General features: G+C 37.3%; 1 protein-coding gene across 1 annotated transcript; it reads left to right on the top strand.

The window, feature by feature from the left end:
* Positions 1–378: 378 nt before the first annotated feature.
* Positions 379–47,357, top strand: LOC120337615 (uncharacterized). Its single transcript, XM_039405463.2, has 13 exons — positions 379–597; positions 22,307–22,491; positions 34,726–34,829; positions 35,737–35,826; positions 36,463–36,640; positions 38,180–38,259; positions 38,569–38,771; positions 39,860–39,966; positions 40,543–40,684; positions 41,549–42,971; positions 43,503–43,653; positions 44,033–44,109; positions 44,914–47,357. The coding sequence occupies exons 1-13, from the start codon at positions 524–526 to the stop codon at positions 45,283–45,285; spliced, it is 3,186 nt and encodes a 1,061-aa protein (XP_039261397.2). The 5' UTR covers positions 379–523; the 3' UTR covers positions 45,286–47,357.
* Positions 47,358–53,378: the final 6,021 nt, after the last annotated feature.

The following is a 53,378-nucleotide window of genomic DNA, read 5'->3' as shown; positions in this document are numbered from 1 at the left end:
TCGAATACTCGAAAGGCACGGATTCGGACCGCGATCCCCCAGATGAGTAGCCTCGCTCTACCTATTAGAAAGGCAGGAATCTTTGTAGTTCGGCATTAACGTCTATTCAATTTGTGTGAGGTGATGAACCCGCAATTTTTAACATGCGATATCACAGTTGAGTCGAACGCTTTACCCATGAGCTAACAAAGCCCGTCTGAATGAATGCATATCCAAATCCGTGTTATAAGCATCTTGGTACAAGCGACTTCGCTCTAGCACGTATCTGCCACCTCGATCACTATTTTAACCTGTGTCAAGTCATAACGAAGTTCTTCTATGCTTGGCTGACTTGGGGCAGAATTTTCACCTCATATTCGTATATTTTAACACAGATCTATGCGTAGTTAATGCTGCCAACTTGAAAGTTTTTCAAAACAAATTTTCTCCGACATTACGGATTACGAAATCTAAGGATTTTATAATCAATTCTTACATCACAACGAAGAATTTTCTATCTGAAATCGCTACAGGGAAATAAAGGATGTCGTCACAAGTAGTGACGCAATCCAGTACGCAATATGCGATGAAAAAGAGGAAGAAGCCGAAACCTAGAACGTGAGTATTGCATTATTACTTCGCTACTCTAATTATTATTCATAAATTAATTATTTTTGTCGCATTGTGACGTCACTATCACTGAACTATTGTTACCTTATAAGATGGTCATTATAATTTTAGGGCTTCTTTTCAAAAATATATATTGTGATTTCACAACCATAGGTTAATTTTTTTACTTTTGCATATTGTCTGTATTACTACTTTATTATAACGCCATAAAGTGTTTTCATTGTTTTGGCGCCATAATATGCATCAGCATCGTGATTTCACAGGATGTAATCCAATTTTACTTTTACTTATTGTCTGTAAATAATCCTATATCGAGAAGCGTTGTGACGATACAATGCTAGGAAGCCAAACAAAATTCAAGTCTACGCAGTCTATATCGTTGTTTTGCAAATATAGTATGTGTATATATAAATATATATGAGTGCTTTTATTATCTTGTATGGCGGGAAGGCGAATCGATCGATCCATTATTGATGTTCCATTTAATTATGAAAGAACAATGAAAGCCGAATTTGATTTATGTCGTCATAATTTAGTTAATAAGCAGATCATGTTTCACTTCGTATGACGAGTCACATTTGTTCTGGTCGGCCGTTATATTATTGTTTATTAAGCAATTATTGATCCATAAATAATGATTGTAAGTAACAATGGTCCTTTATGTGTCATCTTGTACCTCTGTTTAGTCATAATTACACCTCAACAATATGCTTTGTGATGTTGTAATATAATATTTATAGCTTTTCGAAAATTGTAATAAACGATTGATTAAAAGGACTAAGATCTGTTTCCCAGACAAGAGGACTTGAAGTAATCAAAATCCTGAGTTACCTGTCGTCCAATAACATAATAAGGTTAAACATTTAATATTCATGCTATGTTCTGGGTTAGGATAGAAATAAACATTTAGGTTAGAGTAAGCAAATGAAGTAGGATTCATGGTATGTTCTGGGTTAGTATAGATATAAAACTTTGAGCAAATGGTTAGAGTAAGCAAATGAAGTGGGATTCATGGTATGTTCTTGGTTAGGATAGATAAAAAACTTTGGGCAAATGGTTAGAGTAAGCAAATGAAGTGGGATTCATGGTATGTTCTGGGTTAGGATAGATAAAAAACTTTGGGCAAATGGTTAGAGTAAGCAAATGAAGTGGGATTCATGGTATGTTCTTGGTTAGGATAGATAAAAAACTTTGGGCAAATGGTTAGAGTAAGCAAATGAAGTGGGATTCATGGTATGTTCTTGGTTAGGACAGATAAAAAACCTTAGGCAAATGGTTAGAGTAAGCATATGAAGTGGAATTCTTGGTATGTTCTGGGTTGGGATAGATATAAAACTTTGGGCAAATGGTTAGAGTAAGCATATGGATTGGGATTCATGGTATGTTCTGGGTTAGGATAGATAAAAAACTTTGGGCAAATGGTTAGAGTAAGCAAATGAAGTGGGATTCTTGGTATGTGCTTGGTTAGGATAGATAAAAAACTTTGGGCAAATGGTTAGAGTAAGCAAATGAAGTGGGATTCTTGGTATGTTCTGGGTTAGGATAGATAAAAAACTTTGGGCAAATGGTTAGAGTAAGCATATGAAGTGGGATTCTTGGTATGTTCTGGGTTAGGATAGATAAAAAACTTTGGGCAAATGGTTAGAGTAAGCAAATGAAGTGGGATTCTTGGTATGTTCTGGGTTAGGATAGATAAAAAACTTTGGGCAAATGGTTAGAGTAAGCAAATGAAGTGGGATTCTTGGTATGTTCTGGGTTAGGATAGATAAAAAACTTTGGGCAAATGGTTAGAGTAAGCATATGAAGTGGGATTCATGGTATGTTCTGGGTTAGGATAGATATAAAACTTTGGGCAAATGGGTATAGTAAGCATATGAAGTGGGGTTCATGGTATATTCTGGGTTAGGATGGATATAAAACTCTATAAAACAGTAAAAATGAATAAACTATGCCCAGTATGAATTTATAGACAGAATTAAATATTTTCGACTATTTTTTTTTTATGTTTTTTGATGCATAAAACGTGTATAAATGACATATAATATATAAATACCATATTTGAACGTATATAAAGTTTCCCAATGTACATTGTTTTGAAAAGGCGCGTAAAAAAGAAACGAGCATTATTACAGCATAAAGCGCTTTTATCTTCTCACGCGATATTACTTGCTGTGGTATGCGCGGGTTGTTTTTGACGCGGAGTTTTTGTTTTCACTTTTCAGAAGTCCGTTCAATTCGCATAAAACGAAATTTTTTGATATGCACATAAAAATGCATGGCCCACACTTAAAACAGATATAAAATTCATTATGATAATATAATTATGACAGCTTAAGGTAAATGTTTCCGGTCCACTGGTTTTCTGACGTCATAGAAGTTCGTACGCCAGTGCCCCCGGGCGAAAAATTTAAGCTGCCTCCGTTATTCTTAACGAAAACTGTCGACTACCTTTATGTAAACAATTTTTCTTTAATAAAATTAAGTTTTTTGTGTTTATTTTAAAAAAAATAAATGGATATACTAGTTATTAATTTTATTGTGCGTTCGGTGAGTTTCTCTCTGAGTGAGGCACTGGGAGACAAGTCAATTTGACATTTTCTGATATTTAAAAAGATTGGATTTAATATGATTTATATGCGACACTTATGTCTATTCAAACAAGGCTCAATACAAGCATAGGCCTAACCTAACAAAATGAGTTCCATCTCTTTGAATAAGCCTTTGTATAATCAAGTGGTTCCGAACTGCCCACATAGCGATTCAATATGACCCGCCGAAGTTATGTGAGATAGTTCAACACTTTATTTTTTTACCTTTTCGCGTTCTAGATATCGACAATTGTTACGTCATTATCACAGTTTAAGCACGTGTATATTCGTATTCAATTCAATTATACCGTTATCTTAGTTATACGTACCGGTATATAAGGATTACATACGGGTCGCTTCCTTGCGGGTGATTACCTCTTCCGGGCCGTGAATGTACTTCCGCTCATCCTTTTGACCCCCTGTCAATCAACTTTGTGAACTATTGGTATATTCAATTAAAATCTTCACTCTCCGGGAGAAATGTGAGTCAGGGTCATGTTCAGAGATAAGAAGTGAAAACGGCGTTTGAGTAAAAAAAACAAGGGACTCTAGTTACCCCTCTCACTGATATTACCCTGTCATGTTTTAAAATAACAAATTAGTAAGTCAGTTGGGGTTAGGGTTAGGAAACATTTAAAAATTCGAATTTCCAGCACAATCAGTATTCCTTCATAATCACAACTCTAACTGAATAATTTATATTTCCTTTTTTTTGTACAAAGTATCCAGAAATTCTTACCCCGCTGTAAAAAGGTAAAAACTGTGTATGAGTAAAAACAAACCCAAACCTTTGAAACATATTGGTTAATGCTTGTTAATGCCTCCTTTGGAGCGAACAACATCTAAATCAATTGAAATGGAACCAACTTTCCGTGTATATTAAAATATTTCGTGTCAAAAAGTACTAAAGTTCGTCTCTCGTGACAGAATGCAATACTGCTGCATCGGTATTTGAATAAATGCAACATGAAAATAGGTCTGCGATGCCAGACTTGTCTCGATTTGGTTTCTATTCTGGGAGAGATAATATTATGGCCTCGATCATGTTTGGTTATTTATATTGAACAAAGAGTAGAGTCGGAGTTGTAGCGGGAGTCAAAATTTCAAATTATTCGGAATCCGGATTCAAATTACCACTCTTTTACTGATAGCTTGATTGGTAGTACAAGTCTAGTGTAGCTCATTGAATATCATATTTGTTTATAAAGGAACAATTTTGCAGGTATTTTTTCCGCGTGTTTTTATTTTTATTTTTGACTTATTTTTAATCAACCCATCGCAAATATTCGGTACTCCCGTAGTATGTGTACCTGGTTAGGGTTAGGCCTTAATTTTATTCAGATTTTTCTTATTTTAGTTCTATTACTAGTGTCTGTGTTAGCCAAGTGAATATATCCCCTGCCCACAGGCTTCCGCCTCTTTACACAACTTGATGTAAAGTAGGCGAACAAAATTAGTTACCTCCATATTGGTACACATACTTCTGGAGCGCCAAAAATTCTTAATTCGCTTACTCGACATAAATTCCCAAAATAGAGATTGTTATTCAGAAACTCCCACTTGTCTTGTTGTCTTTTTAAAATAAACGGAGAATCAAATATCAGCGCCAACAATATTTGCTTTTGAACGTTGATCAAATATTAAATATGCTTTGTCATTGTGTAATACCAAATCATCACGTATGAATCATAATAATGTTGTTAATAATAAACGACTGAGTTCTTCTATTTATTGTCTTACGCAATGATTCTTCCCTGTTTGTCTTAATTTCACAACATTTTTGGCGCTTCAAAAGTGTGTGTACCAATGTGGAGGTAACTAATTTTGTTTGCCTTCTTTACATCAAGTTGTTTAGACTTTAGAGCGACTGAAATGTCTGAAACTTATGGGCATGGGGTATATTCATCTAGCTAACACAGACAGTGTATGAACTCCTAATAGAACTAAAATAAGGAGAATCGGTATGAAATTATGGCCTAACCATAGCCTGGTACACACACTGCGGGAGTACCACATTTTTTTATACGGAGCTATTCACGCGTTTGAAAATGAGTGTTGTCTCAAATCAGGTTTTGCCATTTTTCTGAAACCAATCTATAAATTGAATACTATTGTCTGTGTATAAATAAATAAGGAGAATCGGTATGAAATTATGGCATAACCATAGCCTGGTACACACACTGCGGAAGTACCACATTTTTTATACGGAGCTATTCACACGTTTTGCTCCAAAATATGCCCTGTACAATAACTCACGACATGTAAAAAACTGGTATTGTTAGAATTTCTTCTTCCTCCTACCCCCCAGTCGCGGTCCAGTGATTTTGAGTCATATCTCGAGAACGGTAGTAGATAGAGATGCCATATTTGGGTTATACAGGGTATTTAAAGTGAAATTCATGACAAAAAAATTTCGTCACGGTTGAGTGAGCACGGACTTTAAAAGTGATGAAAAGCGATTCTCATTGGGGGTGATCAGTTTATGATCTGGTATTTAAACTATTTAATGGACTGAAGGGGTCGGGGCACCGCGCCGGACGAATGGCGACATTCGTCCGGTGCAACGACCCGAGTTCTCCAACAAACATCTGCTTTTTACTTTACTAAACATATTTCTTTACATTTACCCTCGCGGGTAGCGTAGCGACCGTCCCCTGGATGAGGTGTTGCGCCCGGGCACTGAAACCGAGATGCGTATCCTGCAACACCCCCGCCCCGTTTAAGATAACAAATCAGTAAATATCCAGTTGGGGTTAAGATTTCCAACCTGCAATCTGCTTTCTAACCCAAATCCTAACTGAATAATTAATAATTGGGGCTCCCGAAGTATGCGAACCAAGATGGCGGACATCGGTATGTAATATGTGTACTAGGTTAGGGTTAGGCCATAATTTTAGGTATAAATACTACGGGAGGCTCTTGGCTAGTCTTCGAACTAATAATAGGACTAAAATAAGGAAAATTGGAAAAAAATTATCGCCTAACCCTAACCTGTTACCCATGTTACGTTCCGAGGTCCGCCATCTTGGTTCGCATACTTCGGGAGCACCTAATAATTTTCTTATTTCGTGCGTTTGCGGGAGTTTTTTTGAGTCTTCAGAAAGTGACCACAGATCATTGTTCGTCGATATTTTGCTTTATATTTGCTGTGGTATTACTAAGATTTAGGTATTCATTATTACTTTAATACTTATTCACGCTCATGTAAACTACTTGATTAGTATAACAACAGGAATGTGGATTGTACATTACACCAGATCAGAATCCAATGAAAATTGTATAAATAAAGTACTTTTTATACATAGTGTTAAATGTTGGGAATCACAGCATGGCGCAGTCTATCGCGTCCAATGCGTACTTGCACTCCAGGGTGTTTTCAGTGTATAAATCCCTTCTTACGAAAGAATACAGCTAGTCATTAATTAAACCTCGTCCGGTGCTTTACTTGGAAAATTATTGGTCTGTTTATAGACAAAAAAATTCATAGATTTAACTCGATTTTATAGGTAATTGTAACTTCTAGACAGATGGAATTTTATGTTTTATTTATATTATCCCAACCAACGGCCACCAAGAATCTTAAACTCATAAACGCCCTATATCGAGATTTTATTTATTTGAAATTTGGTTTAATGGAATATATTCATTATGAAATGACTGTAATATTTACGATTTTTTGATTTATTCATAACTCCCATTGTCTCTAAATGTAACGTTCGGAATATTTTAATTGTCAGTAATTGCTGCGGCGTTTCTTTTTTAAGTATTTGATAAATTTTTCCTCGGTCATGATTGGCTATTCATATTGCATAGAAAAGAAACAGGGAATATCGTAATGTCGGTGCTGTAACGGGAGTCAAAATTTATAATTATCCGGAATCCGGTTCGCGGTTGATTTGCTGTTGATAGAGTCAAAATTGGGTATTTTGAAATCATTGTGAAAATTTCGAATTTTTCGAACTAGATAGCTGTTTCCCTAACAGTGATTACTGGAATCGTCCCGAGTCTCCTTTAATCTATTTCTGTCACAATACCGAACTCATAGTATAAAATACAACTCTTAGAAAGTCAGTGGTGGCTTGCAAATTATATCAGCAGCATAGTGTTTGTAGACAAGGAATTAGTTTACCCAAATTTAAATCAAACACGTACAAATAAAACACTTAATTTACCTCAAAATGCAATTAATTTTAGAACTTTTTTATAATTTTCCAGACGAGCCGTTTTTAATTTCTCCGAATCCGGCTAATTACGAATTATTACTTCTCATAAAGCCAACCTCGAGTACATTTAAATCATCACGGTATTTTCCAATGAAATTGAGGGCAATTATGCTTTAAAAATGCATTTCTTTTAAATTTTGGGATTTCAATGAGTGGGAAATCGAAGTAAATCGTGACGTCATAATGACAAACTATGTCGTCATAATTCAAAACGTGACGCCATAAATCATAGTGCGAAGATGACGTCAACACTCCAAAAGTAAAAATCTAATTTAATAATGTGACCTCATTAGACAATGATAACGTCACAATGCTGAATAATGTGACATCACACAAGTTTCATCAACGCACAACCCGCCAAATTAATACTCCGTATACAAGAGTTGTCAGAATTTCGGTTCCGTCGAAAGTTGGCTCTTGTGAAATTTTGTTCGAAACATGCAGTCATCAGTGAAAAACGAAGAAATTAAAAACAAAGAAAAATATTTGTGGGCTTAATCGGCAATTAATTACAAGCTTTCAGAGATAATATCAAGACGAAAAACAAATGTTAAAATTTCGGAAACTTTTCATTGGAAAATATTACAAAATATAGGTGCTCTTTTGGGGTACTCACGTAGTGTGTGTACCAGGTTAGAGTTAGGTCATAGTTTTATTCCGATTTTTCTTATTTTATTTTCATTACAAGTTCGGGGACTGTTTTTGCTAGCCAAGTGAATATACCCTCTGCCCACAGGTTTTAGTCACGTTTTACAACTTTATGTAAAGTAGTCGAACAAAATTAGTTACCGCCATATTGGTACATACACCTCTGGAGCGGCCTTTTTGATCTGGTATTCGATCATAGTGTGTCACTAGTCAACAAAGTATTCCAATAAAATATAGTTTTGCTCATTTTATCAAAATAGTTTTGCAAAGATTTGCAATTTTGGTTTAAAGCCCTCGAAATGGTATAGTAATTTGGTATGTTGAAGTGTATGCTGTATGGTAGTGTAACCAATTTTGAATCAAATCGAGTTATTTCCATTAATAAAAGATATCAATATTAACTTTAGCTCAATTTGTCGTTCCGAACTAGCAAAAGGTTCTTATAAAAAGTCGACATTTTTATGTTATGTTATGTCTAATATTGCAGTTACATTAGCACAATGCTAATCAATACTTAGAAACGTGCATTTAAACTGCTTTGCATATCGTTACGACACAATTTTCCCGTTATTTTCTCAATGATCACGTGATTTTGATTAATGACAGGATAATAGGATTTGAAAATATTAATTTGTTATGTCACAATACGTTCCTTCTGGCTTTGTTTCCTGCTGAAAATAAAGTACCTAATAGTTTGAGCGCTGGACATAACTATGGGCGATGGTCATTTCTTAGTGCCTGATGATTTCAGAATAGAATCGAATATTTTTTTCGAATCGAATTGAATCGCGAACACTTGGAAGATATGTAGATGTCTGTTACTTAATTCAAAACTTTTTGTGGGCGCTATGCCTCTATGTGATTCGTTTTTCACTTCGAAATTTTGTTTGATGACCTCTTTAAAAATTAATAAAAATTATTTGTAGCGGTTCTGCGACCTCTCTCGCGTAGTAGACAAGGCAAGGTAGACTACTGCTTCGTTTCGGTTTCGTGTCCTTTTATTATAGCATCGCTCTCTTGTTCTATAAAGTTTTAATTGCTTTTGGCATTCCAGTGATCGTCTGTAACTTTTCTGAGAGATAAGCCAGGGATGGGATAAGCCAGGGATGGGCCCGCGGGCCGGATCCGACCCCCCGAAGTGTTCCATCCGGCCCACTTGTGCCTGCAGAAATTACTGCTATGGTTTTAAGGGATGTAAATTTACAATGAAAAGTACGTCATAATGACCCCTATTGTTACATTGTGCTTTTTTGAACACGTAGTGGATATAACGATCGTTTTGTTGTTATGTTGTTCTTAGTCTTGTTCTTGTTGTTCTTTGACACGTTTTGAAGAAATCGCTTTACTCTTTGATTACTGGACCAATTGCTTTGAAATTTTCAGTTAAAAATAGAATTTTTCTCCAGAAGGCTATTACTTTTTTTTCGCTATGACGTCATCAAAATTATGTGGCTCTACGTGTCCATTCATTTGAGCATAGCTCTCTTGTATTAATATTTAAACGTTAGACTAGCTGTTGCAGATGAACTGTTTTAATTCATATTGAGCTTGGATTCTCCGGCCTAGTAACCAAGTTCATCGCTACCAGACCCACCCATAAAAGCAATGAGATAAGTCTTCCTTACTTCCAAGACAGTACGATTTTGCTTTAGGCTAATTTTTTCAACACGTAATATCTTCTTGTTTAAAGCCTTGTTATGAGCAAAACTGTAACTTCACAATACGACACTAAATACTATCACGATTTTCATTTATAAACGTTTCATAAAATCATTAAATTCGGGAATTATAATAATTAAACGTAATCATGTTCGGTTTACTACAGTCTGCGCGACTGAAAAAGTAATTAAGTTTCTGTCTGTGATCGTGAGAGTAGCCCATATTCCAGCTATGAAATTCCATATTAATATACAGTGATTTTCATGTAGAATCTGTTCTCGCTGATATGTCGCACGTAGTTGCACCAGGGACGTGTTCGAGAAAGAGGGGGATACAATTTGCACCCCCCTTTTTGGAATGTTGAAAAAAAAATTCTGTATCATTTATAGCAATGATAGATAGCGCGTATTTACGAACCGCACCCCCTTCGAAATGTGAGGAAAAACTTTATTCTGTACCGCTTGAGACGCTTTTTAGACCCGCGAGGCAATTGAGACTCCACATTTTCCGGCCTACGATCAGACCTGCTAGCTGTCACGTTCTAACTTGGCAATGAACTTCTTTACTTCATTGTGAGTGCGCACAGCTCTTGACATCTTAGTCTCTTTAAACGCTGCTCAGAGATTTCAGGTTTTATTTTTTATTTTTGAGTGAGTGTACATGTCCTGACTTTGAGAAATTCTCATACAAAATCGTGTTTGCGCTTTTCATATTTTGACGGGCATTGTTCAGTCACAATTTGAAAATTAATTAGTGCTTCCGCGAAAAGTTACAGGAATTTGAATATTATATACACTGTTAAAAAGGGTTGTAAAACTAACTATCATTTTATATAAAGTCATTCCCTTGAAAACTTTGTTGTGATATATCATATATATCGCTTTGTACCTCACTCAAGGTGGCTAGTGTGGGATTCGAACCCATGATCGTGACACTCAAAGACCGGAGTGACTTATATTTCACAGAAATATAACCCAGTAGAGAAGTTCAAGTAGATGGACATAGTTTGATTGTCATTCAAAACGTTTTATGACTTCATATTTGCATTGTGACGTAGATTTTTCTAGGTATTACTTCACATTTCTTAAAAAATACTTGATTTACAACACCACCTAAATATCTCTCTACCGACACTATCGTAAACACGATTGTCATACTTCAGAAACGACTATGACGAATTTTAAATAGTGCCATAGCATGACAGAGACTGTCGTCTGCGTTACCATTGAATCATTGTTTTGAAATAACTGACAAAATTGAATTGATTATGACATAAAAATGCAAAAAAGTTTCACGGATGACATTTATTTGGGGTATTGTTCGCATTCAAAAAAATGACATTTAAAACGTTTATTGTTTACAATTAGCGCAGAAAAAAATGTTGTTAGGGGCGAACCCAACAAAATTGCAAAATACTGTACACAGCTAAATCGATATTTGAAATTTTGTGTTTTATAAGTTCGGAAAAAACAATTCCAAATTGATTTGTTGAATCTTAAAAATAACAGTAAATCAACTAATTTTTTTTTACAATATTTACATATATTAAATTATGTTTTGGCAGTCATGGCCCGAGGAAATATAATATATGCTTTTAATGTAATGAGAACGTCTGGAAAGCTTCTTTCAACAATTTGGTTATGAAATCATAATGTGTTGACAAATATGTTACTGTGACCACACAATAGATCATTGTGATGTAATATAACAAGAAATAAAGATGTTTTCTGTTGTTGTCTGCAAGGAAATCGTTAAATTCACAAATGGCGCCGATCGATTGAATAAATTCAGACATATTGAATCCGAACCTGTTCGCTCAGAATAAAGCTATAAACAGGCAGCGCGTGTAGACAATCAATTGTACAAGAAAAGTTATTTTTAACACCAGACCAGCGGTTCTCAACCCTTTTTGTACGTGGCCCACTTTCGTCGCACAAAAAATCTGTGTCCCAATAACGCTTCAACTGTTTGGCCATAAACAGTTTGGAAAATAACCTCAAAAACACGGTTAATTTACCTTTTTTTTCTAACAGTGCTTACTCACGTCACTGACGGGCAAATAAAAACGACTTTTCACGTTTTTCATCTTCAATTTTGAGTCCAAATCAATTTTTAACATAAATAATTACTCCCCAACCATCGGCCGATCAAAAAATTCCGTTTATATTATTTTTTATGCGTGCGACGGCCCGCTATCAGATGCTTGAGACTTCCAAATGCGTTTTTAATGGGTTTAAAATGAAATATGATGCAGAAAACGGATTCAAAATAACAAAATAATCAGTTTAGAACCCAAAAATTTAAAATGCAAATTTTGCGGTTCAAATTTGATCGAAAATCGTCTTTTCTTGACAAAAATAATCTTTTTTATTCGCTTTTTGTGGTATTAACCGCTTGTTATTGTACATTGGACAAAAAAAAATTTTGAACTCATTAGTCTGTTTTGAGTGACATGCACCAAATTGGGTTCTTTTTACTAGGTCAGATTCAACGCTCTATACCGGTGTTAGCCAAACTGTGGATCGCCTGAAAATCCTCTCTTGATTGTTGTTGATTTAATTTTTTAGCGAATTCTATTGTTTATTCTGTTTTAATATCGAACTGTTGCCCAATATTATTTGCTTGTTTATGTGGGAAGCATAACGACGTGAAAACTTGGCATCATCTATTTTTCATTAAGTACTACCCTTTATTTAAGTTCGTTGAGTTTTGATTTCCTCTAAACCAGTGTTTGCCAAACTGTGGGTCGCTCGTGTTATATTTTAATAGTCGACGGTAACTTTGCTCAAAGATAAGTCTTCCTTCCTTATGAGTGAGTGCGCGAAGCTATTGGCATTGTACAAAATTTGATGATTCAACTCAGTTCTGATCAAATTTGAGTCAGGCCGTTATTCCATATAGTTTCTGTTGCTTTTTGCATTCCTGCGTATGTCGAAATTTTGACTCAGAGATGAGTCTTCTTCACTTCTTGTGTGAGAGCGTTATTTTTTGCAGAGATAAATCTTCTTTACTTTTTGCGTGAGTGCGCGTAATTTTTGCATAGATGAATCTCCTTTACTTATGAGTAAGTACGCCTAACTTTGCGCTGAGATATGAGTCTCCTCCACATCTGAGTTAGTGCACGTAACTTTGTTCAGAGATGAGGCTCATTTGCTCATTTGAGATGAGTGTTCGTTACTTTCGATGAGTGCAATGGCCTTTTTTTAGCGTGGAGTTGCTCCAAGGAAATTCTCTCAATAACAAAAAATATTAGCAATGGGGCAATAACAGCCTCCCTAACTGACGCCCCGGTTTCCCCATCTGCGATCTGTTTACCGGATTCCATCACGACTTATTACGTCAATAACAACACGTACTACATATTGTTGGTTTTATGAGCTTTCGATGGGTAAAGGAGGTGTGTCGGGGGTTTGTGCCAAGGCGAGGGCAATAATTTTATTGTCAATATCGAGGCCCAACGGAAGAAACTAGTTTTGAGAAATGAGAAAACATGTCCATGAAGTTCTATGAGTAACTGATGTTTGCGCTTCATTTTTTTTTATGACGAAAAGCAGGGAATATTCTATTTATTTCACCGAATTACGTTTTTTTGGTATTCCTGTAGTGTGTGTACCAGGTTAGGGTTAGGGCATAATTTAACTTTGATTTTTCTTATTTTAGTTATATTACGAGTTCGGGGACTGTCTGTGTTAGCCTAGTGAACATACCCCCTGCCCATAGGCTTCCGTCCCTTCACACAACTTGATGTAAAGTAGGCGAACAAAATTAGTCACTTCCATATTGGTACACGCACTTCTGGAACGCCGTTTTTTTATTGTTTTGTCTAGCATTTTGCTCCTATTATTGGTAACTGCTTATCACATTAGATAAACGCTGTGAAAATTAAATTTATTTATTTTCATTTCAATTACTGCGTAACGGTTTAATATTCCCGCCGAACTTTTTAACACTCAATGTTTTTTTTTGCGTTTCAGATACGCCGATTGCTACATCATTATCATAGTTTAAGCATATGTAGTATATTCGTATCAATTCAATTGTACCGGTATTTTAATTATACGTTTCAGTATAGGCTCCTTGCGTTCACTCCCAGTTCTCGGCCCGCAAATATCGTTACGCTTCTAATTTTGGCCGCAGTCAATTTAATTTTGGGAACCACTGTGTTGAACTATCTCTATTGGTCTTATATTTCCATTCCCCCACGCCACTGAACGCACAATGCAAATAAAACAAAAATTTGAAAGTAGGAAATGTTCTTGGCGCCTCGAATTCGAGTCACGATATTTGTTTATCCTTTATAATCCCGACTTTACGGGCGCACTTTTGACCCCCACCGTCTTTTCAACCCCACTTTTTGGCGACGTAGTGAGTATTTCATAAGTTTAGACAGAAAATACTTAAAAATATTCATCTTTGAGCTTCATAAGAAGTCAGGCTTTCTTTGGTCAGATGAAACGTTACAGAAATATATTTGTGCCAGAATATATTCAGAAAAGTTTGAAAGTCTCGCATTTTTTGTCATCCCTTTCGCCAATCCAAAGCAAGGCCACGGATATCTAATAATATTTAAGGAGTGATTCAAGAGCCTTGCTGTTAACTAACACAAATATATTTCTATAACGTTTACTCTTACCAAGTTCAGACCTTCCAGACATGCATGTAATGACGCTTATATCAAACAAAACAAAAAACGCAGAAGAACGGCATTTAAACCACTTTTACTTTAGATAATGACAAAATTATTCTAAAAGCCAGGTGTGGAGTAAACAACTATGACGTCATAGTGTATGAGTCATCTTTAGCCTTTAAGACGAAAGTAATAGGTTCAAATTTTTAGGTTTTGATGTGAAATTTTGGACTTTAGAATCGGATAGATCCCATTTTTTTCAAACTAAAATAGTCAATACCTAGTATGAGACGTTTGTGTGGAGACATGTTCTGAGCGATATACGTGAACATTGATATGAAAAATATAACTATAAAACCATACAAATTTCAATATTACACCCTCTGTTCAAGCAGCCAGAAGTTATTATTATGAAAGATCAGGAATCGGTATTACCCTCTAATTAAAACGGAGCCGCAACATTCTTTTGTAATATCGTAAAAGTAAATTAAAAATAAAAGAAATAGCCCTCTGGCGAAAAATATAAATGTAAAATCATACAATTACATTACAAGCACGCGCACCCTTGTCGAAATAAGGTTTAAGAATGACGCAGGCGTTCAAGCTTGACGGAATAATTCCCGTGTTCCCCTTAAATTAAAATGAAACTGCAACATTATTTCTGAAATATCGGGCCCCACTGGGCTCAAGGAGTAAATTGAAAATAAATAAATAAAAGAAATAGCCCTCTGGCAATCTCTACCATCGTCGAGTAATGAAAATTTGAAATTATTCTGTCTATTATTAGCGGAAAAAAACAATTTTTACAATAACAACAACAAAACGACAGAGGCGGGCAATGTTTTTGAACCAGGGGCCAAAATTTTGCCCATCTAGACTGGCCGGCCATGTAAGTGTGACAAAAAAAATTACACAAGCGCAGGAAGACCAAATAAAAATGTTGCCACGTAGACTGATGGGCCATGTAAGTGTGACGTAAAATTTTGTTAACATCCCCATATCATGAAAGTCTGTGGCAACCTGAAATACAACTCACACAGACTACGATCATAATCTAACTATTCTATTGTAGGGCAAGATTGAATCCATCCAGCCGAATTTGGCCCACGTGTCGTAGTTGGTTCCATTATATTTGAACCCACGACAATTGCACCTGCATTCAATTGTTTTACGGATTTTTGTTTCACGGATATTTGAACCCATACTAACCCTAACCCTTGGGTTTTAGCACCCGCATATAGATTGAACCCGCGGATATACACATGGGTTCAAATGTACGTGGGTGCAAATGCACGATCACCGTCGTAGTTTACTTTGCCAGATCGATATGTACACTTAGCGTCAAAGAATGAATGACTAAAAATGCACCAGACCTCGGCTTCGCTGTAAACACGCACAAAGGAACTTTGGAATGCTGATTGTGTACGTTAGTAACGTTATATCCCAGTTTATCCCTCTCACAAAAGCTAGATAACCTGAATGAATGAATGGATTTTCTGAAATGGGGTTCTTTAATGGAATCTCGTTATATATACGGACTTATTTATATATTTTCACATTTTCATTCGGAACAAGCAATAATTTGCCACTAATATAAAAAGCTATATTACCCGACTATGTTTTACCGCGCAATTTTGCGGAATAAGGTTTCCTTAGTAGCACATTACCCAATTTTCCTCTGAACAAGGCTTCAGCCTATACCAGGGTGGTTCAAAGTTGTCAGCTACGCGGGCCACAATTATTTTTGCATTGTTCGCGGGCCACAATAGGGTGAACAGTGCAATACAAAACAAACACTTTTATTGTGCAAACACATAGTTATCAGACAGACATAGCCATTCTAGGCTAATAGAATCCGCATTCGATTTTTAGTTTTCTATGATGCCTATATTGTTAGCATATATTCCCGACCAAAAAGTTAGAAAGCCAGATAACAATTTAGACTGCCAAGCACATTATCCTACTTCGCAAGTTGCTTCAGCTAGTCATACCACTATTTAATTCAGTGACATTAGTGATGACAATATGTCGAAAGATTTTTCTGATTAATTTTTATGACGAAACAACACGAAATGCGATTTTTTGATTACTCTCTGAATGTGACGCGGGCCACAGATAATGAAGCGGCGGGCCACATGTGGCCCGCGGGCCTGAATTTGGACCAACCTGGCCTATACCACCGGAGTTGGTTTTTTGTTGGTCGACCATATAACCAACTTTGGACATCTAGCTGGTCAACACCAAAGGAATAATTTTTTTCCATGTACACAACGAATAAAGAAGGTTTAACAATGCAAAATTTTATTTCCAAACATTTTAGTGCGACAATTCAAATTTCCAGTTTTTGCATAGTTTGTCAACATCAGCCTGACAGAAGCTAGGATTTAATGCTTGATGTGGAAAAATCTGAGTGTTGCCAAGGGCTACACTAATTCTGTTGCACACCCCTGGTCACCCTCTCACAAAAGCAGGATTATCCGATCCTAATTAACGACGAAATTTCATGAAATATTTTTTTAATGTCTATTATAAAATATATATTTTAGGCGTCGTTTTCCATATTTCCGCCTTCATCCTCCTAGATTATTTTCCATTATTTAGTCACGGAGTTGACGCCCCAAATCAACTTTTCTCTCACCAAAATCCTTTTAACCCTAAAATTCATAGGGAACACTAAACAAGGTGGTCATTTGTTTTCGCCGTATTTTTTCCGCTTGGATGAAACTAGGTCACACTGTTAAATAAAATTATTGAAATATAACCTTATATTAAAGTAATTTCTAACCATGACTAATGTACTGTATGTTACGTGGGGCGATTTTCGGGTAATATTATATTACTTTGTTAGGATTACGTAGGGGAAGCTGGGTAGATGTCGCACCCCCTACCGGTATATTTATATATATAAAATGAAATAAAACGTCCCCCAAAGTATAATACACTTGGTAGGCAATGCTGAACTTTGAAGAGAGAAACCATAGTGGCAGCCGCCCTTATTATCCTCAAATTATTTTTGATGTTAGGTATAAAGGGCATCATTATCAGGAACTCTCGCTGCAGTAAAGTTTTGCACGCCCCTTCCCTCTTTCTGCCCCTGGCCCCAGGATCTAGTTGTTCCTTACATATCAGTATCTGTATATTTTACATGCTTTGAATTGTGAGGATACTAAATAATGAAATTCTTATTCAAACAATAATATAAAGCTAAAAATGCTCATAGATAACATAACATTGCTTTACTACAGGTACGTTTCCGAAAGGTAACGGCAGGTACGTATCCATTGGGGGTAGGACCACCATTTTAAAAAGTTTTCTGTATCAAACATAGCAATTTTTCGTAACTTCAAACGCTTTTAAGACATCAAGACTACTGAGAACTCACGCCCACCGCAAATTTAAAATTCCCTGGTTACGACAACGGGTGGCGCCGGTGTAAAATGAAGTCTATAAAAAATATCTTAACGCTCAAAAAATACTTGCAAAGACATTCGCGGTTAAATATTTTGTTTCTATTAAATACCGACAGAAAACGGTAAGATCCTTTTATACACAAATAAATCCAACTGTTCGAAAACCACAGAACATTTCCGATAACCGTTTTTAACTGCTGATACAGGAAGTATTTTAATGTGCGGTTTCGGTTTGACAAAGAGGCGGACTCCGTCGAACAACATTCCTTATTAATGAGTACATTGTAAAAAAATGCCAATTGAAAAGATTTCGGAGTGTTTTTATGGGTAAAGGTGTGTCATAGCGATAGTAAGGCGGACTCCATCGAACAACACAAAATATTGATGTCGTTTAATTGGAATTGTCTATGGCGGAAATAATAGTAAAGCGGATGGCTTAAAAGCATATTCTTGAATAATAGTTGAAAATTTTGTTCATTAATTAGAAATGTGAAATGTGAGGTTTTGGTTTGACAAAGAGGCGGACTCCCTCGAACAATATTTCTGAAGGGTGATAACATTGTGAAAAAATGCCTATTGAAAAGATTTTTGGAAGGTTACTATGTGTCATAGATATAATAAGGCGGACTCCCTCGAAAAAACGTTCTTACATAATGTATTTTTACGCTGTTAAAAATATTGTTTACCACAAATTTTTGAAGTGTCGATATAGGTTAATTTGAATCTTCGTAATATTAACTTTTAAACACAGAAAGAGCGGTAAAATATTATAAATTTATGATTCTGTGATTTGTTGTCTTAGAAGTGCTAAAAAGAAAAGAAACGATAAATCGGTATTTTTGCCATTCATTTGGATGCAGATTACACTGGAAATTCAAATTTTCAAATGAATCCCAACCCTAACTGGATAATTATTAATTTGTTATTTAAAAACGTGGCGGCGGTGTTTTTATCAAATCTTATATAATTATATTAGTGGCGGGGACTTTCGACGAACGATATCACCACTTAAGTGGCGACCCATGGTCTAGGAACTTATATACTCAACACTGTTATGAACTTGGCAATGTAACATTTCCCCGTATTCAAAATATTTTCTCGGAACGGCTTTATGTTGCAACAATCGTTAGTTGACGTCATAAACAAACATTGCTGAGCACACAATACGATAGAGTGTCTTCCTTTTCTCTGTGGAAGACGGAAGCACCTCGCGCACACTGTTAAAAATTTGGGTAAAATGACCTGTATTTTACCATCAAGTAATACATAACTTCGCTTAGAGATGAGTCTCTTTTTGTTCTGAGTGAGTGCCCGTAACTTTGCTCAGAGATGAGTCTTCACTTCTGAGTGAGTTCGCGTGAACTAGCTTTGAGAAACCATTTTGCGTGATCATTTCTGAAACAAATGAAAGGATCAATATGACTTGATTACAATCGCCTATGAACTCAATGCCAGGTCTTTTATATTCTAAAAACACCATATGGTCGAGTTTTCTTTAAAATTTATCATAATGTATTACATCATTTACTATTTACCAGGCTAAATATCGTTCATTTACTATTTGCCTGAGAACAAATGCCAACAAAATCATATACTATTTACCTGGTAAATTCCACAATGTCATTTACTATTTACCATGTTAAATATACCCAAAAAAATCATTTACCATTCGCACGCTCGGACATCGCTTGCAAGATCATTTACCAACTTAAATTTCATTTAGTTGTTATAAGCTAATATCATTTACTATTTTGCAAGTTATTTATCATCATTTACTAATTCAGATACTCAAATTTGTTTCCTATTTAGCAGGTCTATATCGTCCATAAACAATTTTACTTTTTACCAAGAAAAATAAGGTTCACAAAATAATTTACTATTAACCAGTTCAAGTATCAAATAAGTTTAAATATTCATGAATCGTTTACTATTTGCAAGATCCGAAATCGCCAGGAAAATTATCGTTTAATGTTCACAAGTGTCCCTTTCATCGATTTTGAGTCATGAATTAAATCGAGCACGGCTAATCCGCAAGCACGTCCATGGGACATATTTTTCCGTCCCATTCCCATCCGAGCAAGTATTTATGTCTGTCCCATCCCATGGGATTCCCATTGGAATAAAATTCAATAAAAAATGTTAGATTTAGGTTTGGCGTCTACTAAATAGTAACATGTACGAATAGACATGTAAAACAACAAAATTTAGGAACTTTGTATTCATAACTAATATACATGTGTCCATCAGCCCCTTCACGAAGTATAATTTTATTGCTGAATATATTTTGCTCATTATAACTAACAAGAGAGCCATGCTCAAACATATGGACACGAAGTCCATAACGAAATGTTTTACCATCATTTCCCCGAAATTCATACGGTTTTCGTGTCTCATGGGAAATACAAATGTGTGCTGCCCCATTTCCATGGACAAGCCTGCTAAGTTTCGTGTCAATTCCGAGCCACAGCAACCCCGGCGGTAAATTTTCGGGTCGCCCCCCCCCCCCCCCCTTTTAAAATGTAAAAAAAAATAAAATCAATTTTCTGTAGCTTAAAATGCTTTTTAGATCCTCAAGACTAATATACACGCGTATATGGTCATTGTAGCATTAGCAGCTTAAAGGCATTCTTTCTGTTGTCCCTTTTATATATATGATTGTGTCTATTTGTTGCTTCAATGCAGCTACAAGGTATCGCTGACTGGATGACTCTTTGAGTCTTTCGCGATCTCTCGTCTATTGCAACAAGCCGATATCCGTCTTCGTAATTTGTTATATGCCTTTTTTATTTTTTCATATCGTATATTGGTTTTGCATGACGAAAATAAAATCTGAATCTGTATTCCAGCGTTCGATCGGACCCGCTAGCTAATTCAATCTAACTTTACAAAAAAAAAATTTCAGATCTCCTCCCCCCCTCCCCCCTTTGAAAATTTCTGGCCACGCCCCTGGTCCTTGGGCTCGCTCATAACTGTTACTTACCATAGATAAAAATTATACCAGTAAAACCATTTACTATTTGCAAACACAAATCTCCCAAAACTGTTTGCTATTCCAATAAAATCATATATTATTTATCAGATTAAACATCTTTATTTCATTTATTATTAGATTGTTTGTTGAAAGCATTCCTTTCGTTCTTTCATAAAGTTGTTTAATGTCGACCACGCCCGGTAAGGCAACATAATAAAATTACAATTTGAAACAAGCTAGAGATCTCGCTCGTGTCCGATAATAATCGAAAATTGGAAATTAATCGTTGACCCAATGCAGGGTTTCATATGTATCTTATTTAGCAACAGGCGGCCCGCGGGCCACAACCGGCCCGCCAAGCCACTCGGTGTGGCCCTTGTAAACACTAATATTTTACCAGTATAAAATCCTAACCCGACAGTTCATGTTTAAAAGGCACTCGCATAGATAAAAATACATAATGTTTTTTTTGCTCTTGTCGCTGCGTTAAATCTTTCGCCGTTTGTCTGGTGCATTTATTACAGTAAGGCTAAGCAATAGCCGCATTATCTTCTCTTGCCTTTCCCGCTAAAATTTTTGTGTGGCTCAACTAGATGTCTGAAGCTGGTTATATGGCCCTCCGAGAAAAATATTGCAAATCTTTTGCCTTCCTAATTTAAATAAATCTCATTGAGAGCCGCTGGCAATATTTTTAACTTGGACGAATAAAATATTAGGCATGAAACGTCTAGAATCAATGACATCATGTAATGACGTCACAACGTGGGAAAGTTCCGTTTCCAATATATTTTATTTGTACAGCCTCGGGCCTAAAACTTCCAGTAACGATGACATCATGTAATGACATCACCATGGAGGCGGGTTCCATCTGCCTCACAAATAATGGGCTGTATTTGCTCAAGTTTATTTTCTTCCCTCGTATGAGTATTTGCACTCCCCAGCTGAAAAAACACGGCGAGTCGTAAACAACTTTAGGAGTTAGTACTTTAAACAAAACCTGTAAATTTAACGTTAATATTGTGTAATTTGTTGTTGGGAACTCGAGGTCGTGGTCATGGCAACGGTTATTGGCGTGTTTTGAAATATACAAGCGATAAGAATTGGCGTCTCTTACAGAAGGCTAATTAGGCACTCCCGTAGTGTGTGTACCAGGTTAGGGTTAGGCCATAATTTTATTACAATTTCCCTTATTTTAGTTCTATTACGACTTCGCGACTGTTTGTATTAGCCAAGTGAATATACCCCCTGCCCATATAGGGGGGTGGGGTGGGGGGGGGGGCGGGGGGTGGATGGGGTGTCATATTTTTAAACTCCCAGAAGCCGGAGACAAAATTCTTTGGAGTATTCAAAATAGTATAAGAAACTAAGAGTATAAGTCAAAAATTTACCACAAAAACTTGAAAAGCATTAAGTCTGCTGAGCGTCTAATAAAGTAGGCTTGCGAGCGCTAAATTTCATGTTTGGAGTTCAGAGACGTAAAATGTTGGTTTACGGCAGGGCTTCCCGACTTTTGTTTTGCCACCGAGCAACCACAGATGCAACAAATAACAACATTGCACTTTTTCACACAGGAAAACACCGGCACCTGCACCAGCCAAATCCAACCCCAGCAAGAGACACAGAGATCGTTTGAACGCAGAATTAGAAAGATTGTCGCAACTCATCCCACTGCCTCAGGATGTTGTGAACAAGTTGGACAAACTCTCGATTCTTCGTCTCTCCGTGGCTTATTTGAGGAACAAAAGCTATTCAAAACGTATGTTATTATTTCCATTACTTTTTGGTGCTGTGTACCAGGTTAGGGTTAGGCAATAATTTTATTTCGATTTTTCTTCTTTTAGTTCTATTATGAGCTCGGGGACTGTCTGTGTTAGATAAGTGAATATTCCCTCTGCCTATAGGTTTCAGTCCCTTTACAAAACTTGATGTAAAATAGGCAAACAAAATTAGTCACTTCCATATTGGTACACACTCTTATGGAGCGCCCAAATTTATTTATATAGACATACAGTGCTAAACGTATTCCACTTTAAGTATATATATTTAGTATGTAGCCAAGTGTTTAGTGTTAGCCAAGTGACTACACCCCCTGCCCATAGGCTTCAACTTGATGTAAAGTAGGCGAACAAAATTAGTTACCTCCATATTGGTACACACACATCTGGAGCGCTGGCTTTGCAACGCAAAAGGGTTGGAATTACTCGCCCGTGCCAGATTGAACTAAATTAAAAATTCGTTTCCTGCCCTCGGGCCGTAGGTTGCATTCCCCTGCTCTAGTTGATAGTTAATATGTAATAAATTGGGGCTCCCGAAGTATGCGAACCAAGATGGCGGACTTCGGAATGTAATATGTGTACTAGGTTAGGGTTAGGCCATAATTTTAGGTATAAATACTACGGGAGGCTCTTGGCTAGTCTTCGAACTGATAATAGGACTAAAATAAGGAAAATTGGAAAAAAATTATGGCCTAACCCCAACCTGTTACCCATGTTACGTTCCGATGTCCGCCATCTTGGTTCGCATACTTCGGGAGCACCAATAAATTAATATATTTCCTGGTTTATCCAAACAATAAATTAAACGTGGATGTTCCCTCAGGCATTGGCTTCCTTGTTTAGTTCCGTTACAATGGCCAATCATCGATAAGTCAGTGGTATAGCCACGTAAATAAAATAGTATTTGCTTCGTTGTTTAGTTCCGTAGCAATGGCTAATCAGCGATGAGTGAACGGTGACGTAAAATAAAAATACTTAGCAGCACTCTTAGACACGATCGTTAATGCGCAGATTTTCGGTTTCAATCTTCGTAGTTTTAAGCGTTATTTGTCAATTCCACGATAGCGTGAAATTATTTCTTTCGTCCCGAACAAGCAACTTAATTTTCTACATTATGTTGTGCACGGAATCATGATTTCACCTTTCCGGATAATTAACTTTGACCTACAAGTTCTGAGTTGTAAAAACAGGTTAAGTCGGTTTGTTTCTTATTTCGATTATTTGTTGACAATGACTCATTGTGAATCATAATCCACCTGGAAGCTTCAAGGAGCGAATTTGAACAAAACAAGAAAAAGCGCGAACGCGAATTCATATGTTAAAGGTTGATCAATGGAACTTGAATCTAATTATGAGTCACAATTGTGTTCATCCATGCGAGAACTCCCGATTGTTCGAAATAGAAACGTAAATAATACGTATAAACCATACAATCACATGTATTTCTCGACGGGGATAGATGAAATTAGATTATTTTGGTATTTGTCGCGGAGTTGGTTATAGCGTAATTCGCCGATATAATATAGATAAGCGTAGTATAAATAGCGTTTAGCAGTCCTTCTTCAATTCTGAGTGAGTGACCGTAACTTCACTCACAGATGAGTTTCCTTAATTCCTGAGTTAGTACCCATAACTTGTGCTCGGAGATGAGTCTTCTTTACTTCTGAGTGAGTGCCCGTAACTTTGCTCAGAGATGAGTCTCGTTTACTTCTGAGTGAGTTCGTGTAACTTTGCTCAGAGATGAGTCTTCTTTACTTCTGAGTGAGTGTCCGTAACTTTGCTCAGAGATGAGTCTCGTTTACTTCTGAGTTAGTGCCCATAACTATCTGCTCAGAGATGAGACTTGTTTACTTCTGAGTGAGTGTCCGTAACTTTGCTCAGAGATGAGTCTCGTTTACTTCTGAGTGAGTGTCCGTAACTTTGCTCAGAGATCAGTCTTCTTTACTACTGAGTGAGTGAATGTAACTTTGCACAGAGATGAGTCTCTTTAACTTCTGAGTTAATGCCCATAACTCAAAAAGTATACCCATCCAAAATGGCTTTCGATTTTCGTTTTTTCGTCAAAAATGTCGAAGTTGCATAACTTCGAAAATGTACCGGTATTCTTATTTTTAAACATTTATCAGAAAAAGTTGTTTACACCTTTTAATTCGCCTGCGGGCCTTGGATCGAATTTTGTTTACAAAGAGTCGCGATTTTTGAACCAAAGATGATTATCATGTCACGATTGATTATTTATATTAACTATGACTTCATAATATCATATTTTCGAAACTGTAACTTGAGGATTTAATACAAAGAGAGAAAAAATTACGCCGGTTGCGTGCATTTTGCAAAATTCAAAAATAAAGCCAATAAATTTTTTTTTAATTAATTTTTTTTAAATTAATTCTACTAAAACGAAGAAAATTTATTAAACACTTGAAATTCTGTGTGTGTATGAGTTTACCCAAATGTTTCAGTGTAACTGTAGGCCGGCATTTTGCACAAAAGTTATGATGTCTCAAGATTATACTCCAAAAAGGGAAACACCCTAGGACACGGGTCGGCAACCTTTAGCATTGAAAGAGTCATTTGACATCATTTCCATCAACTTCAAATCTACTCGAAGCAGCAACGTCTACTCTAATGTCAGTGACTATTTAACCTTTTTTAACGCCTTTTACTTTGGAAACCGCAGTGATATGTAATTAGTGAGGTGTATTTGACTTTATGCCTCCATTTTCATCGACTCCTCACTGTTTCTAATAATAAAAAAAACTGCTGCAACCACTTTCATTCACGGGACCAAGAGCGACGAGAATAGAGAGACACATGCGGCTCCGGAGCCGCAGGTTGACGATCGATTCCCTTGGATACGACGTTCATAGATTGGAGATCCAAAGCAGTATTGGTTTTCTGTAGCCCAAAATCGTTCGCGTTAGCACTTTTCGCTGCAATAGAAACTTTCGGGATGACGCAAATCGATTGGTTTTTAAGTATATGATATTGAATGATAAATAAACAAAAGCTTATCTTATCTATGATAACGGATTAAAGATATAATATTTAGGTTTATCAGTTTATTTATTCCTCTGTCTAAGAGCATTTGAGCATTGCCCTTTTGATATAGTTTTCGCAAAAGCTGTAGCATAGGCGAGTCTTCATTAATGTACTATTAATAACAATGGGTCTTTTGTACAAATCCCCCCTAACACTCAAAATAGTTAAATTATTGATTATCCAGTTAGAGTTAGGGTCAGGAATGCAGGTTGCGTTGGAAATTCACATTTTTAAATTATTCCTAACGCCAACCTCAAATGAATAATAACTAATTTATTATTTTAAAACGTGGCGGGGAGTGTTTTTCTCAATCCTCACATTTTTGCATCAGTGTCGGGGGCTTTCTACAAAAGCTTCAGAACGCTAAGTAACGTGGTTCTTTATGAGCATTTTTATAGTCAAAGTATGAAGTTCCGACTCCGACTCGGGTGAAATTCACAATCGAATCCGACTCCGGAATGCATCCGGTATGCAAGCCTCTTTTAATAGACCGCTGCAAAGGCAGTGTGTGTGTGTGTGTGTTTGTGTGTGTGTGTGTGTGTGTGTGTGTTTTTGTGTGTGTGTGTGTGTGTGGGAGGGGGGAGGACTTGAATTACCAATCGCATCTAACCCTCCTTTCCTCTGCGTAGCTTCCTGCCACTGTGTCGCTAATAGTTATATATGTATGCTTGCCACATCGCCGGGCGACCTCTGACTTCAAATATTTAATTTTCGCATAAACTTACTCTTGCTTTGCATGAAATCGGCACTGCCCCAAGCATAGGTGCGTAAATCGTTTTGTATTTGTTTATTACAAAATACGACGCAAATGCGTCAACAACAACGTTTACGTAAACCTTACGTAAATACGTGCGTGCGTTATTGAAGAAAAGTTAGTTCGTTACGCATGTCATAGATTTCGCAAGATTAGCTATTTATTTGTTTGGGGCAAAATGACAGCAGTGCGTCTGCGTGAACTATGCGTAAATACGTTGCGGTGCGTGAAAACGTCAACTCGAGCTGAATTATGAGGCTTAAAGATTTGTAAATAATGCAAAAGTGATGTTTGTGAAGTTTTTAATTTTGACCCGAGTCTTTGTTGTTTGTTTTTATTTTGACGTTTTTTCAGCACCCACTCCGAACAAGGCACTTTGCAAGCATACACTGATATGTTAGCAGCATGGGGGCGAGCCAGGATTTTTCAAGATGGGGAGCCTTAAAGTTGCTATTTATGATACGGATTTTTTTTTTACATTTCAGAAGGGGATGGAGGGGGGGTCTCCGACTCTCAACTCCCTCTATGAACACGCCCATAACAAGCAGCCTCTCCGTGTATATTGTTATCTGATATTTTGTGGGGGGAGACATTTTTAATTGCCAAGTAAGACCGTATCATCTATAGGGTCCGACAAACGTGGGTTAACGAGAGTTTAAAAAGCGTTCAAAGCTACGAAAAATTGCTATGTGCTATGTAAGATACAGAAAGGTGATTGTCGCCGCAACCTTCTCCCTTGGTACTAACTGGGTTGCTAACTGCTATATAAGTATGCATGCGACTGGTATTGAAATTGACTAGTTACTCTGATTGGTCACTCATCAAAAAAATAGTTCCCGTACGGTAGATTCATTATCTTCATATACAAAAAAGTTGGCGTTATCGAGCCCGCGGAGAGGTTGACTATTATTTATCGAGCCACACAAATTTGACACTTGACAAAAATGTTGATAAAGTAGTGTCAAAATGTGGCAACAAAACTATAATTGAAATATAGCATTCTCTATTGAAACTTATAATGATATTTGAATCACCACCGTCTTGTTGCGCATTTCGGCGCTACGACAAAATTAACCCAGTGAGTAGTTTAAGTAAACGAATAGTTGGCGGGCCGCCTAGGTTTCTCTAACGGGGCACTGGGGCCCGTATGAAGCACTTTGAGAACCTATGACTCAGCAAAAACCATGCATACGTTTCTTCGCGCATAATGAGCGGTGGAGTAATAACAAGACAACACCAAAAATGACTTGATGACGGCAAATTGTTTGTCGGTCTGTTTCAAGAGAAAAATTGCAACAGGCTGGGACTCCACACGCAATGACTTATATTTAGAAACACAACATATTGTTTTTCCGAAAATTGCACCCATTTCACCTTATATTAAATACTATCAAAAAATTAAGAAAAGTATAACGATAATTTTAAAGTTATTCATAATTAAATGTTAGCCCCGTATGTATCAGTTTTTGCTTGTCCAAATTCTAGTTCGGAGCGAAAGGCTCAATAAAACAAGCGGGCATATTCAAACTTACTATATCTCTATTTTTTATTTTCGCAATGACAGTGAAATTGTTTATATTTTTTGCTAATTTTCAATAGTACTTGCTCCAAACCGAATCCCGCTCTTGTATTGGTCTTGTTTATTCTTAATTGCTTCCTATTTCAAATCACTTTGAAAATATGAGAGAATATTCGTGATTTAAGAGGTAATCAATGCTGCTTCTTACGGAAGGTAGACACGCAAAGGCCGAATTTTCTGTTGTGTGTTGACACACACTTTGAATGGAATATGCAGGGGTGTAACGATATTGAAGATCGGAACACTCCCCCCCTTTGAATATAAAAAACGACTCGTTGGCTGTTACGGTTTAACTTGGCAATTATAAATTTCAGTGTGTTTTATTTGAAAACACGTTGAAAATGCCTGGATGGAACGTAAATAATGAAATAAATGAAAAGTTTTAAAATGTAAATATCCAAAGTAAAGCGGGCAAGATCAAATCTAACAAATATTTTCATTTTTAATTAGCTTCAAGCACCCTCAAAAATCTATACGACCCTTTTGAGAGGCGCGCACCACCGTTTGAAAACCACTACCTTAGACCCAATGAAAACACTGAGTCCATTTCAAAAATCCACGGCGAGGAACATATTTTGTCCACAGTTGGCCCAAACTAAAATTCCTATTCTTTCTGCTTACTAAACAAAAGGTGGTTTATTACGAGAACTGGGGGCCTAAATACCCCCGAAACCCCATTAGCAGACCCATGATTAGCGCTGATTAGGCGAGGTTTTGAAAACTTAATCCCAGCCGGAACTGAAAAGCGTTCTAAGGGGTTGCCTCGTTAATTTACTTGCAAAAATATCGTAAATTTAACTATAAATGTTAGCGTAACTCGATCTCTATGACCATTGACATTTCGTTGAAAAATTCGAAAAAAAAGTCGAAAAAAACAGAAAATTCGCATGACTTCAAGTCCAAAAGCTAAAAAATTTATAACAGTACCATATTTTTTCATTAATTAAAAAACTTCGAAAAGGTGTAAAATATTGAAAATTTCCGTAATTTCGCTGTATTTTTAACAGTGCTGACGAACCCAAAATCTTGAATTTATCTATTATGACCTCATAGATAAGATAGCGAAAGTTAATCCGGGTAATTCTGCAAAGAAAACAAAAAAAGATCTTAGAATTTTGGGTTGAAAAAGCAAAATGAAAAGACTTCCATTCCACGAATGATTGGTTTTCAAGTTTTTGCTGTCTGCTTGGAAATATAAGTCGAACGCTCACACAGAATTTTTTTTTTGATAAGCATTTTTATGAGACTGTTACAGTTTCACTTAGCAATTGGAAAAATCAGTCCCCCCCTTTGTAAATTTCCTACTACGCCCCTTGGTGATGGGCGCGACGCAAAATTTTATAAAGGCTCTGTCACATAGTTAAGCCAACAATTCCAGAAACACTGTCCCAGTGGGCTGCCTTGCACTCTACATTTTCGACAGCGTAAGACCCCAGAACCAGCTAGCTGTTACTGTCTAACTTGGCAATTAGAAATTTTAGAACCTTCCCCCCCCCCCCTACCCCCTACGAAAATTTTTGGCTAAAATTTCTCTGTGGGTGGCGCGACGCAAAATTTATAATCCCCGTTGTCAACATTGTTAAGCCAACAATTCTAGAAACACCGTCCCGGTAATGTGGACTCGACATTTTCGACAGCTAGCCGAACGTTGCGTGTCAGTAATAATACCGCATAGAAACGTCATTACTCTTATCAGTTGTTTTTATCAGCTAAGGCTGTGATAATGCAGGGGCTTCCCCTCGGGGCTAATTTGCATATACGAATGATGGCATTTTCATTTAGCATCTCGCGTGCAAAGGATTTCAAAGGAGAATATTCGAAACTGTTACGCAACGATTATGCACGGAGCGTCATTAAACCAAATTTTTTCTCAAGTTGACAGAGTGCATCCGGGTTTTTTAAAGTTTCGTTTTCGCACCTTCACTCTGAGGAAGCCCTGCACAGGTCCCCACTGATTCATAATGAGCTACTGCCATTTTAATTACAATGCGAACGAGACACTCATATGGACCTTGTACAATTAAAAACAAAATAAATGTCAATTGATAAGCATCGCCTGGCCAATTGAACGAGGTTCTGGATTCTAGATAATAAGCAGTCATTGGTATTATTCGCTCATGTATTTTTTTGAGGGGGGAGGGGGGGGGGGGTTCTCAAGAGTGTCAGAACTTGCCCCATTATTTACATCTTGGGTGAGATGGAACACATAGTATAAGTGCTGAAGTAACTAGCTAATTACACAAAGTCAAAAGCCTGCAACTTCGCCACCCAACTGGACGCCCCCCCCCCCCCCCCTCACGACGGCTCCCCACTCAGGACGGCTCTCTCCCCGGCTTCTCATTTTAAGGGGCATGGTTTCATAAATTTAGGGGGTGGTAATTAGGTTGGATAGACAATGCTGAATTTCTAATATATACCCTCCCCTCTCAACATAAAAAATAGTAAATCCTCCCATATCAGTGCCAGGTGGGCAGGCTCGAAAGACCCTGCGCTTAAAATATAATAATAAGTGCCTTCTTGTGTAGAGTTATCAGTAAAATATCATAACAATCCAAAAACCGAAACATCGGGACCAGTGCTTGCTAACGAGACAAAATGTGCTTCAATACTGTTTCAGTTTGGCTGACAAAAATGAGTTCATTATATTTATTTTTAAAGTGATAAAGAAGGGGCATACCCTATACCCCCCCCCCCCCCCCCGGTTGTCAAACACTGTCAAGTTTACAATGTCGCCTGCCTGTAGGTGATGTCAGTTCGAAGGAGTCCGCCTTGCTAGAATTGAGTAAAATTTGTAGTCCGTACTATTTTAGTTTGGCTTGCCCGAAAATTTTTCTTTCCAATCTTTGAAACGTGAGATGGAGGGGGAATTCCCTACATTTGGGGCCCCCAGTTATCAAACACTGTCAAGTTCACTATGTCTGTCGACAGGTTTCAGAATCCCACATGAAATGAATAATTTTTCACCCCCAAAAGGTTGCGTGTATCGTGTGGGAAAGATCGGTATATTTTGCCAGCGAATAAAACTTCCTACCAGAAACGGCAAGTTTCGAATTTTCTTCGGCCAGGCTTAAAATGTACATATCCCAAACAAAAATGTTCTAGGTATTGACGGGCCATAACTGTTCGAAGATAAATTATACGATCGCTATCTGACAGCCTCGCGTGCCATGGTCTCGCTACTCTTACCTGTCTCACCTTCAGAAGTCCAAATGTTCGTATCTTTATTATGCGCAGGTTTTAGTTTCTTTAATATAATTCCGGAGGGTTGTGTGTTTACTCTACCCTGGGTTAACGAATTAAAATAAAGAAATGAAAACTCGACGAAGGATAAAAGTGAATGGATCCCTCTCTCGAAAACCTTCGCACGCGATATTAACACGCTCCAGCGATTCTGGTCAACCAAATCGGCAACGTGTCGGTTCGACGGAGTCCGCCTTGCCAAAACCTAGTATAAATAGTATGTATTACCCACTCATCGCACTTGTATGAGTATAATTTGGCGGCAATTTTTCAACTTGTTTGTACATGTTGGTTCGAAGGAGTCCGCCTTGCTAGATTCGAGTATATATACTATGGTTTATCCACGGAATACACTTATTTGAACATAATTTAGCGGCAAATTTTATAATTCGCCTGTTACCTTTGTGAATTTTGTCTGAGGTCGGATTAGAGGGAGCCGGGTCGAACTTTCGTCAGGAAAACTATTTTTGAAAATAGCGGAAGCCATCGGTTGGATGGGGTTAAAATAAGGTTACATATTCAGCTTTATTCGGGAATTCTAAAAATTCGGTTCGGTTTTGACTATTTCCTTCATTTACGGAAGAGTTTGGTTTGTCTTGGGCGGCTGGAATGGTCGGTGTAACTAGAGTTGGGTATTTTTACCGTCCACCCTTTCCAGATCATTCATTTGCGCATAGTTTGACGGCAATCTCATAGTCTGTCTTTACTTCTCGGTTCAAAGGTGTCTGCCATATCAAAATCGTGCATAAATAGTATGTTCACTCATTTAACCCGTTCGTTTGAATATAATTCAGAGGCAATTTTTTTAACTTGTTTGTACGTGTTGATTCGAAGGAGTCCGCCTATTTGATTCCACCAATCATTTTAACAATTCATCCCTTCCAGAGCATTTATTTGGGCCTAGTTTGGCGGCAATCTCATAGTCTGTTTGTACTTCTCGGTTCAAAGGTGTCTGCCATATCAAAATCGTGCATAAATAGTATGTTCACTCATTTAACCCGTTCGTTTGAATATAATTTAGCGGCAATTTTTTTAACTTGTTCGTACATGTTGGTTCGAAGGAGTCCGCCTATTCGACTCCACCAATAAATTTAACAATTCACCCCTTCCAGAGCATTTATTTGGGCATAGTTTGGCGGCAATCTCATAGTCTGTCTTTACTTCTCGGTTCAAAGGTGTCTGCCATATCAAAATCGTGCATAAATAGTATGTTCACTCATTTAACCCGTTCGTTTGAATATAATTTAGCGGCAATTTTTTTAACTTGTTCGTACATGTTGGTTCGAAGGAGTCCGCCTATTCGACTCCACCAATAAATTTAACAATTCACCCCTTCCAGAGCATTTATTTGGGCATAGTTTGGCGGCAATCTCATAGTCTGTCTTTACTTCTCGGTTCAAAGGTGTCTGCCATATCAAAATCGTGCATTAATAGTATGTTCACTCATTTAACCCGTTCGTTTGAATATAATTCAGAGGCAATTTTTTTAACTTGTTTGTACGTGTTGATTCGAAGGAGTCCGCCTATTTGACTCCACCAATCAATTTAACAATTCACCCCTTCCAGAGCATTTATTTGGGCATAGTTTGCCGGCAATCTCATAGTCTGTCTTTACTTCTCGGTTCGAAGGAGTCTGCCTTGTCAAAATCGAGCATAAATAGTATGTTCACTCGTTTAACGAGCTAGTTTGAATATAATTTGGCGGCAATTTTTTTTAACTTGTTCGTACATGTTGGTTCGAAGGAGTCCGCCTATGCGTCTCTACCAATAAATTCAACAATTCGGCTTTTCAGGATATTTATTTGGCTATAGTTTTCCTCGCTAGCTGTTGCCTAACTTGGCAAATATAAATTTCAGTCCCCCCCCCCCCCCGCCTCTTGAAAATTACTGGCTACGTCCCTGGGTAGGGCAATTTAGCCTGGCAAGCATATGGCGATCTCAAAGAGCTACCAAATGCCTGAAAAAATACATCATTAAAGAAAATAGGTCAGAAAATTGGTGATGGGGCAGTAAAAGGATGCCAACTAATTTATCATAACCTTACTTGACATAAACAAAACCGAAAAATGGCGAGTTAGTAACATAGCCAAGCAAGCTCATGGCCTCCTCAACACGACACTGCACCTTTAAAAAAAAGACAAGTCAAAAAGAGCATATTATCCACCATGAAATTGAATTCTTATGGCTATCCCTTAAGGCCAACGTGCGTCTAAACAACCAATTTTTTGGGTTACAAAACCCAGACGTTTACCTATCTAGACAGAACGGAAGTCTGCGCTGTTTTTCTATTTTAAATCTTTCGTTTTAAAATAAATTTTGTTTTCACGACGTCTTGTCTGAAGATTGTTTATGTTACGTTGACGTGGCTAAAGTTGATTTATGATAGAACAAAGCCACGTTTGGTTTTGTTATTATGAGATAATAAAACGCTCGATTGCAAACGCATTAGGTATTCATTGTACAAGTTATAACTACAAGTTATTCGTATGTCGAGCAGTATGAAAATCAGTCACAAAATTACGAAAATTATATATAAAATACAGGACATAGTTTAAAATTGTAAAGTCATAACATTCGGAATTATATAGCAAATGGATATATGGTATCATGGAGAATTTGGATGTCACCCCTCGTAAAGACCATTAAATTGGCGTCGCAATACAAACAGCTAGACTGTACAGCCAATGAAGTGCGTTTTTTTATGTAAAGAATTTAGTCTGAATGAAAAATAGTGATAATTGTGCCGCGAGCTTCGTAAAGTTGTTATAAATACGTTGAAATGAAATTAGTGAGCCGCGATGCATTATATTATTTTATATGTGTACCAAGTTATGATTAGGCCATCATTTTATTCCGATTTTTCTTATTTTAGTTCCATTACGAGTTCGGGGACTGTCTGTGTTAGCCAAGTGAATATACCCCGTGTCCATAGGTTTCAGTATCTTGAAGTGAAATAGTCGAACAAAATTAGTTACCTCCATATCGGTGCACACTTCTGAAGCGCCATTTTATATCCTTCCTTTATGAACCAGTGTATCAAGCTAACTCTACAATAAACTATGCATTAATAACCTCACCGACATAACTCCTCCTATTCGAACGGGGGCTATTACTGATTATATGATCATCGTCATTATTTCAAATTGTAGCTTCATTTTTGACGGTCCGCAGTCGTCATCATATTTCAAGGCTGTGTCGTCTATTTCGTATTATGACGTAATATTGCTATTTATGATATCATTAGATTCTAATGTCATTGATAGCTAAGGGCCACGTTATCTACCGTTTTAAAATTCAGACTTATCATCAATGGCCGTCTTCTTATCGGCTTTCTTTTCCTCCCTCTAAGATAAAATTATATTATAAAGTCTCGAGTTAATACATTATTGTGCACTATGAATAAAGATGACGGATTATTGTTTTTATCCGCCTGCCCTGCACACTTGAAGTATTAATTTCATGATATCCGTATCGGAATGCCGGCTTTTTGAAATATCGCCATTTCGGTATCGGTATCGGCCTTTTTCGTTGGTATCGGTATCGGCGAAAAGGTGGTATCGGTTCATCTCTAATACTAACTCGACATTTATTATTTTTCAGATGTCGACGTCGAAGAAAAACCAGAAAGCAAAGCTCTGCTATCGGTTAACCGGAGTCAACCAAATCCACCCGTTGAATTATCGGAGTCTGAACTCGCGTTACAAGTATGTACTATTAGAAAAAATATTAAATTATACTCATATTTATCAGCTATTACTATTTTAAAAAAATATGGGTACTTCTGAAGTATGCGCACCAAGATGTCGCATAACCTGAACACTAACCTGGTACAAAACCTGAGTTCAGGTTGTGCGCCATCTTGGTGCGCATACTTCAGGAGGTCCAAAATACGTCATATATGTATGTATGTATTCCGCTATTTCATGTTGGAACGCCATCTTCTCCCGGAATGATATCTTTTTCCACTTATGGCCTTTGTCAACGTCCACCTTTCATTGACGTCCCAGTTGGGCTAAGGGTCTCTTACACTACATATTTATTGTGAAAATCCCGTCTCACGAAAAAAAGAACTTTGATCGCGCATTTCACTTTTTTTCCGTTTTCTCCCCCTATTTTTTTCAATAATTCTATTTTTACCAGGTTTAGACGCCTTTTTTCGAACAATGAACACGTTGATACGTAAAAAACTACTACCTTTAAAAGTGAAAGCGTAAAAACGCCTTAAAAAATTACCTATAATTAAAAGTGGAAACTAACACATTTCGGTCCAACTCTATTGAGGTGTATGGACGTTTCCTCGATCCTTGACCCCCGAAAGATTCTCCCTATACCTCATCGTTGCAAATTTTCAACGTTGATTTTGAGAGTTGGCGCAAACTAAACACAACTCAAAACTGACAAATAAAATGCAAACTACCAAAAAGAGGCAATGTGCAACCATGCTTGAATATCTGTTTGATCGAAAGAAGCGTTTGATTGGCGGCATAAATTCCGATTGTTCCGTTGTTAATCTATTACTGATTTGTAATTGTTGCGGAAGTAAACAAGGAAATCAATGCTCGGCAAAATATCCATACCATAATTGTTAGATCTTCTATTTTTCTCACCCAGGCTCTTGACGGATTCATCATGGTCGTCACCCAGGACTTCAACGTTCTCTACATCACTTACAATGTACAAGATTGTCTCGGATTCCCACAGGTAAGTTTTTTTTCATTTATATCCGCCTTTATTCTGACGTCATATATTTCCACGACGTCACCTGCAACACAGTGTTCGTATTTATTGGAAAACAATGAGATGATGAGAGTAGAATTATTCCCTCTGGATAGGTATCCATTTTTTTCATTAAAACTACACCCCGCCATTATTCTGACGTCAATATCAATAAAATGATTGATAAAAACAAATAAATAAAAACTCATTATTAAATCAGGAAAGCAAACAAAACCTTAGATAAGGTTTGAAACGTACAGAATATAAGATGAAAGGTTTTGCCAGTAAGAAGTGGTACGGGTTCACTCACCTAAAATTAATAAATTATTTCGCACACACTCGCACAACTACAGAGAACTTATAAAGTAAAAAAGAAATTTACTATTAAAATAAATTTTGTATAATGATTTATACGACTTCACGTTTACGCAAAAATTCTCAGCCGAAACTAAAAAATGGATGCGTTTTCAATAGATCTGAGTTGGACTTTACTCAAACAGCCTGAGTGTGTGAAGAGAGTTCCTAATTGTGTAATGAATAACCAAACCACGCCCATATTTTGCGCTATTTGCGAATCCCACTGGCGCCATCTAACGGTGACGAATTTTTCACTTTTCACAGAGCGACGTGATGTACCAGTCAATGCTAGATCTAATTCACGCTGATGATCGTAAGCAATTTATGAAGCAAATGTTAATCAACCCAATGGAAGAAATAGTCGACAACCCACCCGAAGAAGGCGACCCGCCTGCCATACCTGATTACGTAAAGCATGGGCTTTCCCCAGAGATGGTTAAAGGTATATTTTTTAGTGACGCTTATCACGGCTCTCGCTCAGAATAAGGCTCTGTACAGACTTCCACTGATAGGAAATAAGCTACCTTTTATGGAAAAATCTTTTTCAGTATCTATTCTATTTCTATTAAATCTATTTCAGTTAGGCATCTCTGAACTGCGATGCCAACTCTCTAACCTAGTCAATGGCCAAAATCTTGTCATATTTCAATAAGGGGAAAATATTTAATATTTAAAAGTGATATCATGATATCCTGTATGGGATTCCACTGATAGGAAATAAGTTACCGTTTATGGAAAAATTGAAGTATTTTAGTTAAGCATTGCTTACTGAATATATTAGACTCTCGGTAAGGTGTTAGGAATCTTCAAATTGCGATGCCGACTCTCTAGCCTAGTCAATAGACAATATCTTGGAATATTTTTATATTGGGTAGTTTAAAATTGGAAAAGTGATGTTATGATACGAAAACTGGAGTTTTGTTAGAACAGTGTTCCCTTATATCACCACTTAAGAGCGGGGAGGACAAGTCCCGATGTACCAAATTATTTAATATAGACAGTAGTGGGATTCAGCCGGTTCGCACCGGTTCCATAGAACCGTCTCACGGAATTTTATGAGATCAGCGAAACGGTTAGAATTGCTGTAAAAAGCATGACTTTTTGTAACAGAACCGGATGAAAAATATGAATTTTGTGCGATTGAACCGGCTGACAAAAAATTTGAATCTCACCACTGTGTATAGATATTACATGCTCTAGGTTAGGATATATCAACCTTTTTTCTTTTTTCATGGCCTACTTTTGTTGCACAAAAAATTGTGTCCTTCATTAACTTTTTCATGCAAGATAGACACTTCCAATTTAATGACTAAAATGAAAACGAGAATATCGGTCGGAGACCGAAGACTTATCGATCTTAGATCGGTAATTAGTTAATAACTCGCTAATTATACGACATAATTAACCCAAAATCTATAGGCTTCTGGTCCGAGGTAAGATGCATGCACATGCAAAATTTGGAGCAGATTCAACCACGCGTTCGTGAGATATCGCGTTCATCTAACAGACACACACACAGACAGACATACATACAAATACCTATCAATATACTTACCGATCTAAAGATCGATAAGTAATTACCACTCAGTAGTAAACACAGCATCATCATTCATTGCAACTACAATCGAAGTTTAAATAATTTGACAATAATTAGCGATTTTTTGTTTGTGCCCGCCTGAAAATGTTTCTGTGGGCCAGAAGTGGGCCATGGCCCTCTGGTTGAGAACCGGTGGGATAGATATAATAGATATAAACGTTTAAGCAAATGGTCAAAGTAGGCATACGGTGGGAAATGTGTACCAAAAACTGAGGGTACACTATAACGTTTCCATCGCAAAAGCCGCTAACTAAGTTAAAGGATGATATTGATGGATATATGGTCATTCAAATTGCCTTTTCCACACCCCTACAATCGCTATACAAAAAGTAGCCAATCTGGAAAAGTTCATAAAAATTAAACAAAAATCGTTCAATCTTTCAGAATGGTCAGGAGATGGCTTACTTCATCGTTCATTCATTTGCCGTCTGAGATGCCTTCACGACACTTCATCAGGATTTCTTGTGAGTATTTTCTAGATCAATTTTTGTTTTGTTTAATGACGTAATACGACGGCGCCTCTCCATCCTGGTTACGCCTGTGTTTGTCACTCCTAGTTCTCAATATGACTTGACCGTCTCAATGACTTCTCTACCACTGGAATAAACATTGAAATTCCGGAGCTCCAAAAGTATGTGCACCGAAATGGCGCAACCTGAACATAGTATGTGTACCAGATTAGGGTTCAGGTTGTGCGCCATCTTGGTGCACATACTTCGGGAGCGCCGAAATTGCCTATATTTAACTAAACCCATTTTTAATCTCTCTCACAGGCCCTACATTTTACTGGACATTTGGCTCTCGTTCCTGGACAAAACCGTCGAAGCGAGAACGGAACTTTGCTGCCACCAGAACTGGGTCTTTTTTTACTGGCATCCCCCCTTCACACTCCCTCAATATTAGAAATACGGACAAAAAACTACATTTTTCGAACGAAACATAAACTAGACTACACTCCATTGGGAATTGATCAAAAGTAAGTTTGAATATTGGTTGTAGTTATACTGACGTCATTTATTGTCATGACGACATTTGTGACGTATGTTCAAGTGTGGTATTTTCGAATTTTTCTATATCAAAGCAAGTTCTCATGCTCTCCAATAGAAGTAGGAAGGGTATTGTTAGAATAGTGGGCATCACATATATTTTTTCGTGTGACACAAATGTCAGTAAATAGAGGTTAGAACTAAGCTTAAAACGAGAATATCGGTCGGAGACCGAAGACTTATCGATCGAAACTGCGGTTTGACGAATCATGACACTATAGTGACACCGCGTGTCTCATCACTAATTAGTTAATAACTCGCTAATTATACGACATAATTCATCCAAAATCAATAGGCTCCTGGTCCGAGATATGATGAATGCACATGCAAAATTCGAAGCAGATTCGTCTTCTTGAGATATCGCGTTCATCTAACAGACAAACAAACAGACATACAAATACCTATCAACATACTTACCGATCTTAAGATCGATAAGTAACAATCCTAGGCAACACGACCCAGAAAATATCTGGGGTGCGAATATACTGAGCGACTCAAGGCAAAGTTCCCAATCTTCTAGGCCTCCTTGGGAAGGCTTTCGGCACTCATGGCCCCCCTATTTATCATTACAGTGATGTTTTGATTGGTAGATTCCAAATCCCATTATGTTCGAACAATTAATACTCAACAACAACCTTCATCAGGCATTGTAACTAGGAAGAATAGGGAGTTTTCTAAAGGGGCAGCTCAGCATTGTGGTACCCCTATTATTATTCTGTGGCCCCCGTGAAGGGCCACATGCCCCCGGTTGGGAGCTTCTCATATATAGGTTAATACTTGCAATAGAGATGCAACTAGGTAACAATCGATGGAAGACTTGAAAAAATCCCGATCAGTACTGTCCGGGAAACAGCAAAAGAGTGAATTTAATTAACTGCAAACCCCCTCGCCCCGAAGAGAGGGGGATAGGTGGAATTGGGGAACGAGTTGAGGGGTGAATTCCACAAAACTACCCCCTTTGACCTATCACCACAATGGATGAGTTTTAAATCCTATTCCTACCTTTTTAAACTTCCAGGGGCCGCATTGTTCTTGGCTACACAGAGAAGGAACTGAGGCAACAATCGGGATACCAGTTCATACACTCAGCAGACATGATGCACTGCGCTGATGCCCACACAAAATGTAAGTTATACTAACTACCGATAAAACCGTATTTGCTATGATACAGCAACAGCAAAATGCCTTTTTACATTTCAAAAGGACGGTCATCGTAAGACTCTACAGTATAAAACGTTGAATATTTTTTAAATACGAAGCAGCAAATAAATCCGAATCAGTAAATAATGCAGTTTTAATTTAAATGTAAAAATAAAACTTTTTTGTATCATATCATAGCTTTTTTTTTTGTATATTTCCGCCCACCACACTCTTCGAGCCCGCTGTTACGGTTTTAAATTCGGCAATTAAAAAGTTCTACTTTTTTATGCTTCTACTGGGCCTTTAATCGAACCGGAGGCGTAAAAACTCTATAAAAAATACCATGAATTGTGACCGAACTCCCCCCCCCCCCCCAAAAAAAAACAAATGCTCACAACTTCATTGAAGCCTTTTTTCAAATTTCTGTAATTAAAGTGTCATTTCACCCAGAAGTACTGAAATTATTTGGTGCTAGAAAATTGACGTCACTGATGACGTACGATATAATTATGGCGTCATCAATAACCTTTTTTTCATTTTTCATCGACTCATTATTTTTAGTGATGAGAAAAGGTCAGAGTGGTTTGACAGTATTTCGTCTCCTTCATCGAGCTAACCGATGGCAATGGGTTACGGCATCTGCTAGACTTGTCTATGCCAAAGGAATACCGGACTGCATTATATCAACTCATAGGCCGATCACGTAAGTTGAATAATTAAGTAGTTAGTTAATGCAGATAGGGCTGAGCATTTTTGAATGCCTGGTGATTTCAGAATCGAATCGAATCTCGAATATTTGGTAATTGTATGCGTCATTTTTATTGTAACTAGTCTTCCAGATTCCTACATTACTGAAATCATAGAATCCACCACTCATACAGTTTGCTGAGTGTTTACACACAATAAGAAACACATTTCATAGATAGCTCACTACAAAAATAATTCATATGCCAGAATTGCGTTGAGAAAACATGACTTCAACAAAACAAAAAATGACGGATCAATTTCGATTATTCTCGATCGAAAAAAACAAGATGGCGACGATTCGAAATTTTCGTCTGAAACGATTCGAATAATTTACTATTCGATTCGAAATGCCCAGCCTTAAATGCACTGTGTAAGAGGATTCGATTCATTGACTTGGAGACTCGCCATAATATTCGCTGATAAATGTGAACCAGCCTATACCGTGTTTTCCCGAAAATAAGACAGGGTTCTATGTCAATTTTCTTTCAAAGAATAAGACTATTTATTTTGGGGGATGTCTTTTATTTTTATTTACCAAAAATAAAACTACAAAGTAGAGAATGACAAAATTTTTAAATATACAAAATATGAAAACCGATATTCATTTATCTATAAACAACACGTTTTTATTTTAACAACGGCTTGGTTTACTTTGGGTGGAGGACTTATATTAAAATCATTTTGAGGCTAGGTCTTATTTTCGGAATAACACGGTAGTAGTCTTGTTGTCTTGAGAATCGTATCTTCTTCTCTTCTCCCGGAAATAACACGGAACGTTTATTTAAAAAAAAATCTGTTCATATATTTCTTTTGTTTACAGCGAACAAGAAGGCGAAGAGCATCTTAAAAAACGGAGCCTCGCTTTCCGATTCGATTTCACCGGACATGCGTCATTATACGCATCAGTGAATCCAATCGGCGGAGGACCCCCACCATCTAACAGCAACCGTTCGTACGGCTCTCCTCCAGAAGCAAAACCAAACATCCCAAGTTCAGGAGCTAAGAGGCAAAGAATGTCGAATGGAGTTCGCCAGGCTGAGATCGACCCTGCTACTTTATGGGGCGCCCAATCTTTTCAAACCATGGAAAATTACCCCGAAGGTCTCCCGATTATAAAATCCATCGATTCGCCTATCAGCGCGCAGTACAACGAACCCCCAGGAATAGTTAAATCAGAGATGAATGCGTACAGCTCTGGAAGTGATCTGGGCTACCTGAAAGCTGATAGTGCAGTAGATTCGACCGCTTCGCCTAACTATTCGACAGATAGTTACAGCCCAAATAATGAAAATAACAAAATGGGAACTCCCAATAGCGGGAACGGAGACAGTGGATACTCCGACACCGATTGGCAGTTCTCACCAGCCTACAACAGAGTGCTTGAGTCGCTTTACGAAGGGGAAGCCCCTCAAACGGAACCTCCCCCCTTGCACCATCCCCCCATTTCCGAATTTGACATACCCAAGACAGGATTTAACTCTCACCAAGCTCAGCCTGCAGCCTATAACCCGAATGCTGAATTTTCAAATCGTCAGTACGCTCAAGAATCACAACAGGCTGGAATGCAGTCCAGGGGTTGGGCTCAGGCTCAAAATCAGCAGCAAGCCATCCCGCAGCAGCTAATGAGACCCCAAATGCCCCAACAAGGAATGGTTCCCAACGGAGCGGGAGTTCCTCAAATGCACCACACTCCAAATCAGCAAGCCTACAATCAGCAGCAAGGCTACAATCAGCAGCAGGCTACAAGCCTGAGACAGACAGCAGAACAGCCGCATACTGTACAGAACGGAAATCATAATCAGCAGCAGTTCCAGCCACAGGCTCAACAGCACAACATCTACCCTCAGGCTAACCATCAAATTCCGCAGCAGCCTAGGCCTGTGCAGCAGTTACAGCAAAAACAGCAGTACCCTCAAAATCAGCATCAGCAACAAACGTCGTATTCGTCCACTCAAAGCCTCGTGGATCAAGTGCAAACCCCTAATCATTACAACGGAATACAGAACTATCATAGGCACACTACGTCAGTACCTAAAGAAAACGTTTCAATCCTTAACGCACTAGAAATCAGCTCCACTATTTCCCAAACAGCGGACGCACAAAAAGAACGCGAAATGCAGGAGATGCTGTCAATGATCGGGCCAAATAATCTTAAAGAGAACACGGATCAATTTGAAATCAGCTTGGAATGCCAGGAAACGACGATTCAGTTTGATATGGACAGGATTGCTGCCGAGTACCAGGTTGATTTTCTATTTTAATCTTATCTTAGTGCTCCCGTAGTATATGCAACAAGATGGCAACAACCTGATAATGGCGCACAACCTGAACATATTATGTGTACCAGGCAGGGCTATCAGGTTGTGCGCCATCTTGGTGCACATACTACGGGAGCGCCTTTAATTCCACATAATCACTTTCCGGTTCACGACGTGGCAAATTAAAATCGGCTACCCGCAAAACAGCGAAAAATTACATTCACTCGGAAAATTGAAATGCTTTCTGTTCCACATTTTCTCTTCCTGGGTCGGGTTGAGATCAAGTAATACTAAGATCGGTGACCGACAAAACAACAAAAGGGTGCACTTACCCGGAAATAGTAAAATGCTGCTATTTCCAGAATACTCCGATCCAGAGTTAGAATAATATCATCCTATTAAAATCAGCCATCCGTAGAATAGCGAAAGATCACTTTACCCGGAATTTGTGAAACTATTTCCACATTTTCACATCCTGGGTTATGCCCTATTATAATTATTTTTATTTTATTTCAGACGTTAAATCCGCTAGGTGTCATCCAAAAGTACGTTCAGAATAACCCGACGGACGCCCTCGCCATAGCAACAGGAAACATGCCAGAAACGAGAGCGGGGAGGGGAAATGGGATTCATCGCGTCCCTCCGAACACACCAGCTATGGGCGGACGTAAGTATTCCTAGACACCTTTACTATTCTCATATCCGACTGGTAACTTGGCAAGAGGTCGTGGTTCAACATATGATTAAATCGTCTTATAGGCTTTCCTGTCCTCTGAGACAAATTTGAAAAAAAAAACTTTCCTGAAATGTTGTTTTTGAGAAGGTTAAAAATAAGGTCGCAAGCATAACTAGAAGTAGAAAAAGTAATTTTGATGAAAATTCTCTTTTCTATCGATAATTGTGGTTCAAAAAGGTACTTTAATATAAATATACTGAGTATAACAGTAAACTATCCTAATTCCATTTCCTGACCTTCTTCCGGGTTTCACATATGAAAAAGTGACTCCTATCACTACATACTAAATAATAAACGTTTTCAATTTCAGAATTCGATCAATACAACAGCTGCCAATATGACCAGGCTACAGGAACACAGAACGGCCAATTTGATACAGCATATATGGTAACTTATCTTTCTATAACTGACACGAGCAAATTACGACCCGGGGGCCAAATCTCGCCCGTTAGGTAAATCAATCTGGCCCGCCTGATGCTGTCACAACCAAACTAAAACCAAATTTTGATGTTTTAACTATGAAAAAAAAATCAGGAACCGCCTTTGTTCTATCAATTGACAGGGATAAGACAAGACTCAGATCCGATTTGAAACTCGGATTTGATTCTACGTCATTTTACCGAGTCCTTATGCAATTTTGTTTTTAATAATTGACGCCTTCGTTACGCGACTTTATAAAAGTCAGTTCAAGCATTATTTGAACAAAATAATGTGATTCTTCACATACGGACAGATATTTACTTATTTATCCCGAGGTAAAGGAAAGCCGATAAGACGGCGTAAACATAGGACAAACCACGGCCTCTCGTCCGGATGCCAGTTTATGTCGAGCATGAGATTAGTGAGTGACTTGATGGTGTTATGACTTGTTAAGAAAAATCGCTTTTCTCTTTAATTACTAGACCAATTGCTTAAAATTTTTCACTGGTTAAGGATTGTCGTTGTCACTAGAAAGCTATTTATTACTATTATTCAATTCAAAAAGTGTCGCTCCAGTAGTATGTGTACCAAGATGGCGCACAACCTGATAACCTGGTACACATGCTATGTTCAGGTTGTGCGCCATCTTGATGTAAGCGTCATGGAATTGTTTTTTATGTGCTCTACAATGTCACTGAATCGTTTGAATCAAAAATGATTGATCTCTTTATTTTTGCAACAATAAATTGAAAAATATTCTTTTATTTACAGGGACAGCAGTCAATGAACCCTCGAAACATGATGGGGGGCCAGAACTCGACACTGACCCATCCAGATATGCAAAGTAACCCCCAATTCAGAGAAAATGTCCCGAATATGGGACATAAAGGTTTCGTCTTTAAACAAATTCCTAACCAGCCAGTGAATAAAACTGTTCCTGAAATGGGGCCGGGAATTAACCAACAAATGGGGCCAAACATGGGTCAAAATGTCCCGCGAATGGGGTACACAGGTATGGCAATGAACTTCCCCCAACAACCCAGTCTGGGTAATCAACAAAATGTCGTTAATATTAAAAAGGAAGAACAGAACTTAGATTTCAGCATTGAAGACTTACTATCGCTTGAATTACCCAACATATAAGGAGGGGGATTACCCTAATATGCCACAGAATGAACCTGCTTAGACCGAATTGCGCCCGACTAAGCATACATTACTTGATTGCCCGGATTTAAGCCAATGGTGCATTATATACATGGTTCCTTCACTTCAAACTGATCACGTGACTGTTCCGGGTCAATGAAGACGCGAGATATAAATAAATATACTTATGAAGCAACAATTAGCATTGTGTTATCACAGATATGTGAACTTTGGACATTGTGACGTATATAATTACTGCTACGTGGGAATGATGTAATAATCGATAAAATGCGACAATTGATTTTCGCCTTCAAAATTTCGATGAGGTCATATTTTTGATGGCGTCACAATGCTTTTATTATTTTAGAATTGCCAATATTATATGTTGCTGACCAATTTATGAAATGGTGCTTTTTCTATTAAAATTTATTTTCTTGAATTTTATTTTGCTTTGGAGGTTTGTGATGTAACATTTTCTCGTGATTTGGAAAGTTTGTGACGTAATAATATTCCAGTAGAAAATCCTATTCTTGTTTTCAAAATTTAAAAGTGGAAAAAACTGTTTAAAAATTTAGTCAATTCTGCAGATATCTAAACGCTTCTTACCGTAAATTTTGGAATGGTTGAAATTATATATCAGATTCATTCAGCATTAAATGAAACATTTAAGTTCAAAAATATTTGTTCAGACAATTCCAGTAAACGTCCGCGATGATACTTTTTACATTTTTCGTCCAAACTGAAATAAATCTCGATTTTTTAACATGAAAGTGCTTTTACCGATATTATATTTCATATTTTATAATTATTTTGTAATTTTATTTTAAAACACTATAATTTTAAAAATGCTCGTGAATATGACGTAATGAATATGACGTCATCAATCCTTAATAATCACGACATTGCATTTTTAAGATTATAAATTTAATTATCGAGAAAGTTTCTCGAAATACTAATTACGTCATCAAACATGACGCCACCTCGCCTTAATAAACTCGTAAAACAAAACCATTTGATGACGTCATATATTCATCAGACGACATGATGACATCATACATTCGTTTGAGATCATATTGACGTCATGTAGTGATCCGCAATTACGATGACGTCAAATGTGCGATGACGTCATATATATTGATCAAAAATTATGATGACGTCATATTTTGATCAGAAACTTGAAAACTTTTATTCTCCTTTTATTAAGTAAATTTATTTTTTCTTATATGTAGCTAACATGTTCCAATTTTTGTGCCTTATGACATAAACAATAACATTTTGAACAGAATTTCTGCGGCGGGAAATGCTGAAATCACTTTGGACATAAATTATTTGTCGGAAAAATGACTTCAAAGCATTTTTTTAATAGAAACATAGATTGGAAATACAAAATCAATTTGTTTTGTTGATTTGCGAAATTGCTAATTCAAGAGTTTTTTTCATAATTCAGAGCCACACCCAATCCACGCCCCCAGTGCCTTATTTTACTCTTAATAAAGACCAGTAAAATTAACCGCTTTTCTCGTTAACATAAATGCAATAAATGTTGCTGTTGTTAAAACACTTTTATGCAGTAATACTTTTTTAATTTGCAATGAATACTTTCGGAAGTCATACTTCCAAGTGATCAAGAACTACATAATCATCCAGTGACGTCACCAGTGACGTAATAACTGACGATAATTCAAAATTCTTGAGATGGTGAAATAATACAATGGACTCTTATAGATGATTTGGAATCGTTTAATATTTAGTTAATTAGCATCGGTTTTGATGACGTCATATAATCTATGACGTATATTACTAAATCAGAATCCCTATGAAATCATAGAGGAAAAATAACAATGTTCCGATATCACTTATGTCGAATCTAACACAAACCGAGTCCTCAACAAATATTCATGTAGCTTATGACGTCATGATTTACTCTGACGTCATAAATTGATGACGATATAACTAAACGAGCTTGATTATCTACATTACATTCTTCTGACAGTAATGGCTGCACGATCAGCTGCTCATCTGCTGCGATGGATTTTTTCTTTATTAATGTAAATAAAAATGTCGGAGTCAAAGCTTTTGTTTTTACTTTTATTAGGGAGGGGGATTTTAGTGGGGAAAAAGTTGGGGTGCTGAGTACACGGAAGATAAATTCAAATGTTGCACAGAGAAAAGTAGAGTAAACTCATTCTGTCATTTCAATTTTCCACTAATTTGGTCGAGATGATTCTCTTTGTGTGAGGGAGTGAGTGGGTAATCGAGTCACTGAGTCAGGAGAACCAGGATGAATTTAATATTGTTTAGAGCAACGTTTTTCAAACTTTGTCCCGAACATCCACGCTTTTTATATCGCCACGCGAAACACCAATAAATTAGAACGTAAAATTGATAATAAGAAAATCGTGTAATGATTTTACATTTTGCATCAATTTGCACAACCGGCTTATCACGACATATTTTGAGACTTCCCGTTTTGAGCAAACAATCCATTGAGAAGGGTGGTTTTGAAAAAAAATAGCTTATGATGAAGTTAAAAAGTTTGCTGTAAACTTGACAATTAAAAGATTAGACTGACGGTTAACGATATTGAAACGATTAACGAAAACGCCATGCTTTTCAGATTGGCATGAGGTCTGTCTGTCAGCCCGTTCAAATAGCAAGCCTGGCCGCCTGTTTGTTACAAATTTACGACCCAGAGTTGTCGGAGTATGGCCAAGATTGCTATGGCAACCTATTTAGTCGCAATTTAGGTCGCTGACCCGCGGAACACTATGAATACGATCGCGGAACAGCCAGTGTTTCGCGGAACACAATCTAAGAAACGATAGTACAGAGAAAAGGTGATGGCTGAAGTAATCCCTTCAATATATTTGCTGTCCATGAATTGCAGGGTATACTCAATTTGTTATTTAAAAGACCCATCATAATTTTGCTCTGAGATGATTCTCTAATTTATATGAATGAGCGCTTGCTAGTGCGTTATACATAACTACAATTTTAGGTACTCTCATAGTGTGTGTACCAGGTCAGGGTTAGGCCGCAATTTTATGCGGATTTTGTTTATTTTAGTGGTGCTCCCGAAGTATGCGAACCAAGATGGCGGACATCGCAATGTAATATGTGTACTAGGTTAGGGTTAGGCCATAATTTTAGGTATAAATACTACGGGAGGCTCTTGGCTAGTCTTCGAACTGATAATAGGACTAAAATAAGGAAAATTGGAAATAAATTATCGCCTAACCCTAACCTGTTACCCATGTTACGTTCCGATGTCCGCCATCTTGGTTCGCATACTTCGGGAGCCCCATTTTAGTTCTATTACGAGTTCGGGTACTGTTTGTGTTAGCAAAGTGAATATACCCATAGGTTTCAATCTTTTTACACAACTTATTGTAGAATGGGCGAACAAAATTAGTTACCTTCATATTGGTACGCATACTTCTGAACGATTGTGGTAACATTGCTTTATTTTATTTTTATAATATCAAAAATAAAGATTCCTTAAAATGCTTTTTTCTGATAAGACCATACCCCAGCAGTAAGTGATACACAGGGGTCAGCGCGTAAGATATTTGATCAATCAATCATTTTGTTTCGGTTTTCAGATATAAACAACACAAAAAGTAAACAGACAAACAAAAGGCAGAGATACCTGGAAGGCGAGCATAGTTTATAAAATAAAGATGAAAAACGTAGAAGTACGTGCCCATCCATCAAAAATAAAACAAACACACAAAAGAGTGCACGCAATTCAGAACCGGTCATTACTTTTAAAGCAATTTAAAAAAGAAGAAGCAAAATTTAGTGCCCGTACAGACTTATTTAAATCTAGCACATTTTAAAAACATGTTTAGGACGCCGAGAAAACAATTTCGTACCATGACACTTCTTCGTGACATATGAAAGGAGTCATGCCTCGTGGCATCTGGAATATACAAATATAACGAGACGTGCCGTGAACACTTCATAATACGTCAATGTAATTGAAAGCATACTACGCTCACGAATATATTTTTAACACAGTAGACATTAAAATTAAATTGAGTTGTGAGATTTGGCATGGGATATACACAAATGCAACGAGAAATGAGCAATTACATTCATATGTTGCACTAAGGAATGAATAATAAAATACTTTTTGGATGCCTAGTGGACTTATGGATCGTTTAGTTTTTACTTATCGATCTCGATCGGTAAGTATGTTGATAGGTATTTATTTGCCTGTTTGTTTTCGTATGTTACGTGATATCTCACGAAAGCGAGGTCGAATCTGCTCCAAATTTTATGCGCATTCAAGATATCTCGGACCAGAAGTCTAATGATTTTTAACAAAGTATGTCGTATAATTAGCGAGTTATCAATTAATTAGAGATGGGACACGCGGTTTTGCTATTGAGACAGAGCGAAGGAATCGAAACCGCAGATCCATAAGTCGGCGGTCTCCGACCGAACGCTTTTTAGACTTTCAAGATTCTTGTAAACCAATGTTATCTGGTCTGTCTAGCTCAGGGGTTCTCAACCTGGGGTTTGCGAACCCCCTGGGGTTCACGAGACGATTTCCAGGAGTACTTGGATGACAGTCGAGTTTTCTTGTGTTGCTTTTTTTAATATCCTTTAATAACAAAGAAAGTAACTACAAGAGGAAATTATGTGCCAATTGAAACTAAGCGTAAATTTTCCTTGATCCAGCGTTGTTGTGATTTTGACGCAACAATGTGAAATGCACGGCTTTTCAGCCAAACTGTGAAATCTCAAAAGATAATGTGCTGCAAGTATTGCATAAAGTGATATTCTAATTAAAACTTAAAAAAGATTTCAAGAATTCTTTAGTAAGGTGGAGGAGAAAGGCAAAAACATTGACATGAAGATTTAATTTAGTTACAGCAGTTGGTCAATAAATTGTCGTTGCAACAAATTGTCAGTCAATATATCACAACTTTGTTTGGTGACTGATTTGGTTTGCGTTGATTGTTTCGTGAATCCGAGGGTACTTGACAGAAAAAAGGTTGAGAACCCCTGTGCTAGTGGGTCCTTATGCGTATACTGCAAGAATGCTGTAGCTGGAATAAACATGACTATTCTATCCAATTAAAGAGTCCAGACTTCTGACTCTGGTCAGGCGAAACGTTACAGAAATACATTTGTGTTAGTGTGCAGCTGGACTCTTTAATTGGATAGAATAGTGTTATTTATATTGCCATTTCGATCGGTAGATTCCAAATCCCATTATGTCTAAACAATACATGCTCAACAAAGTGAAAACATCATGGAAAATACCCTTATCAAGCAATGAAACTCGAAAAACTCGGAGTTTTCATGCAAAAAGAAAGTAAAATCAGTTTCGCGCCTGGCATTGTGGCCCTTCAATTTGTTTTTGGCCCCTTTGGGCGGCCACGGGCCCTTATTTGGGAATCGCTGCAATGGACAGTAAATTTGATTTCAATGCCCAATCGTCATTTGAATGGCTCCTCTGTAGAAGGCTATTAGGCTGCCATAAAGACAGCAGGGTATGAGGAATAGAGATGAATATATGGCCCCAATCTCCATTTATACGGCCCCCTCCATAGAGGGTTATTTGGCTGCCATATAGACGAAAGTTAGGAACACGGCAGATGTCCCAATCTTTTTCGCTAAATTCATCCTTTGCTTAATTTGGAACACTTTTTTCCTCGCTCACTAAGCATAAAAAGCACTTTATTTGTTCAATCGTCATTGGATCGTTAGCTAGGGGTATTGGGTTGCCATATAGACCAGGGGTGGGTAGGGTTTTTGGACCAGTTTTGCCCACCATGACTGGCGGTCTATGTACGTGTGACGTATAAAGTTACATTTTATGAAAACAATATTTACAGTGTTACAAAAGCAAAAGAGGAAAATGAGCCTCGTGCCGTAACTAAATTCAATCGTAATCTCAACAAATTACTCGAGTTATTTTTTAGCTAAAACATCGAAATTTGGGGTTTTAGTTTGATCGTGGCAGCATCAGACGGACCAGATTGAATTATCCAACGGGCCGAGTTTCGCCCGCTGGCCGTAGTTCGTCCATGTCATATATAGACAGTAGGTCTGATTTCACTGCATATGCCATATCACAATCCTCTATCAATATTCCATATGCATTCTATTTCAGGAAAGCATAGTCACCGATTAACATTGAAAACGGTCCACCATATGTCCCATAGTTTCCATTTCATTTGAATATAAAATCATGCACACAATGCGGACAAGTACAGCCCTAAGATAAAACAACCCATTCAAGTGTGGTTTATCTCCGGCACGATGATAAAAATATAAATATTGTGATGGTCGCATTCAAGGCTCTTTTGCTTTGCACGGCCGTACATAATACTTGTTCAAATTCGAATAATATCTTCGGGCCATGCTAGATAAACGGTGCTGTAAGTTGACGTTTGTTTGTGCATGTATACTGTTATAAAAAACGTAAATTAAAACGTAATTGTGGGGTAAATCATCTTCGAATATTTCACAAGAAATTTCAATTGTCCAGTCAGTATTAGGCTCTATAAAAATATCAAAGCAAAAATCAGAATCACAATATATTCTATAAAGCGTATAATGAATCTTAACCCAAATTAAACACTCTAAAATTGTGGTAATTTTACTCTATTTTTCAATAGCCTCATGCTAATATTGAAATCACATTATAAAAATATTCCCGTTACAATCGAAGCAGAGGTCGGATCAGTTAGAAAGGAAACGACGTATCGCGCAGTACAATAGACACACAGACATGAATTTCCGAAATGAGTGGTGTATGCTTCTAAAAAACGACCAGTAAATTAGTCTACATTTTTATGTATTTCAAGTTAAATAATTCTATATTTGGTAAAATTTAAACGGTTTTTTAAAGTGATAAAGTTTTAAAATACGTTTAAGATAATTTTTGATTGAATTTGGATTAAGAATATAACTTTAATACACTTTGAAATTTAGGTTAATTTTTTGGTTTGAGTTCACATTGTAGATTTGAATATGCATGTGCTGCGATTTCAGCTATTGCATTAAAGTAAGCGTATAGCAGCTAGTAGTAGAAGTTTAGATTTAGTATAAGATAGATATATAGGATTCCATAAAGTTCTAAAAAATTTTAAAATTGCGAAGAGGATTTATCGATACCATATATTGTTTTGATCCTCACAGATCAAAGTAAAAATACTTAAACAACTAATGATTAAAAAACAACAAACCTGGTTAATTAAGATATATTGAGAACTGACTTCATAACAAAATTGAAATTGTGGAGGAACTTTATGGACACCCTGTATGTTGTAGGTGAGAGGTGTGCAACATTTTTCGTTGACTAGCCGGGCCACACAAAAAATGGGGTACTCCTGAAGTATGCGCACCAAAATGTCGCACAACCTGAACCCTGACCTGGTACGTAACCTGAGTTCAGGTTGTGTGCCATCTTGGTGCGCATACTCAGGAGGTTCAAAAATGGTTTATTCGCGTTGTAATGGCAAGAGAACAGAATACGGCTATTGCTTAGCCTTGCAGTAATAAAGACATCGGTCAAAACGGCGAAAGATTTAAAGCAGTGTCAAGAGCCAAAATCAGAATGTATTTTTACCCAAGTGATATGCTTCTTAAATATAAACTGTCGGATTAGGATTTTGAAATTTAGGGTCGATTTTTCGGATGTGCTGCGATTTGAGCCATTGCGTTACAGTGAGCTGATAGCCAGTCGAAGCTTAGGTTTAGTCGCATATGATAGTTAGGGGTTGTAGCTTATTTAGGTATCATTAGTAAGTTGAGACAACGGTTAATATCTCGATGTTTTGAGTCAAGGTGATATCTCTGATCGTTTTATTTATTTATCTCAACTGCCAATGTGATGAATCGAAGAAAACGCTACCAGTTTGCAATGACGTGTCCTTTAAAAACCATGCCGTGCGACAGTTGCCTATTAAAGTGACGGTTTCCACACAATATGTGAGGTGGCGGGCACGAGTATTGGACGTAATTGTAGTCATGTTCAACTTTCAGTCCATAGGTCATATTTGCAACATTACAGAGTGACTCTATACCAGGGGCTCTCAACACTTTTTTCAGTTTGCGACCAGTCAATCTTCAAA

The sequence above is a fragment of the Styela clava genome, chromosome 10 (genome assembly GCF_964204865.1).
Source record: "Styela clava chromosome 10, kaStyClav1.hap1.2, whole genome shotgun sequence".
In the NCBI taxonomy this organism is placed as follows: domain Eukaryota; kingdom Metazoa; phylum Chordata; class Ascidiacea; order Stolidobranchia; family Styelidae; genus Styela; species Styela clava.
Note: the sequence above shows the minus strand (reverse complement) of the source record. Positions and strands in the feature narration are given on the sequence as shown.

What these genes read in the sequence shown, in the direction of transcription:
- LOC120337615 (XM_039405463.2), top strand. Translation starts at nt 524, where the DNA reads ATGTCGTCACAAGTAGTGACGCAATCCAGTACGCAATATGCGATGAAA. An exon ending in ATTGTCTCGGATTCCCACAG is followed by an intron (nt 35,827 to 36,462) that starts GTAAGTTTTTTT and finishes CACTTTTCACAG; the next exon opens with AGCGACGTGATGTACCAGTC. An exon ending in TTCCCCAGAGATGGTTAAAG is followed by an intron (nt 36,641 to 38,179) that starts GTATATTTTTTA and finishes TCAATCTTTCAG; the next exon opens with AATGGTCAGGAGATGGCTTA.